The 72,089-nt window shown below is 39.2% G+C and overlaps 2 pseudogenes; one reads left to right on the forward strand and one right to left on the reverse strand.

Moving 5' to 3' along the window:
• Nucleotides 1-29,083: 29,083 nt before the first annotated feature.
• Nucleotides 29,084-31,403, forward strand: LOC107806331 (pentatricopeptide repeat-containing protein At3g14330-like; annotated as a pseudogene).
• A 1,182-nt stretch (nucleotides 31,404-32,585) lies between these two features.
• Nucleotides 32,586-53,183, reverse strand: LOC107806330 (cysteine-rich receptor-like protein kinase 3; annotated as a pseudogene).
• Between the last annotated feature and the right edge of the window lie 18,906 nt (nucleotides 53,184-72,089).

Here is a 72,089-nt window from a genome sequence, read left to right on the forward strand (position 1 = left end):
AACATAGCTTCATACCAGATCCCTAGTAGGAACATTTGTTTGCATCATGTGCATTTAACTTAGGGGACTCAACACAGGGGTTGAGCCCGTCTAGGACAGGTATGCCCCAAATAACAGACCATCCTGATGCATTCTATATGCTATGTGAACATTTATTTGTTTTAGCTTGCATGTTGACCGGCCAGGGAAAATAAAGCAAAAAGAGAAACCAAGAGTGATGTAGGGAAATAAAGCCCGGTTCTACAGAAAACCCCGATAAAAACGTCCCGAAACTCTGCCAAAATTTTTCAAAAAGAGTTATTTCAAAAGAGTCAAACACTGTGTTCTTCCAAATGTGTCAAAGCTGACCGAACTACGCAGGTCTGATTCTCACCGATGTGGGATACGTAGGCAACCTACATAAGGTTTGGCCCTATTTTTGAAAAAAAAAACAAGAAAAAGAGAGTCAGTGGTCAAGTGAATACAATCTGGATTTTGGTCAAAATAAGTCGATCCAGCTTCGACAATGTCTAAACCGTTCTTGCCGAGATAGCCTTAAAGTATTTTTCAATTGTCGAAAGGCTATTTTCGTAAAAGAACGGACAAGTTTGTGAAGTGTCATAAAATAATCCTCCCCGACCTCAAAATTCATGTGAAATTGGGAAGGGGCCACATTTGAAAAAACAGTCATTTGGATAAAATTGGTATATAGATGAAGAAATCATGGTCCTTTGATTTGTTTTTTTTTCTTTTCGGAAACCTGTTTACAAAAAGGTCCATTAGAGTCAACCCTAACCTTAACCTTCCACAAGAACAAATGAATACCATCCAGGATCTGCCAGAAGTGGTCAGGGAACAGGCTCAGTTGCACTTGCGTATGTAGTGGAATGATCTAGACGAAGATGGACAGAAATGGGTGAAAAAGCAATTGGTTTCTCTTATAAACATTTTTTAGATCAAACCACAGGAAGATCTGATCAAGGCTTTATTAACTTTCAGGGATCCTGTCCACAATGTCTTTCATTTCTCGAATTTTGATATTACCCCTACTTTGGAGGAAATGGCTGGGTACATTGAATTTGGACGGGATTTGAGGAAGCAACAACTTATATTTCCAAGGGCTCCGTCTGTGCATAAGTTCTTTGACCTCCTGAATACTAGTAAACAGACGAATAAAGAGTGTGTGAGCAACGGGTGTTGTGCTTTCCATTTCTTATACTTCAGGTTCGGGCACTCTGCTGGTTTTGAAACGCATGAAAAGGGTCTGAGCAACAAACAAGATAAGGGCCTTTGGCAAATTCATCGTCGGTTCGCATTTATTATGACATTCTTGGGAATCATGGTTTTTCCAAATGAGAAAGGGACGTTGGACATTCGTATGGCTAGAATTGCACAAATCCTCACTACCAAGAAAGATCATACACTTCCCCGTTGGTGCTGGCTTATCGAGCATTGACTTTATGCAAAGCAGGGGCTCAGTTCTTTGAGGTTGCAGCATCCTTCTGCAAATGTGGTTGATCGAGTACCTTCGCCATCATCCCAGATTCATGAGTTATGGTTCGAGCCCGGGTATCTTCATCACTAGCTACGATGAGAGGGTAAAGGATTACAACACATCGGAAGGGTTTGAAGTATGGGTCTCCCACTTGAAAGTTCTTAATGCAGGTCATATCGAGTGGACTATAGGATGGCTCCCGAGGACAGAAGCCATATATATGACTGCTACCAAGGGCTACCTGAGGTAATGGGTATAAGGAGTATTCATCCATATGCACCGCAGAGGGTCTTGAGGCAATTGGAAAGGTATCAGATTGTGCCCGAAGATGAAGATCTAAGTACCCAGGTCATAGAGTTACATCTAGAAGCTGCATTGCCCGAGGCTGTAGTTCAACAGGATTGGAATAGCTGCCGGTACCTAAACAATGGCACCCAGGTACCAGATATCACCAAGGGGGAAGTAGATCCAAACTATGCTGCTTAGTTTGAGAAAATGTCTTGTGTAAATAACGAGCTAGATCCCGAGATGCCCGCTAAAAGGCCTCATGTTCAAGCCTTTGATGATAAAATTCAGGAAAGGTTAGCCTAGGGGAGAAGGAAAAGGAATATAAGGCCACTATTCATGATCTGCGATAAGAGTTGAGAAATGTCACCTTCAATAATGATTTACAGGCACAAGAGGCCGAGGGTGAGAGGAGAAGATTGGTGAGAGAAAATGAAGCTCTCAGAGCCTAGGTTCGACAGTTGAAAATTGAAGCCGAGAACCCAGGTCAAAGCAAGAAAGATGAAAGGCTCATTTATAACCTTACTCAAAAGGTATGTGACTATGAAGATGACCTACAGAAAGCTGAGTCTGAACTAGCAAAAGCACAAGAAAAGTTGGCTAAAAGTGCCGAAAGGCATACAGCTTTCATTCAACAGATAAAAGAAAGATATGAAAGAGGGTCATAGGTTGGGAAAAGGCAATTGGCAACCTCGAAGGTGAAATGGCTAAACAAGCCAAAAACTTTAAGACTGAAAGAGAACATTGTTACACCTTAATGGCACGGTTGGAAGAGGACCTGCGGCACTTGCAAGAACAAAACCACGCTGCCACTCAGGTCTTAGAGGCTAGATCCCGTCAGATTGGCCGTCTGTTGCAAGAAAAGGGCATTATGAGAGAGAGAGTTCGAAGGATTGCTGACTATATTACCATGAAGTGCAGTGCGTGTGAGGACATGACTAGGTCCATGTTTTTCTCCACTGTAATGATCTTCGTCCGTCAGATAATGGAAGAACTCTATCGGCTCCAAGATGACATGGCAAGCAGGCCCGCTGCAAGACCAGTTGGTGTTCCTAGGGCAGGGTTGTAGGCACTGATATATTTGTGATTTTCACTTGAGTCTGTATTTTCTTTCTTCGGGAGTCTATCATCTGTCTCTGTATTTTATTTTATTGGAGTATGATAGCTTATTTTAGAGTCTGTATCTCGCTCTTTCATCATAGTTTGTTAGTTTTTTTCGAGTCTGTTAGTTGTGAGTCTTTGTAATAGCGTTTGTTTTTTATGAAAATTGAAAATCCCAAAATATTTTGTTATTTATTTTATCTCTCCCAGAACCACGCTCAGTCTGATTCATGCAGGGTCATGATACGTAGGCAATCTCCATAGGATTCGACCGTAACCCTAAAAGAAAAGAGAATAAAGGAAAAACAAGAGAGAAAAAGAAAAGAAAAAGAGAGAAAAATAAGAAAACCAAGAGAAAGAAACAATGGCAAAACAAGAGGGAAATGAGAGGATAAAAACAAAGAGAAAGCAAAGGCAAGAGTGAAAAGACAAAAAGAAAAAGAAGAAAAGGAATGGAAAAGTCGGGATGACGCAAGCAGCCGATCAAATGCATAAGAGAAACGGTCAACCGCTTAGGTGCATTCATTCCCCAAAATGTGTGGTTACCAATCTGTTAAAGCCCTAATCGCTAACAAGGTTGTTGTTGATATATTGAGTCCAGACAGGTGGTTAGTTGATTGGCATTCTGGCAACTCACTCTTACAACACCCGATCAAAAGACAAGTTGAACATGGCCAACCAAGAACCGGAGGCAAGTATTGTTGATATGTCAAAAGAGGTAGAAGAATTGGATGTTAATGCGATGAAGGAAGAGATGTATAAGTTAAAGCAGCAAATGGCTGAAATGTACCAGGCCTGGGCAAAGGGACATCCACCACCGGTTTATCCCGCCAACCCTGCTTATATCCTACCATCGGCCCAACCTTAGGAGCCTCCCACTGTGAACTCATATCTAGCCTTTCCCCTCTACCAACAATGCTATAGAACCACTTCCCATACTTCTCAAGATCCACCGCCCAAACAAGTTCCATACCCTCCTCCACCAGCCACGCCCGTCTTTGTAGCACCTCCACTTGTTGTATTACAACGATCTTCCAGTGAGCCTCTATTCTAGACTCACGACAACCAGTATTACCCCCCCTCCCCGAGCCTACCTTCAAAGTTCCTAACCATATTCCTAAAATCCTCATTTAGATCTCCCGGCAGAGACCGAGAAGCCACCCAAAAATCCCGAACATGAGGAGATGATCAGAAAGGTCAAAAGCTTAGAACAATCGTTCAGAGATATGAGGGGGTTGGGAGGTCAAGTAAGTGTGGCATATAAGGATTTATGTCTGTTCCCAGATGTTCAGTTATCAGCAGGATTCAAGATGCCCAAGTTTGATCTATACGACGGGCATGGTGACCCAGTAGCACACTTAAGAGGATTTTGTAGCAAGATGAGAGGGGCAGGCGGAAGAGATGAATTACTGATGGCATATTTCAGCCAAAGTCTGAGCGAATCGACATTGGAATGGTATACTAGATAAGATCACAGCAGGTGGTACACATGGGACGATTTGGCTCAAGCCTTCGCCTACCATTTTCAGTACAATCTTGAAATTATCCCAGACCGTCTGTCATTGATGAAGCTTGAGAAAAAGCCTGGTGAGAGTTTCAGGGAATATGGATTCCGTTGGAGGGAGCAAGCCGCGAGGGTTGACCCTCCAATGAAAGAAAGAGATATGGTTGATTATTTCTTACAGGCCTTGGAGCCCACTTATTTTGGTCATTTGGTGTCAGTAGTGGGCAAGTCCTTTAATGAGGTTGTAAAAATGGGAGGCATGGTTGAGGAGGGACTTAAGTCCAACAATATCATGAGTTATTCAGCAATCAAAGCGACTACCCAGGCCATTCAAAATGGTAATGGGGGTGTACTTGGAAAAAAGAAGAAAGAGGATGTTGCGACAGTTGAGTCAGGAGCTTGGGTCGGATCTAGGGACCCTTCACATTACTACAACCAGCCTCGACCCTATCACCAAACTTACCCCTACACTCCATATAGCCCACCACAACACTATTACCCACCACTAGATCCCCATTTTTCCGTCCATCATGCACAAACATACCCTCAACCTCCTGCCCACGCACAATGGCGTGCGCCAATTCCACATAATCCCTACCCAGCTCCACAAAATACCGATCCATCCCCAAGAGCCTACCGATATCCCTTTGGAACAAGTTTTAGGCCCAATCAAGCCACCAAAAATGAGAGGTTGCAGAAGAAGAAGACTTTCACTCCATTAGGAGAATCCTATACCAGTTTGTTCCACATGTTGAGACAATTGGGTATGTTAAGTCCGATCGAGCCAAAATTGCCAAATCCTCCCCCTAGGAATCTTGATCACTCTGTGAGTTGCGAATATTGTTCCGTTGCTTCGGGGCACGACATAGAGAAGTGCTAGCAATTGAAAACAGCTATTCAAGAGCTCATTGATACTAATCGGATTGAGGTCCAAGCTCCGGAGGCATCTATTATCAACCAGAACTCATTGCCAGCCCATCATGAGACAAATATGATTGAGATAGTGCATAAGAGAGGGGAGCCTAAGAAGCCTTTGCAAGTTGTCATGATGATTCGGTCCAGTGATGTCATGCCATTTGAAAAGTCAACAAGTGTGAAGTCTGTGATCAAGTTGAACAGGACAAAAAGTGAACCATCTGTGGTGGTCAATAAAGGGTCCTCAAGTGACGTTGCAGGGAAACATGAAAAAGCAAAAGTGGTTGTTCCAGGAGTGGTAAACAAGCCTATGGTAGTTGTAGAGGGTTCCCGCACAGATCCTATCATTATCAAGTTAGTAACTCAATTACCGATAGTCAACAGCAAGGCAATCCCATAGAATTATGAAAGAGTGACAGTGACTTACAAGGGGAAAGAGGTTAAAGAAGAAATTTGTGAGACCCATGGTTTGACTCGATCGGGGAGATGCTTTGCCCCCGAAGAGTTGAGAGAAGCTAAGATCTCCAAAGATAAACCAGTATTTGGCAAAGAAAGTTGTGACCGAGGAAGAAGTAGAGGAGTTCTTGAGAAAGATGAAAGTGCAGGACTATTCCATTGTGGAGCAGTTGAGGAAAACACCGGCTCAGATTTCATTATTGTCATTATTGATCCATTCAGACGAGCACCGTCGGGCTTTGATGAAGATCTTGAATGAGGCCCACGTTCCTGACAAAATTCTTAGTAAACCACTTGGAAAAGATAGCTAACAAGATATTCAAGGTAAACAGAGTCACTTTTTCTGATGATAAGTTGCCCGTGGAGGGTACTGAGCACAATAGAGCCCTCTATCTGACGGTGAAATGCGAAGATTCTGTGGTTACTCGGGTACTGGTTGACAATGGTTCTAGCACGAACATTTGCCCCCTCTCCACTCTGAACAAGTTGAAGGTGGATGATGAAAGAATTCACAAGAACAATATCTGCGTTCGGGGATTCGACGGTGGAGGGAAAGATTCAGTCGGGGACATAGTGCTTGAGCTTACAATAGGGCCAGTTGAATTTACCATGGAATTCCAGGTGCTCGATGTGGCTGTTTCTTATAATCTGCTATTAGGTCGACCTTGGATTCATGCTGCCAAAGCGGTCCCGTCTACTCTGCATCAAATGGTCAAGTTTGAATGGGATCGACAGAAAATTGTTGTGCACTGTGAAGATAATTTGTGTGTTCCCAATGATGCCATTGTTCCGTTCATAGAGTTTGAAGACAACAAGAGGCCATGGGTTTATCACGTTTTTGACATGGTATCGGTAGAGAAAATTCCTGAAGGGAAGTGCGTGCCGACTCCAAGGGTAGCTGCTGCATCAGTCATGGTAGCCATTGAAATGTTGAAAAATGGTTTTGTACCGGGCAAGGGTTTGGGTGCATCTCTGCAAGGTATCGTACAGCCGGTTTCTCTTCCTAAAAACTTGGATACATTTGGTCTGGGGTTCAAACCCACAGTCACAGACGTAAGAAGAGCCAGAAAAATGAAACAGAGGGCATGGGCCCTTCTAAAACTGGTCCCGCGTCTTTCCATATCATTTGTCAGGACTGATACCAGAAAGTGCCCAGTAACGATGGTTCCCAGTTTAGTGGTTGATATGGATGGAGATTCGATTGAAAAGTTCGAGAGGTTATTCACCGATGTGAACGTGTTGGAGGCTGGAGAGGGTTCGAGTAAAGTGGATGTGCAGTTTGTTGGGCCCAGTGCAAAGATTAACAATTGGGAAGCTACTCCTCTCCCCACCAGAAAGGAGTTTTGGTATTTTGCTTTGATTTTCTTTCAGTTTATCTGGATTATTCCAGGGTTGTAATTCAGATTCTATGTCAGTCCGTTTGGATGTATAAACCTTGTTATCTTTAATTTCATGAAATGTAATTTCCCTTTTCCTCCCTTCCTGAAAGTTTTATTTTTGTTTTTCTTTTCTTCCTTGTACAGTTCTTTTTATGATGGCTCCAATGATATGACATGCATGAGGAACCTCCGGCCCAGTCTTAAAAGCCAATCTAATTCTGAAATAGTAATTCAAGAAATAGAGTGTGATGTGAATCGGAATATGACGAGGATGAAGCCTTTGATGAGATTAGTAAAGAATTAAGCCATTTTGAAGAAAAACCCAGGCCTAACCTGAGTGATACAGAAGCAATCAATTTAGGGGACCAAGATAATGTCCGGAAAACTAAAATAAGTGTCCATCTTGAACCACAACTCAGAGAGGAGATAATTAAAGCATTGTTCGAGTATAAAGATGTTTTTGCATGGTCCTATGATGACATGCCGGTCTAAGCACTGACTTGGTGGTTCACAAATTGCCCACTGACCCGGCATTCCCCCTGTCAAGCAGAAGCTGAGGAAATTTAAAACTGATATGAGTGTGAAGATTAAGGAAGAGGTCACCAAACAATTTGGGGCCAAAGTCATTCGAGTTACCCGGTATCCCACCTGGTTAGCCAATGTTGTGTCTGTGCCGAAGAAGGATGGTAAGACTAGGGTGTGTGTTGATTATCGAGATCTCAACAAGGCAAGTCCTAAGGATAACTTCCCATTGCCGAACATTCATATATTGATCAATAATTGTGCCAAACATGAGATTGGTTCTTTTGTGGATTGTTATGTGGGCTACCACCAGATCTTAATGGATGAGGAGGACGCAGAAAAGACGACATTCATCATGCCATGGGGAACGTACTGCTATCAGGTCATGCCATTGGTTTGAAAAATATTGGGGCAACCTACATGAGGGCAATGACGACCATATTCCACGACATGATACATAGGAAAATTGAGGTTTACGTGGATGATGTGATTGTAAAGTCTAGAAAGCAGTCTGACCATGTCAGAGATTTGAGAAAGTTCTTCCAAAGGCTTCGCAGGTCCAATCTCAAGCTCAATCCTGCAAAATGCGCATTCGGTGTTCCGTCTAGAAAGTTGTTGGGATTCATAGTCAGCCACCGAGGTATTGAATTAGACCCGTCAAAGATCAAAGCTATCCAGGAATTGCCACCTCCAAAGAACAAGATTGAGGTGATGAGTCTGTTGGGGAGATTGAATTACATCAGCAGGTTTATTGCTCAGCTCACGACAACTTGTGAGCCTATCTTCAAACTGTTAAAGAAAGATGTTGCGGTCAAGTGGATAGATGAATGCCATGAAGCATTTGATAAGATAAAGGGTTACTTGTCAAACCCACCTGTGTTGGTCCCGCCTGAACCAGGGAGACCTTTGATTCTGTATTTGACAGTCTTGGACAATTCATTTGGATATGTGTTGGGACAGCATGACATCACTGGAAAGAAGGAGCAGGCCATATATTATCTCAGCAAGAAGTTCACATCTTACGAGGTTAAGTACACTCATCTTGAGAGGACGTGTTGCGCTCTAACTTGGGTAGCCCAGAAGTTGAAACATTATTTGTCATCTTATACTATTACCTCATCTCTCACTTGGATCCGTTGAAGAATATCTTCCAGAAGCCTATGCCCACGGGAAGGCTCGCAAAGTGGCAGATTTTGCTCACAGAATTTGACATTGTCTACGTGACTCGGACTGCGATGAAAGCATAAACATTGGCCGACCATTTGGCTAAGAATCCTGTGGATGAAGAATACAAACCTTTGAAGACTTATTTCCCTGATGAATAGGTAATGCACATTGATGAATTGGAACAGATTGAAAAGCCAGGATGGAAACTTTTCTTTGATGGGCTGCTAACATGAAAGGCGTTGGGGTAAGAGCGGTACATGTTTCTGAAACAGGGCATCACTACCCTGTTACGGCTCAGCTTCGGATCTACTGTACTAACAACATGGCCGAGTATGAGGCAAGCATTTTGGGTTTGAGGATGGCTGTGGATATGGGTGTCTAGGAAGTCTTGGTCTTGGGTGACTCGGACCTCCTAGTTCCCAGATTCAGGGAGAATGGGAAACACGAGATTTAAAACTCATACTGTACCAACAATGCTTGCAGGATCTTTGTCAACGGTTTCAATCAATAGAGTTCAGGCATATTCCAAGGATTCACAATGAGGTTGTCGATGCTTTGGCTACTCTGGCATCAATGTTGCACCATCCTGATAAGGCTTATATGGACCCTTTGCAGGTTCAGATCCACAATCAACATGTTTATTGTAATGTGGTGGAAGAAGAGCTCGATGGGGAGCCTTGGTTTCACGATATTAAGGAATACATCAGGATGGGGGTGTATCCAGTACAAGCCACAGGTGATCAAAAGAGAACAATTAGCGGTTGGCAAGCAGTTTTTTCTTCAGCAGAGGGGTTCTATACAAAAGGACACAAGATCTTGGGCTGCTGAGATGCATAGATGCTAGGCAGGCTACAGCTATTATGACCGAAGTACATTCTGGAGTTTGTGGACCGCACATGAGTGGGTACATGTTGGCAAAGAAGATTCTTCGAGCATGTTATTATTGGCTCACTATGGAGCGAGATTGTATCAGTTTCGTGCGTAAATGACATCAGTACCAAGTGCATGGAGATTTGATTCATTCTCCACCATCTGAATTACACATGATGTTTGTATCGTGTCCTTTTGTTGCGTGGGGCATGGATGTTATTAGGCCATTTGAGCCATCAGCATCAAACGGACACATGTTCATTCTGGTGGCCATAGACTATTTCACCAAATGGGTAGAGGCTAAAACATTCAAGTCTGTAACCAAGAAGGCGGTGGTTGATTTTGTGCACTCGAATATTATTTGTCGGTTTGGGATACCAAAGGTGATCATTACAGACAATGGGGCTAATCTCAATAGTCATCTGATGAAAGAGGTGTGTCAACAGTTTAAGATTACACACCGCAATTCCACCCCATATCTCCCCAAGGCGAATGGAGCAGTCGAGGCAGCCAACAAGAACATAAAGAAGATACTTCAAAAAATGGTGGAAGGGTCCAGGAAATGGCATGAGAAGCTGCCTTTTGCATTGTTGGGTTACCGCACTACTGTTCGTACTTCAGTAGGGGCAACTCCTTATTTGTTGGTATATGGCACGAAGCAGTGATACCCACGGAAATTGAAATTCCATCCCTTCGGATTGTTGCAGAAGCCAAAATTGACGATGATGAGTGGGTTAAAACTCGCCTAGAACAATTAAGTTTGATTAATGAGAAAAGATTAGCAGCAGTGTGTCATGGCCAGTTACATAAACAGAGAATGGCAAGAGCATATAATAAGAAGGTGCGTCCACGGAAGTTTGAAGTGGGTCAATTAGTATTGAAACGCATTATTCCTCATCAGGCTGAAGTAAAAGGCAAGTTCGCCTCAAACTGGCAGGGGTCGTTCGTCGTAACGAGAGTGTTGTCCAATGGTGCTTTGTATTTAACAGATATAGAAGGAAAATGTGTAGAAATGGCCATCAATTCTGATGCGGTCAAAAGATATTATGTATAATTTCTTTGTTTAAACTGTATTTGTTCGTACTTGGCATGTTTTGAAGATTGGAATGATGAAGGCATTTTGTTCTGCTATCTAAACACTTTATCCTTTGTTACCCCCTTGAGCCTTATTTATTTCCTTTCATACCCCTCCCCCCTCTTTTGGAATCAGTAGCAAAGTTCAGAAATGCAAGCGCAAAAGATAAGTAAAGGAAGAAGAAAAATAAAAAAAGAAAGAAAAGAGAAAAAGAGAAAGAAAAGAAAGAGAAAAGAGAAAATCACAACAACAAAGTAATTTCTATGACATGAACTACGTTCGACCTGATTCCTTTTAAGGATACGTAGGCAGCCTCATGGTTCGGTCCCATCAAAACAAAATCCAAAAGTCCCCAAGCAAAGAAACTGGGGCAGAAGTTGTGGTTGTTGTAGGAAATCTGATTCCAAAAGTTGTAATTTTAAACCCATTTGAATTGTTTTGAGCCTTTGATACCCTTTCTTTCTAACCCTATCCAAAATCCCACATTACGGTCTAAAGAAAGACCTTCTGATCAGTCTTCGAGAGATGCCAAGTCGAGCAAGTAGAAGCGATTCATATCAGGGGCAACACTCTAGTCCAAGCAGGAAAATCAAAATGAGAGAGTCTTATTGGTGAAAACCCTCATGGGCACCGTAAGGTGACAGGAACTGAGAGAAATCAAAAATGAGAGAGTCTTATTGGTAAAAACCCTCACGGGCACCGTAAGGCGAAAATGAGTTTAGAGATGAACAAATGAGAGAGTCTTGTTGATGAAAACTCTTCAAGGCACCGCAGACCGAACAAGGTCAAGGTTTGGTAAAGAAGTCAGGTTATGGAAATTCCGGGGCAATAAAGTATGGCAGCTGAAAGTTGATTGGTTGGATTGATTGGGCCGATTAATCCGAAATGCATGTCATGATCATTGATGCCAGCTGCTCCACTCAGATAGTTTCTTTTCTTTTTCCTTTTCAGACAGTCCTCCAGTTTTGGATTTTTCTTATCCCTAACTCTCAAAGTCGTTCCATTTCATTTCTTTTGGGTTTATTTCTCTAAGATATTCCCAATGTCAATTCTGTTTAACCAAATAAGAAGGAATTTCAAAGCCTACTACCAACTTCCAAAGTTGCACAAGGCTTAGGGCAGCCAAGGCATTGCTAGAGGTAGTATGACGTGAAATGGGACATAAGGTGCCAGTGAAAGTTCCATCGGCAGAATGATTCAGTAATTTCATGGGAGATGCAGAAGTCTAGTTAAAGGGGTCAGAGGTGAAAACAACAGTTCGGGTATAGAACATTCGAGTCATCCGAGGTCACGTGGATTGAAAATCAGTCAGAAAGCCAAGCGGTTCTTGGCCAGTCCAGGGGAAGTCAGTCAAAACAAAACACGACAACAGGGAGGCCACTTTCAACAAGAATGGCATCAGCTAACCACCACATTTTAAACTGACAAGATTTTTCTTTGATTGAAAAAGGGGCAGAAAATTTCGTTTGTTCCGGAGTAATCCTCCACAGGGGAAAGGCAAGCACCAGACAGGTTTGATTTTTGATTCCCATGACCCACTTGGGTAATGGGGTTCAATTTAAAGTTTCAGGACCCTCCTGAATAATGGGACTTAGTTTTAAGATTTCCATTAGATAACAATATTTAGTGTAAGTTCTGCTGTAAGGTAGTATAATTCAGCCGTAAAAGTTGTCACTCTTAAGATATGACTTGATATTTGATTTTCAGGACCCTTCTGGATAATGGGATGTAGTTTAAGACCTTCTTAAATAACAAGATTTAGCGGAAGTCACACCTTTAGAAGATATAATTTAGATTTTAAAGCCATCATTTAACTAGGAATTTTCAGGACCCTCCTGGATAATGGGATTTAGCTTTCAAATTCATAGAGATGTTTGGTAACATGATTCAATTAACACTCACAGATGCGCCCAACACCAAACTGGGGCAGAAGTTTTTCTTTGTTTTTGTCTATTTTGTTGAAATCAGGCACCCACCTGGAGAACAAGGGAATACATTTCAAATTCAGCAATCAGGCGCCCACCTGGAGAACAACGGAGTACAACTCAAGTTTTAACTTTCAAGTTCTTACTGATATTTGGTAACATGACATTCCCAACATCAAATTGGGGAAGAAGTTTTTCTTTGTTTTTGTCTATTTTGTTGAAATTAGGCGCCCACCTGGAGAACAAGGGAATATACTTCAAGTTCAGCAATCAGGCGCCCACCTGAAAAACAAGGGAATACATTTTAAGTTTAGCAATCAGGCGCCCACCTGGAGAACAAGGGAATACATTTCAAGTTTAGCAATCAGGCGCCCACCTAGAGAACAAGGGAATACATTTCAAGTTCAGCAATCAGGCGCCCACTTGGAGAACAAGGGAATACATTCAAGTTTCAGCAATCAGGCGTCCACCTGGAGAACACGGGAATACATTCAAGTTTCAGCAATCAGGCATCCACTTGGAGAAAGGGAAAACATCTCAGATTATAATTCAAGGCAGCAACAAGGGGATTCCACCGGGAGAATACAAGTTAACAAGGAAACAAGAACCACAAGAGCAAGTTTGAAGATATAGACAGGATTTTGTAATGCATGGATCATAGTCTAGTCTAGCCTCTTTTTATCATAGTGTAATAAGGGGATTCAGTAAGTAGTAGCAGCAGCAGCAATAGTGAAATCACAGCTTCATGGTAGTCCCAGCTACCAAACGTTCCCGAACTACACTGACCTGATTCCTTTATAGCCAAGGATATGTAGGCAACCTCGGAAGCAGGGTGCGGTTAAATCTTTCAAAAATGCTTCCCACGGAGTATTCAAACGGGAAAAAATCACTCGTATCCGCTCACTTTATCTTTGCACGAAAACTCTTCATGTTTTTGGGCAAAGAGGGGCAGCTGTGAGCACGTGATTTTTGCCCTATATGAATTACTCCCATAAATTCAAAAACAAAATAACTTCTTTTCATTATTTGCAATTTTTGTGGACTTCGTGGCATTTTCTGATAATTGCTTGCATTTGTCTGTGCATTTTTTTGTTTAATTAATGAAAATACAAAATATATTGCATTTGCATTTAGGATTTGACTTTTCATTTTTAAAATTAATTGGCAAATTAATTGTTTATAAAAATGGAAAAATTAAAAAAAGAAATAGTTTAATTTGCACTGTTGGTTTTAAATTTTGATTTCGAGTAGTTTTCTTTTAATTTGCTTGTTTAATTAATTGTGATAATTAGTATTTAGGCTTAATTAGTATTATTGATATGGTAATTAGGTTTTAGGATTTGCTTTAGGTTTTAATTTAATTTTGGAAAAAGAAGAAGAAAAGAATTTTTTGGAAAATTGATTTGCAAAGAATTAGAAAGAGAGCTAGATGTTGGGCCATTTTCATTTAGTTCATTGAGGCCCAAACCCAGAACCCGTCCAAACCATGCCCTGATCCGCCCCTAACCCGGTCCAAACCCAGGCACGAACCAAACGATGCCGTTTTGCTATCCCCAAATCCGAGACGTTGATCTCTTTCAATCTAACAGACAGGAACTGAGGATCTTTTAATATATATAATGGTCTGAACCCTTAACACCCCCTCTCTCATTGTCTCTCTCGACTCCACCCCCTTCAGAGACAGAAACCCTACCCGCCGCCCCTAATTCCCACCGCCTTAACCTTGCGGCGCCATTACCAAATGACCCCAAATCGATACCACATAATCACCTCACTCCTATCTTTCCAAATCCACCCTCCATGTCCCTCGAATCCCCCCGAATCCCGTCGAATCTTGAATTTAAGGTCAGAGCTAGAGGTCCCCAAGAACCAAAATTGCTCCGCCTTTGATTCTTTGGACTGCATGTTGTTGTTATGGACGATTTGAACTGAAATGGGTTTTGTTTGGTTGTTCCCAATGGGAACAATCATTTGACACCCATTTCTGGATTAAATCGGAGGAGTCGTTCCCGATTTGGAGCAGCCCTGTCACTTGATTAGGTATTTGCTCTTCCCTTTTCTTTTCTTTTCCTTCATCCTCTCACCTTCTTGCTTTGGAAGCTTCCAGACCTTATCAAAATTTTCATTCCTTTTGATTCTCTTTTTCAAAAGAACGAGTTCATTTTAATCTTTGAGTTTTATTAAAGGAAAAATCAATTGTTGACACTTTGTTTTAAGATTGATCTTAAGTGCTTTTAAAGAAAATCGTTTGTTTTCAGAGTTACTTTTATTTGTTTGTCTGAAATTGCTTAGTTTGTTAATTAATAGTTTAGTTAATTCCCTTGCTGTTGGTTTAATTGATTAGTTCAGATTTTTTTTTGGAACGTTTGGTTCAAGTGTGTGTTCTTCTGTCGCTTACAATGGCTTTGAATTAAGTTGTTTGGGCTATGGGTTTTCTGACCCATTTACAAAAGAAAGGCAGTCCGTTTCATTTAATCAAGTCATTGGGTCAGTGTGACCCATGAATTTCAGGGGGTAATAACATGGGTTGAAGGGTTAGTTTTCAGAGGTTTAAAGGGTAATTTGGGTAGTATAGGTGGGAGAATCTTTTATAACTGCCTGGGAATCTTCTAGGAAGCTGGGATGGGGGATATTTTAACTTCTGAGTTTTAAACTAAGGGCACCTAGGCTAAAATGAAAATTTCAGAAGGTGTAAAGTGTAAACTTGATTTTCTTTAAGCTGCCCTACTTCCTTGCCTATAAAGGCATGTTTTCTTTCCTTGCAAGGCATAGATTGAAGAGAAAAAATCAGAAAAATTAAAACGGCTGAAGAATTTTAGGAAAGTAACACTGTTACGTTGAGTTCTCTTAGTGTTTTTCTGAAGTTTTCCTAATGCTGAAGCAATTTCTGCTTAGCTGATACTAAAATGGGTTAAGGCCAAGTCTGATTTGAGGTCTTCTAGTTCATTGAGTGACTGAAATTATTGTCTGGATTATTGTATCTCATCTGCTGGGTTTAAAACTAGTCTGCTGGCTCATTTTCTGGGTGCTGAGTGTTACTGCTGTTGCTGTTTACTGCATTCACCTCTTTTCCTTTTGCAATCTCCAGGTACTCCTTTGAACAGAAATGAGGCCTGATTGAGTCTCTGTGTGAAGATCTTTAAACCAAGCTGAAGTTAAATGACAAACATTAGTTCCTGTTGTTGATTACTACTTGATTCTGCCATTTTATTTATCTCATGTTTGCCTAGCCTAGCTTATTTTGCATACTTCATTCCCTGGTATTACATCTGTTTTAAGTGATGGATTTGGACCTTGTCTAAATGTAGTTGATTCAAGAGTATTCATCTAGACCTAGTGTATTATGTGTTAGTTGCGGATCGTGATCCTTAGTCTAATTAGTGTAATGTGTGTTAATCAAGTGATGTCAAAGTCTCACTTAGTTCTGCTTTTGCTTGTGTATGAGCTTCTTGCATTTTAAAAGGTCTTTCGACTAGGTATAGAGTGAAAATTTCTTGTTGAAGCCATGTTATCAAACATATACATGTGTTTCAAGGTCGTTTTGGGTATTTCGATGAAAACTGAAAACGAATTGGTTGTGTTTGATAGCTAGGCTAGTTGTATCAACGATAATGATGCTCAGGGAAGATTCATTAAGTGTTTCAATTTCATGTAATGATTGGTAATGGGTCAGTTGTTATTTGGGCATGGAATGTTCTATTTTGGCGATGTAGGAAGATCGTTTTGTTGAGTTTTGTTGAAATAAATCTCACTAGGAGTTGCATATTCACTTCAGAATATATGTTAGCATTTAAATATGCTTTGCATCTGAGTCCAGGATTATCAGTATTAACTCAGATTTCCTTGAATGATGCAATTAGCCTCAAACATTAGCGTTGAATCATGAAACTTGGCTGCCTTCTTTGGCCCAGTTGTGCCGAATTTCTTTTAAGCGATGGGATTTTCCGCCTAGGTTCACGTCGAGCCCAGCTATTTCTTTCTTTGATAATATAGTAACTGGTAGTTGGCCGTTGGGCTTCTGACCAGCCTGGGACTTTCCGCGATCAAGCATGGGTTGTCTATTATTAGTTCATCGATTATTAAATTTTGGCTCAAACATTAGCATAAAATAAATGAAAATCCTCTTACGTCTTTTAACCAACTAGTTATGCTCATTAATTAGTTGAGGTGTGCCATACACAAACAAAATCCCTAAACTATGACCCTTGCATTAATATTAACTCAGTATAAAATAACCTCAAGCACTCGTAGTTTGCTTCAGACCCAGTTTAGATTGGTATTGCGATTATGTATACGTTCACGTAACATAATGGCAAATTAAACTCTTAAAAAACTCGAGGTATGCGTTCGCGCAACTTCAACCAAAGATTTCTAAAATAATTAAACAAGCGTTGTTAATTATGGACACGTTCGCATGACATGATTTTTGACGCGCCAAAAGAAAAGAGTATACGTACGCGTAACTCTATATTTTAGTTACGAATAAATCAAGTGATTGGAAGCGGTTAAAAGGGTAAATGCACAAAGGTTTTAAAATCAGTAATTAGACAATTTAATAAGACGAGTATGATCAAAGCGCCCGTGCTAGAACCACAGAACTCGGGAGTGCCTAACACCTTCTCCCGGGTTAACAGAATTCTTTACCCCGATTCTTGTGTTCGTGGACCGCAAAAAGAGTCAATCTTTTTCTCGATTCGAGATTTAAACCGGTGACTTGGGACACCATAAATTATCCCAAGTGACGACTCTGAATTTAATATAAATAATCTCGTTTCGATTAATACTTAAATTGGAAAAACTCCCTTATACTCCCTTCCGGGGTGTAGGTAAAAAAGAGGTGTGACAGCTACAAGTGGTTGAGTTATGTGGTATATCATGTAATTATATCTAGGGTTGCAGATATGGTTTATTACAGGTTGTTCGGACTTTTTCAAAGTATAGATGTGAGGTTCTGATCTTATAGATAATTTCGAAAGTGGAAATTTGTTTCTAAGGTTAATAGGCTATGTTGGATTGTGAAATTTCAGTTATAATGTGCTATCAGGCCTATATGGGATAGGGTGACTTGGGATCACCCCCGGGTATGTGCATGGTAAGGTTATACGGCGGTTTGTTGGCTTTTGTAACAACTCTGGGCACGTTCGAGGGCGAACGTATATTTAAGTGGGGGAGGATGTAACGACCCGGTCGGTCATTCCCTGAGTTACAACCCCGTTTCCCCCATTTCTTCTTCCTTGTATGTTGTTCAACTGTATTTCATCATATCATGTTGGTTGTGTTGAGTTTGGAGTGGTCTTAGGGTGGAAAGAGACACTTAGTCTCTTAAGTTGGTTATTTAGTTAGAAAAGTCAGCCAGAAGTTGACTTGTGGGTAAATGATCTCGGAATTGGGTTTTTATGGTTCGGATAGCTTCGTTAGGTGATTTGAGACTTAGGAGCGTGTTCGAAATGTAATATGGAGGTCTGTGGTAGATTTAGGCTTGAATTGGTGAAATTGGAAATTTGGCATTTTTCGGTCGACAGTGGAAATCTTGATATCGGGGTCAAAATAGAATTTCAGAAATTGGAGTAGGTCTGTTGTATCATTTTTGACGTGTGTGCAAAGTTTCAGATCATTCGGATGACGTTTGATAGGTTTTGGCATCGTTTGCGGAATTCAGATGTTTGGAAATTCTTAGGCTTGAATCCGAGGGTGATTTGATGTTTTGATGTTGTTTTGAGTGTTTCAAAGGTTGGAATAAGTTTGAATGGTGATATGTGACTTGTTGACATGTTTGGTTGAGGTCCCGAGGGCCTCGGGATGGATTTTGGGTGGTTGACAGAAAGTTTGGCTTTGAGTTGTTGCTGCAGACTTTGCTGCTTCTGTCATTTCCGCACCTGCGGATTGGGGACTGCAGGTGCGATGTCGCATGTGCAAGCTCAGAGCCGCAGATGTGGACATGTGGAGTTTGGCCATTCCGCAGAAGCGGAAGATGAGTCGCAGGCGTGCACCGCTGGTGCAATGGTTTGACTGCATATGCAGAAAGTGGTTCATTAAGTGGGTTCTGCACTTGCGATGGGAATTCCGTATGTACGGTGCCGCAGAAGTGCGTATTGGGCCGCAGGTGCGGTTTTTGCTGGACAGAAAACCCCAGCTCGAGGTTTGTTCTTCTTTTTTCGATTTTGGGCTCAAGAAACTCGGGAGAGAGGCGATTTTTCAAGGGATTTGAAGGAGCAATGTTGGGGTAAATGATTCTAACCTATAATGGTTTAAATTTCATGAATCTATGATCTTATTCATCATCTAATTTAGAATTTGGATTAGAAATTTGGGAATTTAGGGCTTGAAATTGGAGAGTGGATTGTGAGAATTTGAGTGACCAAATGAGGTCGGATTTTAGTAAATTTGGTATGTATGGATTCGTGAGCGGATAAGGATTCTAGTTTTATGATTTTTGCTGGATTCCGAAACGTGGGCACAGGGGTCGGGTTTGACCAATTTCGGGATTTTTGAGTTAATTTGATAATTTTTGCATGAGCTTTGTTCCTTTAGCGTGTAATAATGATGTGATACTGATTTTGGTTAGATTTGGAGCATTTAGAGGCCGAGTCGAGAGGTAAGGGCATCACGGGTTAGAGTTTTGTCCGGTTTGAGGTAAGTAATGACTGTAAATCCTATCCTGAGGGTATGAAACTCCAGATTTTATATCGTTTTACTACTTTGAGGTGACGCAAACACTAGATGACGAGTGTGGGAGCGTGCACCATTGGGGATTGTGACTTGGTCCGTCCTGTACAACTATTAAGTCGCATATTTGATTGAAAACTATTTGATACTATTGTGTTTTGGAAAGTATTACTATGTTTTGGGCTGAATATCATATTTGGGCCTCGTGCCAAGCTATTTGGACCCTTAGTGGGCTTTTTACTATTATTCCTCACTGTTTTGATTTAATATATGTACTCAGTCATGCTATATTTTACTGATTTCATAACTCAGTCTTTATTACTCCATTTTTTATGCATAAAATGATATTTTGGGCTGAGCAACCTGTTTTACTGTTATCCCGAGTGGCTTGAGAGATTGCTGACTGAGTGAGGCCGAGGGCCTATGTTGTGAAAATATTATGGGATCGAGTTGCATGCCGCAGCAGGTTGTTACTGATTCATGATATTATGAGGCAGAGGGCCTTATTGATTTATGCCACGAGGTGGCTTGTTGTTATGAGGCCGAGGGCCTGATTTATTATGCCACGAGATGACTTGTTATAGCGCTTGGGCTGTAGGATCCCCTCCGGAGTCTGAACACCCCTAATGAGCGCGGGTACCCTGAGTGAGTGATATGATGTTGCCCGAGGGGCTGATCTTGATACATGTTGTGCCCAAGCGGCTGATTACGAGTAATTGTGAGGTAGCTCGATGGGCTGGTTCTGATTGATGTTATGCCCGGGGGAGGATTATGATACATGTCTTGCCGAGGGGCTATTTATGACTTTCATCATTTTTTTTAAACTTCATTGAATCTCTGTTGAAACTGTTAGAAAGACATTTTTCAAAGGATTTTACTGAAATCGAATTTTAACGAGATGACTTGATTTATATACTGTTTTGGAAATATCCTGTACTTACTGTGGTGTTATGACGTGAATTATGTGTTTTCTTACTGCTCAGTCTTTATTTACTTTTATTACTTATTGAGTTGGCGTACTCACATTACTCCCTGCACCTTATGTGCAGATTTAGGTATATCTGAACCCGGTAGCGGGTGTTGATTACTCAGTGGCAGGTCCATCGGATTTAGCTGCCTGACGTTCGTAGCCTTGCTCTTCTCCCTCTCATCTTCCTTAGACTGTTTTAGTATTTTCCAGACTGTGGTAGTCTTTGTTGTATTCAGACCTTAGTAGATGTTGGTGACTTGTGACATCCCGATGTCGGGCTTGTGTTTTCTTTCCGCACTTGTTATTTAGACTCATGTGATGGGATTTTATTTGATTAATAGCTTAAAACGTTCCTTTTATGAAATATTGGTTTGATTTGGGATTGTGTCGATTGGCTTAGTTTTACGATAGGCGTTATCACAACCGAATCGATTTTGGGGTCGTGACATTATTCTACTAGGACGAATTGGAAAGAACTGAAAAAGAAAAGCATTTAAATTCTTGAATTACGTACATGTATAATTATTGCACATTCTGGTTTCATTATTTTGATTATTATTCAATAGTTAGTAGACACCAATAGATACAAGAATATATCTCTTCTTTACCTTGTGAGTTTAGAGTAATATCTAAGGGAAGCTTTTGTTTGTCATCACTTGACGCTAATTTAAAACAATAATAATAAACTTAGTATAATCTCATAAGTGGAGTCTGAAAAGAGTAATGTGTACGTAGATTTTATGTTTGCCTTGTAAAAATAAAAAGACTGTTTTTGATAGACCCTCGGCTCAAGGAACAATGACCTTGATGCTAATTTCTAGAAGAAAAATAAATTCTTTTTGTCAGTTCTTGAATTTATTACTTAGTGTTATTATTCACAATTCTAGTGATAGATTACGAAGTCGCATGTAGTCAATTTTCACTCAAATTCATCATCATTGATTAACAATCCAACCTTATGATAGTAATTATTACTTCAAACTTGGTTTTCAAGTTGTTTGTACATTGACGGCATCTATTCCAGTTTAGTGCAAAAACTGGAAACCCTTGGCGTTTGGTACGAAGACAAGGTATGCGGAGATTAGTTATATTTGAATTAATTATGTTGAGATTAATTGTTTTGGTATTATTTTTTATTGACTGTTTGATATGTTGTATTAATCATGAGATTATTACTGTTTTATCTTGAGTTAACTTATCATCTGATTATTATTCCAGTCTTTGGCAGATATAAGTTATCTCGTATTGGAATAGCTTATCTCATGATTAGTAATCAAACAAAGATAAAGCTAATAAGTTATACAGAATTTCTTGAACAATTTACAAACATTAATTTTCTGATGATGGGTTTACCAAGAATTGTGAAAAATGTCTTCTGCAAAAAGAAAAGGATACTATTGCAATTGGGTAGGCTGCCTACATTACACTCACTTAAAAGTGCGACCTAAACTCCCGTAAATGCAGGATGCTTCGTGCATCGTGCTGCCCTACCATATGGACCATAAGTTTTCACCCTGTATAAATATCCAAATTCTTATCAATATCACTTGCAATCAATATTTACATATTATTGCCCATATTTAATAGGCAGAATACATCGACAGTCCCTTAAAGTTGTCCACACTTTTCACTTAAACACTCTATCTTAAGTTCGTTCCATTTGAACACTCCAACCACATCCCATATGTGTCATTTAAATACAAAAGACTGACATGGCAAGTCAAGTGTTCCTCCCATTTTTCAGGCGCGGGAAATGGTCCAAAAAATAAATCCCTCATTCTTCTTGCTGGAGAATGAATAGTTTTTGCCAGTCCCAAAGTTTTCTTATTTACAAAAAAGTCCTCCTCCTCCTCCATCCCTATTTCTCCTCCCCTCCTCCTCCTCCTCATCCCGCCACTCCTCCTCTTCCCCTTGTTCTTCCATCTCGTAACGCCCTCTTTATCCCCCCGCCACTCCTAATCCTCAAACATTTAGGAAGACATTTCAAATATCTAGAGAAATATTTCAAACATTTAGTGAGATAATTCAAACATCTCCACAAACATCTGAAGAGATGTTTGAACCATCTGTGAACAAAAGATCAATGAGAACAACACTAGAAACAAAGAAAGAAATAGAGAAAATATCCCGAGAGAGATGTTTGAAACATCCCGAGAGATGTTTGAAACATCCCGAGAGATGTTTGAAACATCCCAATAGACGTTTCAAATATCCCCTGGGATGTTTTGCAGAATACTCATTATGGGGATGTCTCAAAATATCTCGAGGGTATTTTGCAGAATACTCACTTTGTAAAATTCGTATTTTTCTCTTTCTCTTGTATATTTTAAATCACTAGAAGAAAAGAAAAGTGAAAAAGAAGAAGATGATGAAAATGAGATGAAGCGGGAAAGAAGAAAAAGACAAGGAAAAAAATGAAGAAGAAGAAGATGGCATAGACGAACCAACAGCAACAACAACTAAAGTTGAAGAGAAAGAAGAAAGTAAGGAAAAATAATGAGAGAATGAGGAAGAGAAAGAAAAAAAGAAGGAGAAGAAGAAGTAAAAAGGAGAAAGAAGAGGGAAATAAAAATTTAAAATAATTTGAATGGACGTGGGATTTTTAAAATTTTTAATATTTATCCATAGCTTTTTTTTTTTATTTTTAATCTGACATCCGAACCCCTTTAATTACCCTTTTTTTTTCTTAACAAAAAAATATGTCCTAAATTCTTATACAAGACTGCAAAAGTCTTTTTTAACTCATTCTTCCAGGTTACTCATGGGTTACAAAGGTTTTTGGCTTTTAGAAGAAACTTTCAAGATCTCCAACTTACAAAGCTTATAACGACTTGAAAGTTATTTTTGGCCGATAAAGTACCCTTTCGATTTGAAAATTTTGCAAAGTAGTCTTATTAGAGAAATTTTCATTAGATCTAAAAATATTTATTGCTTTCTCGTTTCACATTAGATATAGGGAATAAAACGAATGAGGTAGAGCGTTTTGCAAAGACAAAATAAGGGGTCATCGGGAAGAGGATGGAAGGAGGGGCATCATCGGGGAAGATGACCAAGGGGTGGGGGCGAGTTCTTTTTAAAAAATTGTTTAAGTTAAATCCATGTGTCATTGTCTTATTCGTTACTTTGGCGTGTGAATTATACGCAATTTTTTGTGTTTGACTGCCTATTAATTTTGTGTCAAGAAATTTAGTTGGAGTGCTCAAATGGAACGGACTTAAGATAGAGTGTCTAAGTGAAAAGTGTGGATAACTTTAAAGGGTTGTCGATGTATTCTGCCTATGTAATACATAAAAATATGTCAAAACACTATCTTCATATCTTATCTTATATCTTGTATAATTACCATATAACTCTATTTACCAAACTAACTACTGAAAAATTGATATTTCCCAAAATAAGACATATTTCCAGAGAAAATATTTCTTCCCTATCAAAAAAATCAGTTTATTATTTTAAAAAAAGACCCCAAAAATTTATCAACCAAACTATTAAGACTTACACTATATTTGTATTTATCCCTTTTATAGTTAATGTTAGTTAGGGGCAGTTCTATACTTACACTCAGTAGTTAGATATGTGGTACCACCTGTGTATATAATCTGTACATTGAGATATTTTGTATATACAGAAATCATTTTCACATCTTCTAGAATATTCATTTCCCCTTCTCTCTCACTAGCTCATCTGTCAATGGTGGATGCTTCCACCACGAGAACATATCGATTCAACATGGCATCAGAGCGCACGCTCCAGTTGTGAGATCGTCTATCTCGTCTTCTTTATCTCGTTGTCATTGCTTCTCTTTAGTCAAACTCAAATCGCGGAATCGAGGACTTAGGGTTTTTGAGATTCATGGGTTAATCGAGTGATTTTCTTTAATTTCCCTCATAATTGATCAATATTATTCACTAATTTGAACTGAATCATGGCCGGAGATGAAGATACCTCAGATACAACTAACCCAAGCCTGGACACAACTAGTCCACTATACATGCACCCATCCGAGAGTGCCGGAACAGTGATGGTACCGTTAGCTTTTGATGGAACTGGCTATAGATCCTGGAGGAGAGGTATTCTTAGAGCTCTTTCAATGAAGAATAAAGTCGGATTCATCACCAGAAAATATAAGAAGTCGTGCTCCGATGATGCGAACTTCAAACAGTGGGCTCGATATGATGAAATGGTGACATCGTAGATTCTTAATTCACTCTCAAAGGATTTGGCAGACAGTCTACAATACGTCAATGATACTAAGGAGTTATAGCAGGATTTAGAGGATCGATACAATCAAACTAATAGGGCAAAACTTTATCAGCTTCAAAAGGAAATAAATGACCTTAGTCAAGGTGCTTTGGACATCACAGAATACTATATAAAAATGAAGAGACTTTGGGAAGAATTAAACAATTTAAATGCTCACACACAATTTAGCTGTCAATGCACTTGTGGAGCCAAAGCAAACATGCATAAAATTGAACAGGATTGCAGACTAATTCAGTTTCTAATGGGACTTAACAAAGTTTATACAGTTGTGAGGGGTAGTATCTTAATGATGAACCCATTGTCTAGCATTGCACAAGTCTTCTCCATTCTAATTCAAGAGGAGAAGCAAAGAGAAGTCAGGCCGAGTAACCAATTGGCTATGGAATCTGCATCACTCAATGCCAATGGGCTGGTCAAAACACATTCAGAACTAACTATGCTCCACATAGACGGGGCATATAGAATAATTCATTCAAAGGAAATGGAAGTTACACACACAACAAGTCAAGACTTTTCTATGACTATTGCAAGAAGCCAGGGCACACAAAAGAAACATGTTATAGAATAATTGGATTTCCACAAGACTTCAAGTTCACTAAAGGCAAAAATGTAGGGTCTGTTGCAAATGTTCATGGAGGTTGTGAAGAGTCATTTGGTGGAAGTATTGAAGGATCAGAGAACAAAAATTTAAACCAAGGTGTGCCAGATCTGGCAAAGGAACAAATAGACAATTGATGAACCTACTGGAGACCTTCCAAGCTGGAAATACAGGAGAGAATCCAAACAACATTGCCTGTGGAGTTGCAAAGTTTGCAGGTATTCTAGCTTGCTCTACTTATAAAGAGATTACAGAAATAACTATGTCTAAATGTTCTAAATCTATTGTTGAATTGTGGATACTAGATAGTGGAGCCTCAAATCACATGACTTATAGAAAATTCTTTCTAACCAACATCAAGACTTTACCTTATCCATTTTTAGTTACCCTACCTAATGGTACAGAGTCAAAGTGACAGAATTAGGAGATGTATTTCTTGGTCCTAGTCTAACTTTGTTTAGAGTATTATATGTGCCCAGCTTCAAATTTAATCTCATCTCAATTTATTCATTAACTGTGCATCTCAATTGTATGGTTAACTTCATTAGGTATCTTTGTTTAATGCAGGCCCCTTCAATAAAGAGGCCTATGAAAATTGGTAAGGCAAGAAGTGGCCTATACTTCCTCTACTTAATGTGTCTCAGTCGTGAATCTAAGCCAAATATCATTTCTGCTTTCAACTTTGATCTTTTCAAGTAATTTAGTTCATGTCTTTCTACATCTGTTGATACTACAAGTAGAGTTAAGAGTCATCCTCCTCATTAATCTGCATTTGTAAATAAATTATCACGTCCATCCAATAATGTAAATATGCTCCATTCAATGAATAAGACGGACTCTTCTACTGTTAATTCCATTTCAGTGTCTTCTGTTATGTCTCATGGAAATGTTATTGATTACTTGTGGCACAATAGACTAGGAAATGTACCTTTTGTAAAAATAGGGGGAACTTCCACAATACCTGTCACTTTTGCTCCCAGACAGCCTTTCTTTTGCCCAATTTTCCCAATGGCTAGACAAACCAGACTTCCATTTGCCCATAGTACCACCACTTCTACTAAAATCGTTGAACTAATACACTTGGATCTATGGGGCCCTTATCATGTAAACACACATGACAATCATAGATACTTCCTGACCATGGTTGATGATTTTAGTAGATCAACTTGGACTCACTTATTGAGTTGTAAAAGTAATGTACTCCAGGTCCTCAAAGCCTTCATCTCCATGATAGAAAATTAGTTCAAAACCACAATCAAAATCATTAGGTCTGACTATGGCCTAGAATTTATGAATAAATGTCATACTTCCAAACCAAGGGTATTGTTCATCAGAAAACTTGTCCATACACACCACATCAAAATGGTGTGGTGGAGAGAAAACATAAATACCTACTTGAAACAGCCAGGACATTATTATACCAGTCCAATTACCAATGAAATATTGGGGGGAGTGCATCCTCACTGCCACATACCTGATAAACAGATTGCCTTCCACAGTCCTTAAAAACAAATGTCCTTTTGAGATTCTATATGATAATAAGCCCAATTATTCACATCTTAGGAGCTTTGGCTGCTTATGTTATCCTACTACTTTGAAAACTCATACGGATAAGTTGGAACTAAGATCCATACCTCATGTATTCATAGGATATCCCTTTGGAATAAAGGGGTACACGGTCCTAGACTTGGCCACTATGAGGATACATATTTCCAGGGATGTTCAGTTTCATGAAGATATATTTCCTTTTTCCACTAAGTCTAAGTCAAATCCTTCTAGCTTCCTTAAATCATTTCCAGATTCCACTTCTACATGTATTGATCCTGACCCTTGTAATTTGAGAGATGGTCACATATCTGAGAGGAATGCACACTCTTTAGATTCTATTACCACTGACTCACCTAATAATTCAACTACCCATACTGCTTCACTACTTGAAAACCTAACCACTACAAATCAAACTACTACTTCACCTGAAAGACATGCACAACAACATGATGATGATTCCACCCTCACCAACCTCTCAGATCTTCCACAATTGAGAAGATCATCCAGAACTCACACAGCTCCCTCACACCTTAAGGAATATATTTACTCCATACAAAATTTACAGTCTAGCACTTCCCAAATTAACCAAACTTCACTTACTACAGTATTTGCTAATAAGCATCATTTTGCATTCAATACTCTTAACCATGAAAGTTAGCAGCTCTTAAGGAACATTTCACATGACTGTAAGCCAAACTCTTATGAGGAAGCAGCTGTGAATCCTGCATGGCAGGCAGCTATGACACAGGAATTTCAGGCCTTACACACTAACCATATTTGGGATTTAGTACATTTACCTGCAGGAAAGAAAGCTATAGGTTACAAGTGGGTGTACATAATCAAGCACAACGCTGATGGGAGCATAGAGAGATTCAAAGCCAGACTTGTGGTGAAATGTTAGACTCAGAAAGCAAGGATTGATTATATTGAGACATTCTCCCCAGTGGTGAAGATGATTACAGTTAGGATATTGGTCACCATTTTAGTAAAAAGGGTGTGGGGGGTCTTTACCAATTGGATGTAAATAATATTTTCCTCCACGGGGATGTGCATGAAGAAGTATACATAGAGATTCCGCAGAGTTTGATGGTAGATGACAGTAACTTGGTGTGCAAGCTCAGAAAATCTCTATATGGGCTCAAACAGGCTAGCAGACAATGGTATGACAAATTGACAAAATCTTTATGTTCAAAAGGTTTTTAGCACTCAGCAAGTGACTCATTATTTTATAAGAAGGAAGGAACTTCAGTGGTATTTGTAGCAGTCTATATAGATGATATGATCCTGACTGGCAATAACTTAGAAAAGATAGAAAAACTGAAGACATTCGTGCACAACCAATTTAAGATCAAAGATTTAGGAATATTACATTACTTTTTGGATCTGGAGATACTGTATCAGGCTGATGGAGTCCTGATGATTCAAAGGAAGTTCACTAATGATTTGCTGAAGGAGTATAACTACTTAGGCTACACTACTATATCATCTCCTCTTGATTCCACAATCAAGTTGAACGCTCGAGAAGGACCGTTACTTTCAGTCCCTACAGAAAATCGGTTGGAAAGCTCAATTTCCTCACTAATACAAGATTGGACATAACATACATTGTCCAACACCTGAGCCAGTTTATGCAAGCCCCAAGGGAACCACATCTGAAGGATGCTTTACTGAAACAAGATCCTACATTGGGAATCTTTCTGTCCAAGGATCCCAATTATGGTCTAAGGGCTTATTGTGATTCTGACTGGGCATCTTGCCCTGACTCAATGAAGTCAGTCAGTAGCTATATTGTCCTACTTGGTGATAGCCCTATTGGCTGGAAGTCCAAGAAGCAGAGCACAGTATCACTATCTTCTGCTGAAGCAGAGTACATGTCAATAAGGAAAGTGGAAGGAGAGTTAGTGAGGGTGAAGAGGTTGATGAATGAACTAGCAGTGGTTTGCAATGATCCTATTCCTGTGTTTTGTGATAGTCTGGCAGCTGTTCACATTGCAAGAAATCCAGTCCTTCATGATAGAACTAAGCACATAGAGGTAGACTGTCACTATGTGAGGGACAAGATTCAAGATGGTTTATTACACTGCATCACATTTCCACCAATACACAGTTAGCTGATATTCTAACCAAGGCTCTTACAGGGATTAAACATTCTGCTATTCTTGGCTAGTTGGCAGTGAGTTCCTCACCTCCGACTTGGGGGTTTAGGGGGAGGGGGTATTGAGACTTATATTGTATTTGTATTTATCCCCTTTATAGTTAGTGTTAGTTAGGGGCAATTTTGTACTTACACTCAGCAGTTAGATATGTGGTTTCATTTGTGTATATAATTTGTATATTGAGATACTTTGCATATACAGAAATCATTTTCACATCTTCTAGAATATTCATTTCCCCTTGTCTCTCACCAGCTCATGTGTCAATGGAGGATGCCTCCACCATGAGAACACACGGATTCAACACAAACCATAGTGCAAACGAACTTTTCACAAGACATCAATGGCGATTCCCGCCATTTCTGTACCAACTGTTACAACCACCATAACTGCCACGTCAGGCTTCAACAAGCTTAACAAAACTCCTCCTAAACCTTTCAACGCAACTCTCAAATCTCTCACTAAATCCGGAAAATTAAACGATGCTCTTCTCCTATTAGAATCCCAAAAAAATTCTCAATCTGAAAACAAAGAATTTTATTTAAATCTCCTCCATGCTTGTATCTCACAAAAATCATTAGAACATGGTCACAGGCTATATCTTCACCTTCTTTTAAATCCAAACAGAAGTAAATTTCTCAATGACCCTTTAATTTTATCTAAGTTAATTACCCTTTTCTCTGTTTGTGATCAGTTAGATGAGGCTCGTCGTGTTTTCGAGCACCAAGGGCTTGAAAACGAGGACCAACCTGAGTCAGTTTGGGTTGCAATGGCAATTGGGTATTCGAAAAAAGGGTTTTTAGGGAAGCATTATTGATTTATTGTCAAATGTTGTTTAAGTCCATTGAACCGGGGAATTTTGCGTTTTCTATGGCTGTGAAAGCTTGTTCGGGACTTTCGGATTTGAGGGTCGGTAGAGGTGTACATGCCCAGATTATTAAGGCTAATAAAGAACCTGATCACGTTGTGCACAATGCTATTATGGGAGTGTACAGTGAGTGTGGGTGTTTTGAAGGTGTGTTGAAGGTGTTTGAGGAAATGCATGAGAGAAATGTTGTAAGTTGGAATTCGTTGATCGCAGGGTTTGACCGTTTGTTAAGAAAGGACAAATTTTTTTGAGGCATTTGAGACTTTTAGGAGAATGCAAAGAGATGGAGTGGGATATAGTTGGGTGACTTTTACAGCGATTTTAGCTGTTTGTACTCAGGTTACATACCTTTATTATGGAAGGGAGGTATATTCACAAATTGTTAAATCAACTAAAGTTCCTGATCTTGTTTTAGTAAACTCACTTTTGGACATGTACGCAAAATGCGGAGCAATGGAGTATTGCAGGAGAGTGTTTGAGAGGATGAAATACAAAGACATAACATCGTGGAATACTGTTATTAATGGGTATGCGATCAATGGTTTAATGGAAGAAGCAATTAAATTGTTTGATGATATGGTCGGCAGTGGAGTTAGGCTGGATGGGGTGACATTTATCACCTTGTTGTCTGGCTGTAGCCATGCTGGGCTGGCGGACTTAGGCGAGGAATTGTTTGAGAACACGAGTCGAGAATTTGGAATTCGGCCTTCCTCAGAGCATTATGCTTGTCTTGTTGATATATTAGGTAGAGCTGGGAAAATTAAAGAGGCACTGCAAGTAGCGGAGAAAATGCCTGTCAAGCCTAGTGGAAGCATTTGGGGCTCACTGCTCAATTCATGCAGACTTCACGGAAATGTCTCTCTTGCAGAACTTGTGGCTGAGCAGCTATTTGAGATGGAACCTAACAACTGTGGAAATTACGTGATACTGTCAAACATTTATGCAAATGCAGGAATGTGGGAGGGAGTTAAAAAAGTGAGGGAGATGATGGAGAATAAGGGAATCAAAAAGGAAGCCGGATGCAGCTGGATACAGGTTAGAAATAGAGTACACATATTTATGGCTGGTGGCAGTTTTGAATTTCGTAATTCAGATGAATACAATGAAGTTTGGGATGAATTATCAGAAGCTATTGACAAAATGGGGTATAAACCTGATACGAGAGTTGTGCTTCATGATGTAAACGAGGAAACAAAAGCAGAATGGATATGTGGGCATAGTGAACGGCTTGCTACAGTATTTGGTCTGATTCATACTGGTTCTGGTATTCCAATTAGGGTGACAAAAAATCTTCGTATTTGTGCGGATTGTCACTCTTGGATGTAACAAGAAGAAAGATAATAGTGAGAGATACAAATCTGTTCCACCATTTTGACAAAGGGATATGCTCTTGCGATGATTACTGGTGATTCTCGTAGTTGTTAGTTTGTAAGTACTCCCATTAAGATCTTTTTCTGAGCTATATACTGAACCAGGAAAATATTGGTTGAGTTTTTCACGTGCTCGATCTTATTCTTCCAAAACACATTCTTGTCATTTGTATGAAGATTGACTGTCTTGCTGAAAAGATGTAATTGTATGTTTCCTTTACACAAGTTGAAAGAATTTTGTGAACCCAGAATGTAGCTCTATATGGAAGAAATACACAATCCACATTACCTGCCTCAGTGCCGCTGGGTAATAGAAGTGTGACCACCTCATCTAAAAGATGTTAGAGAGGGTACATTTTTATTTACTTAATTGTGTCTTCAATACACCTCCTCACGTGCTGGGCTGATTCTATTTATCGGTCTAACATGTGAAATTCTTTTTGATAAAGGGCAGGGTGGGTCTGCCTGCTCTAATATTACATTTAATTGTGTGACCATCTTATCAAAAAGCTTACATTGTTAGAGCTGATACACTGTTATTTATTTAATAAGATTTTCAACAAATAGTTCTTTTTTATTCTCCTCTATGAGCCTCAATAACTTAAGGAAATACCAAAATTCTTCAAAATAATTAAGGAGTAAATCAAATAGACTGTATACTCCAAGATGATTTAATGAGATAAAGAATAGCGTGACAGTTTCACTTCAAATGCTTTTCCAATCTGTACATGAAGAGTTAATTTAATTTTCTTCCAACTAATAAACAACATCAAATTGTCAACTCCAGACCTCCTCTGCATCTACTCTTGGAAAGTTCTGTATACCTGTGACATTGCTAAAGACTCGTGGGCTATGTTGCGCGGACTCTCCAAAACAGTTGCCGCACCCGTGTAGGATCCTCCAAAAATACACTATTTTTGGAGGATCCGACACACACTCATCGATATTGTCGTGGGGACTGCTTCCATCAGAGCAGCCTCTAGATGTCCCAAGACAATTGTAAGGGGTTGAAGTCTCATGGGCTAACACTGTGATAAGTAAGACATTTGCCCCATGCATACTTTACGCCTTGAACTTACCTTCTTTATTTGTTATAAAAAAGTCCCAGCTTTGAGCTTAACTAGTAGATCGTCTTGCTTAGATTTAACATAATTTTTTTTTTATTTATTATAGTATACGATGATATCAACAGCAGTACCTCGGAGTCACCATACTGTATTGTTATTTGTTGTCATGTGGAGGATCATCATATGACTTTGAAATTGCAGTATTAGTGTATGCAGAAGTTCTACAAAATTGCATGTTATACATGAAGAATTGAGGTCGAATATTATTATGAATGGGGTCGAGTTCAAGCTCATCATTTAATAAGACACTCTAACAGCCAAGACAGCAATTTTCTCATTGCTTCTGCAATGATGATAGAGTTCTAGTTTGCATAGTCAGTCACGGATATGAACCATGAACAATTAAGACTTGTATAACTTAAAGAGTGGTCATTTTGCACTGTAGCATACTTTCCATGTTTTTTCAGATGCTGTGGTGCCAGCATAATTTTCAGGTCTAAAGTATACTCTTATGTAGCTAGCGTCCAGTGAAATCAGAAAAAGTATTGGTTGCGTTAGAAGCTGATGATCCAGTAGTCATGGACAAGTCCACTGGCGTACTCTTACCCATGCTAATGATAGTAGGCCTGCTAGGAGTCTCGCGTCTGTGCCATGATCACAAAGTAGCATTACGACAACTTCAGACATGGTTGGCCTAAGATTTACTGGTGATTGTGTACACATTAAGGCAATCTCTATGATTTTCTTCACTTCTTGTTCGTTGTATTCATTTGGGTCTAAAGTCTCATCCACCAGTTTTTCAGGCATGCCAGTTTTATGAAGTTTCCACGCCTATTTTCACCATAGCACAGGTACATTTAGAATGGGACAGAGAAGTTGGAAGAGAATACTTAGTAAAATATGAAAGGAAAAGTGGAATTTGAAAATGAAAACCGACCTTTTCAAGGAGATATTCAGTGACAGGCTCAATCTGCATATCATTGCTCCTCCTGCCACTGATTATTTCAAGAACGACAACCCCAAAGCTATAGACGTTGACTTTCTCTGTTAGATGTCCATGAATTGCATATTCTGGTGCAGTATATCCCCTGTTTCAATTAGAGCTCATTGAGTTGTTCTCATAATGCTTTTAGTGATATCAGGTAAGAAACTCGAGCAGTCAAATTGACTTACAAGGTACCAGCAAACTTAGTGCTGACATGACTCTGATCCTCAGGTAAAAGTCTTACAAGCCCAAAATCAGCAATTTTTGGCTGAAATTCGTCGTCTAGTAGAATGTTGCTGGATTTTATATCTCTATGGATGATGCAGACGTGGAATTGCTCGTGCAGGTAGGCAAGGCCACGAGCTGTGCCAAAGATTATATCAAATCGTTGCTTCCAGTTGAGCATCCCTCGTTTGTCTCCTGCAAAACATTGAGAGGTAAGATTATTTTAAATTTTCTTGAACATAACGATTTGACTTGGAAAAAAATAGTAAGCTGGATGAACAAAAAGATCAACCATATAAGTATCTCTCGAGACTGCCGTTTGCCATGTATTCGTAAACAAGTAGTAGATCTGCTCCTTTGTTAGAACACCCCAAGAGACGGATGAGATTGCGATGATGGACATTACTGATAAGCCGAACTTCAGTCTCAAAATTTGCCTTTGCTCTGCTTGAAAAAATTGCTAGTTTCTTAACAGCAACTACATGTCCATTTTTCAAAGTGCCCTGTTCAATAACATTAGAATCATCATTTCAATTAAATTAAGTGGATAAACGAATAGAAGCCAGTTCAAGATTATCTAGTCAATTTGATTGAGATAAGGATCTTCAACTGTTTCAGTGTTACCTTATATACATCACCAAAACCACCTTCACCAAGTTTATTACTTTCATTGAAATCTTGGGTAGCAATTTTTAGGTCCTTCAATCTGTAGCTCACTGGACCTCCCAGCTCAGTTGCTCCCAGTATATTACCTGAACAGTAGATACTATATCATATACTACATAAATAAACGAAAAGACAAACGAAAAGAGCTACTATATCATTTACTACTTAATAAAGAAATGATCATCAAATATTACCTCTTTCAGCTGCCTTTGGTTTTCTAGAAAGTCGATACCATAAAAACAAAGCCAATACAATCAAAAGAAGTCCTACACCTCCAACTACATCCCCAATAATGACGGCTTTCTTTTTGTTTGAACTTCCTGCATAAAGCACCACCACCAATTATAAATTCGTCTCATAATGAATTAACTTACTGGTAGGAGTTGAGAAAAAAGAGAGCTTCATTTCCTACCTCCTCCGCCTAGGAATGGTGTGATATCTGTTGTCTTATTATCAGCGAAAAAGTCTCTATCCGAGTACCTCATAAAACAGGCTGCATCTACAGCTCTTCCTTCTGCATATTTAGGCAAGCAGCCTTCTATGTTTTTGTATGCCACTGTCAAGCAATCTTGGCAGCCACTTTTAGTGATGGTTTCAGCACATTGTGCTACTCCATAGAGAGTAACACCAGCGACTTCCCTCTTCGTGGCTGCGTAGAAGCCACTAATTCTTGGAGTCGCCATGCTAAGATCATTCAAAAGTTGTTGTGCCACAGGATTTAAAGCATTTGGCTGAGAAGCTGTTCGATTCCCACAAATTGCTGCATTTCCTGGAAGTGTAGTGTCTTGGTAGAAGTTGTTGCTCTCGTACCTTTGGAAAGTAGAGCAATGAGTTCATGTAAGTTATTAGAAGGATTTTACTCTCCCTTTTTATCTTTACATTCTAATGCAAGCAGCCATTTTAATGAGTATGATTTGATAATTGGAAATTAGACTGTCAAAATGTTTGTGTTTTCCGCCTGAGAAAATAGACTGCCTCAGAAAGTGGTCTGCAGTTTGCACATTACAGACTAAAAGGTATGGAAAAGTTGTACTTTCACAATGTTGAGTTTAAGTGACGATTTTATCGGAATCCAATACTACCACAAGAAGATACATGATCTCATACCAAACAACTGAGATTGTTTATAGGTTAGTATTAGGGATTGTATGCAGTCCAACAGTAATATAAATATTGCTGTTACCAATAATCTTGACTCTTAAATGTTAGCAAACAACTTCATATGATTTATCATAATCAAGGGCTGCTGCATATCATTTAATGTATTTGTTTTAGTTTCTTTCTTGAAGGGAAGCCTTGGCGTAACCGGTAAAGTTGCTGCTTTCACGGGTTCGAGCCGTGGAAACAGCCTCTTGCAGAAATGAAGGATAAGGCTGCATACAATAGACTCTTGTGGTCTGGTCCATTTCCGGACCCTGCGCATAGCGGAGCTTAGTGCACCGGGCTGCCTTTTTTTAATAGTTTCTTTCTTAATGGAAATTTTGAAGAAGAGGCCAAAATCTTGAAAATTTGATGTGAAAACACTAAAAGCAATTCCATAGAGATTTCTTAATATAGTCGACTCCTGTAAAATTAAGTTTAAGCATAGACATACATGCTATATTGTAAAACAATAATAACACTAGGATTTTGAACATAATAATCTCATATAAAAATACGTCATAGAGATCGTACCTGAAGCGAAAAACATTATATATGCGGAAGCGTTAGCTTAAAACTGGTTTCTACCTCCTTGCCCTAGACTTACGTTACCACAACCGTCAATGATGGAATAGTCTAAAAACTGTTGAGGGTAACCCTAATGGGTGGAGGGAGGATCAATTTATAGAGGTTCTCGTTTAATCCGGTACGTCCATCAAGTAACCGATCGGACGGATGAGATTTGTCTTTCACTAAATATTAATTATGAGCTTTATTATATTGGGTCATATACATAATAAGAACATCTTACATTCTCCCACTTGGCCCAATAATCACATAATATTAATATTTAATATAAGAACATTAGTTGCGCATAAACAAATGGAGTTTTTACCTAGCTATATTATAATAGAAATCTATTTACCACATTTATTTAGGTTCCTTATTAACTACTTTGTATATCTATATTTACTAGTTATGTACAAAATCATAAAAAGAAAAAATTCAAGATTCCTTAAATCTTGCCTCTCAGTTACATGACACCCAACCCCCATTTCCAATAATTTCCCATACATTTAAGATTTTTTCCTTTTCCAAAGGATTACAAAAACATCTTCTCTCTTTCTTAACAATTATCCAAAACTAATCTTACCCACAGTAAGAAATTTCGTTTACCTATTGTTATCCAAAATCTTGCTTACCCATTTTTACGGGGGGCCCCCCCCCCCCCCCCAAAAAAAAAAAGTTGCAGATTTTTTTGCTCTTCCAAAGCTTTTGAAATTCAATTTCTCTCTTTTTTACTAATCACCCAAAATCTCTATTTTTATTGATGTAATGCAGACGAAATTCAAAAACATTGCTCTAGAATCAAGTTGTGGGTAAGCGTTGAATCTTGTTTTCTTTCTTTCTAAAATCTTTATTATACGTGACTTGTATATGATATATCAATACCCAAAATAATACTTGATACAACACTAATACAATTATAATACGATTATATTAAATTTTCAATGTATAGTTGTGATTGAAACTTGAATAAGATGAAGATCATAATTCTTTCATAATTTTTCAGAAATGTATCGCGATTGTATTATAATTGTATATGTATCATAATTGTTGCAAAAATTGTATTACAAATGTATGATAGTTGTATATTCATTGTATTGTTACAAGTAGTTGTGCCTTCTTGACGAATTTCACAGTTTGTATCACAAGTATGATAATTGTATATTAATTTATTAGTATTGTATCACGTATTATTTTGGGTATTAATATACCGGATACAAGTTAAATACAATTGTGATACAAGTATGATACATTTATGTTTTAGGCATTGATGTATCTGATGCAATTCAAATATAATTATGATACAACTATCATACAATTATCAAAAAAATTTCAGAATATTTTTTAATAATATAAAGTTATCGGTGATGGTGGAAAGAGAGAAGATGGAGATTCGGGGATTAGATTAATGAATTTTGATGTAAAAAGAGAGAGAGAGAGAGAGAGAGAGAGAGAGAGAGAGAGAGAGAGAGAGAGAGAGAGAGAGAGAGAGAAAAAAAAGTGGAAAGGATATAACTGAATCCCTTAATTGAAGACACTAATAATGGGATAGGATTCTTTTAAGAAGCAATGTATATAATTTATAAGAAAAATTTAGATATTTATTAAAAACTTCAAAACATAGAGAACATAGGTAAATACGCTTCTAATATAATATAACTAGGTAAAAAGTCCCTAAACAAATCTCTTTTATAATGTCCATCATACATACCATAATACGACAAATTGATAAATGTGAATTATGGCGGTTATACATATAATTTTGTCTACATATTCCCTTCCATATACTACAACATTAGCAAATCATCATACTAGGTCCATAAGCTATAAAATATTATGGTCCATAATAATGTCTTATCTTGTAAAATCTCAAAACAATAATGTGTATACCCTTATGAGAAACAGGAAATTATTAATGTACATCAGAAACACATAAATGAGCTCAGAGTGTCAAAATAACATAAGTACATCAGTCATAAGTACAACCAAGACTCATTATATGTACATATTCTTTAAATGTCTTGGTTGTAAACTTTCATTAATAGATCTACAATCACGAGATCACCTTTGGTGACACTCTTTGTTTATGAATCTTCTCTTTGATAACAAAGTACTTTTATTTCATTAAATTGGTACCTTTAGAGTATTTGTCATTCTTAGAGAAGAACATTACTACAGAATAACCATCATAAGTTTCAGCGACTTGATAATGACGTCGACAACCCTAAGTCCTGAAATAGAGTTCTCTAGTTATAAAGCATGAATAGTGATTTCAACATAATGTCACATATTCTACTTCCTTTAATGATAACGTAATGACAGTTAGTTTAACATTATTCCACGTATTGCTCCTTAACATAATAGGAACAACTACTTAAATGCGGTTTTCTTGTCAACTGTCAAACTATTCAAAAGTCTGAATCCAGGTATCCAATCAACTTTCATTATATCGGATACTCATAAACATAAATATTTATCACTTGCTCCATTTATGTACCACAATGCCTTTTGTAGCTTACAGTGATAAAATATCGGTGAATACTCATTTGCATGCAATCTCTATAGAATTTTTTGAAATGCACTTTCTGAGATAATCCAGCAATTATTGTGAACTATTATATAATATTTCATTAATGTCACAAAAGGATGTCTCATTTATATCTTTCATTCTAAAATTCTTTGAGAGAAAAATTTCATGCAAAATCACCAACCATCAGCAGCAAGTAATTTATCATCAACATATAGGAATAAAATATATTTTACTCCCACTAATCCTTGGTATATTCAATAATCAACATTAATTATCTTAAATTCAAAGGATACTACAATATCGTTAAACATAAAAATACCATAGTCGTGAGGATAATTAAAATTTATATAGCTGACTTCTTTAGCTTATATACCATTAAATGATATTTTTCTTTAATTTCAAAACCCTCTATGTAACGATCCGACCGGTCGTTTTTCTTTTTAGAACCCCGTTTCCCTAAATAAGACTCCCTATATGTGTTTTTTCTGTTTTATGACTTGCAAGGATGGTTAGTTTGGGATTTGGAAGAGTTCGGGGTTGAAATCGGAACACTTGGTTCCTTAAGTTAGCCTTAAAAGGCTAAGTTTGACTTCGGTCATCATTTTGAGTAAACGACCTCAGAATCGGGATTTGACGGTTCCAATAGGTTCGTATGATGATTTCGGACTTGGGCGTATGCTCGGATCGGGTTTTGGATGACCCAGGAGCGTTTCGGCGCCTAATAGTGAAAGTTGGTTCTTTGAAGGTTTTTGAAGTTCTTTAAATTTGGTTTGGAGTAGGTTTTGGTGATATCGAGGTCCAAATGAAATTCCGAGATCGGGAATAGTTCCGTAATGTCATTTAAGACATGCAAGCAAAATTTTGCATCATTCCGAGTTGATTTGATAGGAATCGGACGCGTGGAAGTATTTGTAGATGTTTTTGAGTTCATGAGTTAATCCATGTGTTTTGGCGTCCGATTCGTGGTTTTTGATGTTATTTCAGTGTTTTGATCGCTCGAGCGAGTTTGTATGATGTTGTTGGACTTATGTGGTTGTATGGTGGCCCCGAGGGCTCAGGTGAGTTTCGAACATTCGGGAGGATGGTGTTTCTTGGCAGCTGTTGCAGGTCTCGCAAATGCGAGAATTTGTTTGCATTTGCGGACCTCGCATTTGCAAGGAAGGCTTCGCAATTTCCAAGGAGCCTGAGTTGGGCAGTGTTCGCATTTGCGACACTTTGGTCGCATTTGCGACCTTGACAGTATTTGCAATTGCGACCCCTTGGTCGTATTTACGACCTTGGCAGTAGGATCCCAGGTCCGCATTTGCGATGAGTATGTCGCATTTGCAAACCAGGTGTCGCAAATGCGACATCTGCGACCTGTACACAGCTTATTAAATGCGGGACTTAGACCATTTAGCTTATTTCCTAACCTGTACACAACTTATTAAATGCGGGACTTAGACCATTTAACTCATTTCCTTTCATCTCTTGGGCAATTTTTGGAGCTTTTGGAAGAGAGTTTTCAGCTAGCACTTTGAGGTAAGTAATTTCTACACAACATGATTTAACTACATAGATGATGGGTATATTAACACGTAAATATTGGTGAAATCAAGGGTTTAGATGAAAACCTAGATTTTTGATAAAAATGGGATTTAACCACGAAATTTGTTGTGGAACTTAGGGAAAATCATATATTTGAGTTCATGAGATTATGGGTAACAACTTTCTTCAAAAATTTCCGGAATCCGGGCACATGGACCTGGGGGTGAATTTTAGGAATTCTTCAAATAGGCTTGGGAAATCACTTTGATAGTTAGAATACGAACTTTTGAACATGTATTGATTATTTTATATAATATTTGACTAGTTTCGAGTCGTTTGGCACCGAATTGAGGGTTTGGGCACAATCTTGGACCGGACGAAGGCTTTGAGACGAGGTAAGTCTCTTTTCTAACCTTGTAAGAGGGAATTAACTCCATACGTGAATTAATTAATATGTGTTTCTATTTGTGCGGGCTACGTACGTACGAGGTGACGAGAGTCCATACGTAGCTACTAATTATGCTATTGTCCGAGTAGTCTAGAACCCATATCATATTATACTTGCAATGTCTTCCCCTACTTGATAACTTAATTGCTTAAGTCAATATTGAAATTTGATAAAAGAATTGTAAAAGGTTAAATTTCACTTACTTGAAGTTGTAAATGAGACACTTGACTGTTATTGAGAATTTGTGTTTCTTTAAAGTATTTTCTATTTGTGGAGCGGACTGAATGCCTCGATAGCAGATAGATGCATTTATAGTTCGTGTCGTTCGACCCTTGGCAATGCACAATTTAAATATTCTTATGTTAGATCGAGTCGTACGACCTCGACATAATTTGTGCATGATAAACCTTTGGAATTATTCATAATTGATATTGCCTCAATATCATGAAATATAAATTTTTAAATGATGAAAATAAATTTGGGACTTAATACTTGCGAAAGGAGTATTGACTATTTCCAGTTGTTGAGTTTTCAGTATTATTCATGCAATCCATGCTTAAATATAACTTTGACATATTATTGTTATCCCATAGTAAGTGTCAAAGTCGATCCCTCGTCACTACTTCTTCGAGGTTAGACTGGATACTTACTGGGTACATGTTGTTTATGTGCTTACGCTATTCTTCTGCACTTAATTGTGCAGAATTTGAGGCAGGTGCATCTGGGTATCAGTCCGGTGCGCACGCTTGACTCTTGGTACGAGACTATACGGTGAGTTGCCCTTCGGAGCTGTTCTGCAGCAACTGAAGACCTTATGTTGTTATTGTTTTGTCTATTTTATTTCAGACAGTAGAGTAGTAATCTTTTGTATATTCTACTAGCAGCCCATACTCTTGTGACACTAGGTCTTGGCACACACATTAGTAGACTCGTGATTTTGGTTTTAATTTTCATGATTATGATTTCACTCAGTAGCTTTCGTGTTATTTATTTTAAATCTATTATATCTTAAATCTTTTTAATTTAAGGAACGTTTAATCACTTGGAAAAACTTATTTAAAAAGAGGAAATCATGTGGCTAGTTCACAGTTGGCTTGCCTAGCGGCGGCGTTAGACGCCATCACGACCTATTTTAGAATTGGGTCGTGACAACATGGTATCAGAGTACTAGGTTCACGTAGGTCTCACAAGTTATAGGCAGGCCTAATAGAGTCTTGCGGATCGGTATGGAGACGTCTGTACTTATCTTCGAGAGGCTATAGGGTGTTAGGGAACTACTCTTTATTCATCTTCTATCGTATAGTTGATGGTGTACTAAGTTTCTTCTCTTGTTCTCTCACAGATGGTGAGAACGCGCACGGTAGACGTTCCAGACCTTGGAGGGGCTGCTCCCCCTATTGCTAGAGGCTGAGGCAGAGGCCGGGGGAGGGCACCGGCTCAAGGTAGGGGACGAGGATGTTCCAGAGTGGTCCTAGTTGCACCACCAGTGGATTTAGTGAAAGATCCCATTATTGAGGAGCAGGGAGAGGTGCCCGCAGCAGAGCCAGCCCCAATCGATTTCATGCCAGCACCGAGCTTTCAGGAGGTCATGGGTCGTATGCTATGGTTAAAGGATTCTATGACCCATGCTGGTTTATTCCAACAAACCCAGCCATATCTCAGGTGGGAGGGGGAGCACAGACCCCTACTGCTCCGGCTTCTGGGCGTGCAGCTGTTGTATATCAGAACCCGCGCACTACTCGTGGGCAGTGCCCAACCAGTTGCAGTAGCAGCACTTGAGCCTAGACCAGCTGTGGCCGGCGAGCCGCATAAGCTATTGGATAGATGGACTAGGCTACACCTCCCTATCTTCGGGGGTGAGCGACATGAGGATCCCCAAGGATTCACTAATCGATGTAGGGACAGGCTGCACAACATGAGGATATTGTAGTTCAATGGGGTGGATTTCACTACTTTTCAGTTTGAGGGCAGGGCCAGTAGGTGGTGGCAGTCTTATCTTCTCGGCAGGCCAGCAGGTTCTCCTCCCATGACTTGGGACCAATTTACATGCCTATTCTTGGACAGGTATATTCCACCCTCTCAAAGGGAAGAGTTGCGGTTTCAGTTTGAGTAGCTCTAGCAGGGACAGATGTCAGTGATCGATTATGAGGCGATTCTCTGAGTTGTCTCGCCATGCACTTATGATACTTCCTACTGAAGCGGAGCGAGTGCGGAGGTTTGTTGCGAGGTTGCACTCAGGTATTCAGGCTACTATGGCCTAGGAGGTTGAGATGTGGACTTCTTATCAGCTAGTAGTGGAGATTGCTTGGAGGATTGGGGGGTACCGTCAGAGGGGTAGAGAGCAGTTGTAGAGGGATAAGAGGGTCCATTATTCTGGGAGTTTAGAGATGCCCCGACTGGGGGCCGAGATCAGTTCGGGAGGGGTCAACCTAGCAGGTCCCCATATTTAGCACCGTCACCTCTTCGGGGTTCCTGGTGCGACCCTATTTTAGTGCGATGCCAGAGAGTTCTTACTGCCCACCGGCTATTCAGGGTTCTTCCAGTGGGTAGTCTGGTTATCAGGGTTCTACCAATGTTTACTTAACGGCCATGCCAGAGAGTTCATACCGCCCACCAGCTATTCAGGGTTCTTCCAGTAGGTATTCAAGCCATTAGGATCAGACTTTAGGGCAGCAGATCACCGTACCGAGAGGTTGTTTCGAGTGTGGGGATCTCAGTCATGTGCGGAGGTTCTGCCCTAGGCTTCGGGACAAGACAATACAGTAGGGTCAGCAGCCCATGATTACAGCACTAGCTGTCCGACAACCCAGAAATAGAGGGCAGATAGGTAGGGGTCATCCTAGAGGTGGAGGCCAGGTAGGGAGAGGTCAGCTAGCTACTATTCAGTCAGTTGGAGGCCAGCCAGTCGACGCTCCAGCTAGGTTATATGCTTTTTCAGCCAGACCAGATAAGGTGGCCTCAGATGTCATGATCACAGGTATTATTTCTGTCTGCGGTAGGGGTGCTTCGGTATTATTTGATCTAGGGTCTACTTATTCATATGTGTCGTCTCTGTTTGCTCATTTCCTGGATATTCCTCGTGAGTCCTTGGGTACTCCTGTTTATGTGTTCACTCTTGTGTGCGATTCTATTGTTGTGGATCAGATCTATCGGTCTTATGTGGTCACATTCTATGGATACGAGACTAGAGCGGATCTTCTGTTGCTTGATATGACCGACTTTGAGGTCATCCTGGGCACGGACTGGCTATCCTCAAATCACAACATCCTTGATTGCCATGCCAAGACTATTATCTTAGCGATGCCAAAGTTGCCTAGATTGGAGTGGAAGAGTTCGTCTGTCAGTACATCTAGTCGAATTATCTCTTTTATTAAGGCTCGACACATGGTCGAGAAGGGTTGTTTGGCTTGTCTAGCTTATGTTCGGGATACTACCGCAGAGTCTCTGGCGATTGATTTAGTACCAATAGTTTGGGAATTCTCCGATGTGTTTTCTTCTGATCTTCCAGGCATTCCACTAGATCGTGATATCGATTTCTGTATTGATTTGGCTCCTGGTACCCAGCTTATATCTATCCCACCGTACCGTATGGTTCCAAAAAAGTTGAAGAAGCAGCTTGAGTAGTTACTATCAAAGGTGTTCGTCATACCAAGTGTATCACCTTGGGGTGCATCAATATTATTTGGGAAGAAGAAATATGGGACTATGAGGATGTGCATTGATTACTGCCAGTTGAACAAAGTTACCATTAAGAACAAGTACCCATTGTTGCGTATTGATGATTTATTTGACCGGTTGCAGGGTGCTTGGGTGTTCTCTAAGATCGACTTGAGATCGGATTACCATCAGTTAAAGATTTGGGGCTCGGATGTTCTAAAGACTGCTTTACGCAATAAATATGGCCATTATGAGTTTCTAGTGATGTCCTTCGGTTTGACTAATGCCCCAACGACGTTTATGGATTTGATGAATAGGGTGTTCAGGCCATACATTGATTCGTTTGTCATTGTCTTCATTGATGACATTTTGATCTACTCGCGTAGCATGGAGGAGCACGACTAGCATTTGAGAGTGGTACTTCAGACCTTGCGGGAACATAAGCTTTATGCGAAGTTCTCCAAGTGTGAGTTTTGGCTATATTCTGTAGCATTCTTGGGGCATGTTGTATCAGGCGATGGTATTAAGGTAGATCCTAAGAAGATTGAGGCAGTTTAGAGTTGGTCTCGCCCCACTTCAACGACCAATATCAAAAGCTTCTTGGGGTTAGCAGGTTATTATCGCTAGTTTGTGGAGGGCTTCTCATCCATTGCATCACCTTTGACTAGGTTGACCCAGAAGGGTGCTTCGTTCCGTTGGTCCGATGATTATGAGACGAGCTTTTAGAAGCTCAAGACAGTTTTGACTACAACATCAGTTCTGATGTTACCTTCCAGTTCGGGGGTGTATACAGTGTATTGTGACACTTCACGCGTTGGCTTGGGTTGTGTATTTATGCAGGAGGGGCGAGTTATTGCATATGATCCCGTCAGTTGAAGATCCATGAGAAGAATTACCCTATGCGCAATCTAGAGTTAGCCGCGATTGTTCATGCTTTCAAGATCTGGAGGCATTATCTTTATGGGGTATCATGTAAGGTTTAGAGTGATCATCGCAGCTTACAACATTTGTTCAATCAAAGGGATCTCAATTTGAGGCAGCACAAATGGTTTGAATTACTGAAGGATTATGAAATTACCATTCTTTATCATCTGGGCAAGGAGAATATGGTCGTGGATGCCTTGAGCAGAAAGGCAGAGAGTATGGGTAGCTTGGCATTCATTTCAGTAGAGGAGAGGCCACTAGCCTTGGACATTCAGTCCTTGGCTAACAGACTTGTGAGGTTGGACATTTCAAAGCCCAGCCGAGTTCTTGCATGTGTTGTTGCCCAGTCTTCACTATTGGAGCAGATTAAGGCTCGAAAGCTTAATGATCTGCATTTGATGGTTCTCAGAGAAACGGTACTAATATGGTGGTGCCAAGGAGGTTTCTATCAGCGAGGATGGTGTTTTGCGACTTCAGGGTCGTCTATGTATTCCGAATGTCGATGGCTTGAGGGCGAGGATTTTAGAGGAGGCACACAATTCTCGGTATTCTATTCATCCAGGTGCTACGAAGATGTATCGCGACCTGAGGCAGCATTATTGGTGGCGGAGGATGAATAAAGACATAGTTGAGTATGTAGCTAGGTGCCTAAATTGCCAGCAGGTTAAGTATGAGCACCAGAGGACAGGAGGCCTACTCCAGCAGATGACTATACCGGAGTGGAAATAGGAACGCATTACTATGGACTTTGTAGTCGGGTTGCCGCGAACCTTGCGGAAGTTTGATGCAGTTTGGGTCATTGTCGACAGATTGACCAAAGTGGTATACTTCATTCCAGTTGTGACTACGTATACTTCAGAGAGGTTGGCCCACATTTATATTCAGGAGATAGTTTGGTTGCATAGGGTACCTGTTTCTATCATATCAGATAGAGGCCCTTAGTTTACTTCGCATTTCTGAAGAGTAGTATAGAGTGAGTTGGGGACCCGTATAGAGCTCAGCACAACATTTCATACACAGACCGACGGGCAGTCGGAGCGGACAGTTCAGATCTTGGAGGATATTCTCAGAGCATGTGTGATTGACTTTGGAGAGCAGTGGGATCAATTCTTGCCCTTGGCCGAGTTTGCATACAACAATTGCTATCTGTCCAACATCGAGATGGCTCCATTTGAGGCTTTATATGGTCGACGATGTCGTTCTCCCATCAGGTAGTTTGAGGCCGACGAAGCTAAGTTATATGGTATTGATTTGGTGAAGGATGCCTTGGAAAAGATAAAATTGATTCAGGAGCGACTTCGCACAGCACAGTCCAGACAGAAGAGTTACGTTGATCGAAAGGCGCATGATGTATCATTTATGTTGGGTGAGAAGGTTCTCTTGAAAGTCTCGCCGATGAAGGGGATTATGAGATTCGGGAAGAAGGGCAAGTTGAGCCCAAGCTTTATAGGCCCATTTGAGGTGTTGAAACGAGTTGGAGAGGTTGCTTATGAGCTTGCTAGTCTATCGGGAGTTCTTCCAATTTTTTACCTATTTATGCTCCGGAGGTATCATGCCGACTTGTCACATGTGTTAGACTTCAGCACGATTCAGTTAGATGAGAGTCTAGGTTATAAAGAGGAGCCAGTTGCCATTGTTGATAGGCATGATCGCCAGTTGAGGTCCAAGAAGATTTCTGTAGTAAAAGTTCAGTGGAGGGGCCAACCAGTTGGGGAAGTGACTTGGGAGTCCGAGGAGGACATGCGGAGTAGATGTCCACATTTATTCAGCACGCCAAGCATGATTCTAGACTTGTTCGAGTACGAACGTTTGTTTAAGAGGTGGAGAATATAACGAACCGACCGATCGTTTTGCTTTTTAGAACCCAATTCCCTTAATTAAAATTCCCCGTATGTTCTTTTTCTGTTTTATGACTTGCGGGGATGGTTAGTTCGGGATTTGGAAGAGTTCGGATTGAAATCGGTACACTTGGTTCCTTAAGTTGGCCTTAAAATGCTAAGTTTGACTTCGGTCAACGTTTTGAGTAAATAACCTCGAAATCGGGATTTCACAGTTCCAATAGGTTTGTATGATAATTTCGGACTTGGGCGTATGCTCGGATCGAGTTTTGGATGACCTGGGAGCGTATCAGTGCCTAATAGTGAAAATTGATTCTTTTAAGGTTTTTGAAGTTTTTTAAATTTGGTTTGGTGTAGGTTTTGATATCGAGGTCCAAATGGAATCCGAGACCGGGTATAGTTCCCTAATATCTTTTAAGACTTGCATGCAAAATTTGGTGTCATTCCGAATTGATTTGATAGGAATCGGACGTGCGAAAGTATATTTAGAAGTTTTTGAGTTTATGAGTTAATCCATGCGTTTTGGCATCCAATTCATGATTTTTGATGTTATTTCAGTGTTTCAATCGCTCGAGTGAATTTGTATGATATTGTTGGACTTGTGGGGGTGTTTGGTGTAGAGGCCGAGGGCTCAGGTTGGGCAGCGTTCGCATTTGCGACCTTGGCAGTGGGAGCCCAGGTTCGCATTTGCGTTGAGTTTGTCGCATTTGCGAACCAGGTGTCGCAAATGCGAAATCTGGGACCTGTACACAACTTATTAAATGCGGGACTTAGTCCATTTAGCTCATTTCCTTTCATCTCTTGGGTGATTTTTGGAGCTTTTGGAAGAGGGTTTTCACCTAGCACTTTGAGGTAAGTAATTTCTACACAACATGAGTTAAATACATAGATTATGGGTAGATTAACATGTAAAGATTGGTGAAATCAAGGATTTAGATGAAAACCTAGTTTTGTGATAAAAATGGGATTTAACCACGAAATTTGTTATCGAACTTAGGGAAAATCATATATTTGAGTTCATTAGATTATGGGTAACAACTTTTTTTTTTAAAATTTCCAGAATCCGGGCACGTGGACCTGAGGGTAAATTTTAGTGATTCTTCAAATAGGCTTGGGAAATCACTTTAATAGTTATAATACGAACTTTTGAACATGTATTGATGATTTTATATAATATTTGACTAGTTTCGAGTCGTTTGGCACCGAATTGAGGGTTTGAGCACAATCTTGAACCGGAAGTAGGCTTTGAAACGAGGTAAGTCTCTTTTCTAACCTTGTGAGAGGAAATTAACCCCATAGGTGAATTAATTAATATGTTTTTCTATTTGTGAGTGCTACAGATGTACGAGGTGACGAAAGTCCGTACGCAGCTACTAATTATGTTTTCATGTTATACTTGCAATGTTCGCCTCTACTTGATAACTTAATTAAGTCAATATTGAAATTTGATAAAAGAATTGTAAAAGGTTAAATTTCACTTGGTTTAAATGAGACACTTGACTATTATTAAGAATTTGTATTTCTTTGAAGTATTTTCTATTTGTGGAGCGGCCGAACGCCTCGGTAGCAGATAGATGCATCTATGGTTCGTGTCGTTCAATCCTCGGCAGTGCACAGTTTAAATATTCTTATGTTGGATCGGGTCATACGACCTCGACATAATTTGTACATGATAAACCTTTGGAACTATTCATAATTGATATTGCTTCAATGTATTGAAATATAAATTGTTAAATGATGAAAATAAATTTGGGACTTAATACTTGTGAAAGGAGTATTGGCTATTTCCTGTTATTGAGTTTTTAGTATTATTCATGAAATCCATGCTTAGTTATAACTTTGACATATTATTGTTAGCCCATAGTAAGTGTCAAAGTCGACCCCTCGTCACTACTTATTCGAGGTTAGACTGGATACTTACTGGGTAAATAATGTTTATGTACTCACGCTACACTTCTGCACTTAATTGTGCAGGATATGAGGCAGGTGCATCTGGTATCAGTCCGGCACACACGCTTGACTCTTGGTACGAGACTATACAGTGAGCTTCCCTTCGGAGTCATTCTGCAGCAACCGAAGTCTTTCTGTTGTTATTGTTCTATCTATTTTATTTCAGACAGTAGAGTAGTAATTTTTTGTATATTCTACTAGTAGCCCATACTCTTGTGACATCAGGTCTTGGCACACACACTAGTAGACTCGTGGTTTTGGTTTTTATTTTCATGATTATGATTGCACTCAGTTACTTTCGTTTTATTTATTTTAAATCTGTTATCTCTTAAATCTTTTAAATTTAAGTAAAGTTTAATCACTTGGAAAAATTTATTTAAAAAGAGGAAATCACGTTGCTAGTTCACAGTTGGCTTGCGTAGCGGCGGTGTTAGGCGCCATCACGACCTAATTTAGAATTGGGTCGTGACACTCTGGTTGGTCCATATAAACGTTTTCCTCGAGGTCTCCATTAAGAAAGACAATTATCACATCAATTTGGTGTAACTCTAAATCATAGTGAGCCACCAAGCCATAATAATTCTTAACGAGTCTTTCTTTGAGACCGGTGAAAAAGTCTCTTTATAATCAATGCCTCCTTTCTGAGTATAACCCTTGGCAACAAGTCTACCTTTATATCATTCAATATTGCCATTTGAATCGCGTTTGATCTTAAAGACGCATCTACACCCGATTATTTTAGAACTTTCTGGCAATTCGACGAGATCCCAGACTTTGTTATATTCCATAAATTTTAATTCTTTCTTAATGGAATCAATCTATTTGTCACACTCATTATTTTCTATGACTTATGAAAATGAGACAGGATCTTTATTAAGTCAAATGCCAACATTTAATACTAGTAAATAAAGCCATATAATCAACTGAAATAGTCGATTTTCTTAATGACAGTTTTTGGGGTTCATTTGTGTCAGATATGTGTAAGTTAGTTTCTTCATGAAGTGTTTCATTCAAATGCTACTCGGTATTGTCGAAGTATTCTTCAACAACTCGAACAATATTTGGTATTTGTGTGGAAGTAGGTACATTCGTGGGTAATGGAACATTGACCCTCGCCTCTTTTATTTTTACACTTTATTTTTCAACACTCCCACTAACTTCACCATCCCTAATAAATCTTGCATTATCCGTTTTAACAATTCTCAAACTATGATTTGAACAGTAAAACCTATACCCTTTAAATTTCTCCAGATAACCAATAAGGTAACTACTTGCTGTTTGAAAATCTAAAATGTTTTTTTTATGTGGATTATAAAATCTCGCTTCCATTGTATAGCCCCAAATATATAGGTGCTTCTAACTAGGTTTTTTTCCGTTCCACAGCTCAAAATGATCCTTGGAACTACCTTATTAGGAATCCTATTTAATAATATACAATGGTTTTAAGAGAATAAATCACTATTAAAAATTCGGCAAAACCGACCAAGGTCAACCGACCAACTTTGGTCGATAAAAAAACTGGCCAAAAAACCTACCAAAGTTTATTGGTTTTTCAAAATATTTTATTTTTAAAATTCTTTTTACGAAACCGACCAACTTTGGTCGGTTTGTTTTTGGCGCAAAAATGCGGAAAACTATTTTTGAGTCTTCTAAATTTATTTTTCAAGAAACCAACAAACTTTGGTCGGTTTTTCATTTAAATAAATTAAAATTAATATTTAAAAAACCGACCAAAATTAGTCGATTAATTCGGCTGGTCATTTTAAAAAAACAACCAACTTTGGTCAGTAAATTTATTTTTTTAATAAAATCGACCAACTTTGGTCGGTTATTTTCGTGCGAAAATACAATTAAAGAGTACAAATGAAATAAAAGACAGTTTTAAAACAAAATGTACCAAGAGTCTAGTGGTAGAATAGTATCCTGCCACAGTACGGACCCCGATTCGATTCCCCGATGGTGTATTTTTTATTTACATAATTAAAATACTGACCAACTTTGGTCGGTTTGTTCGACAATATTTTATTTTGAATTTAATTGACCGACAAAAGTTGGTCGATAATTTCCGACCAACTTTAATCGGTATGCTCTTCCGACCTTCAAAATACCATTCACACGTAAATGGTCGCGTTTTGGACAGTTATTGGTCATTACCGACCAACTTTGGTCAGTTGTTTTGGAAAAGTTTGCCCGAATTTCTAGTAGTGAATCCACAAAGAATAAGGTAATAAGGAATTACTAATCATACTCCTAATCATCTCCACAAGTGTCTGATTATGCCTTTCTGCAACACCATTCTATTAAAGCTTCCATGGCATAGTATATTATACATATATCCCATGTTTCTCAAGAAAATTTACAAATGGACTTCAACCAAAATACGAGGGAATTCTTATATGGATATGCATAATTTCCAAGAGGTGGAATACGTCTTGTGGCGACTTTCTTATTTCTATTTGGTTTGATTTTACTTGATGCAATCTTAACATACATTGAGATAAGTAAAATATAGATTTAAAAGAATTTCATATATTACTAATCTTTTCTAACCTTGCGTGAGACATATAATCCAAATGTGTGTGCCACAAATAAATAAGACTTTAATGAACTACACATAATTCCAAGTTTCTGATGAAAGGCATTCAAAAAATACATCGTCAAGTTTCAATTTGTATCAAATCGTTTATAAGAATGTCAAGAAATAGAATTCTTTTATAAATTGAAATATTCATATGCAAGCACAAATTAAATCCAGAGCCATCATTAATAGCTTTAATCTTGCTGCAATCAATACATAGTTAATTACGTTATCGATTCGGACAAACCAATCATTAGAATATACCATAGCCCTCTTTTGAGGAGATATTATGACATATTACATTATTTATATGCCTTTTATCTTCAATAGGCAATTAAATAATCTTGATCAATCATACTAGATATCTTTAGATAACCATATAAATATGATCAAAGAATATTTGCCTCATCATGTTCACTAACTATAAATAATTAGTATATCCTTAGAAAATTTGTAAGGTCAAACAATAGTGAACGTCAATTTATTCATAAGGCATCTCATTAATTAGAACCATGGATAAGTGATAAATTTTATGCATGTGTAACTTTCATAAACATATTAGTTTGGTCACTTTGGCGACTAACAAACTAGATGAACATAAATACATGCATGATATAGACGTTACGTCACTTTATGCATGCGTGTAATTTCAACTTTCTAGCTTGGCCACTTTGGTGATTAACAAACCATAAAACATTAATACATGCATAACATCCATGTATTGGCATTCTATATATGTATATATTTTAATCATTCAAGTTCGATCACTTTGGTGGCTAAAAACCTATATATAAGCATAATTACATATATAGAATAAACACTAAGTAGTTTTATGTATGTACAAATCATAAGCATACTAGTTTGGCCACTTTGATGACTAACAAACAATATAATATAAATACATACATATATTATTTTAACCATGTTAAAATTATTTTTATACATTCTAGTTTGGCCATTTTGGTGGCTAACAAACTATATAGCTTTAAACAGGTACACTACTCATTGCATAATTCCACTTTCAATTATTAAATAATACTATTATTTATTCTCATAATAGTATTAAATAATAGAGACTGTTAGCCTAAAAAATGATTATAAGGCAAACATAATTGAACAATTCTTGTCTCAAGTTAAACATAATGAAACCAGTAAAACTGTTAATTTTAATTAATGCATAGAGCTAAACGCTAATAGGGTCAAACACCAACCTAATAATAACACCAGGATTTTGAACATAATAATCTCATATAAAAATACGTATAGAGCGCGTATCTGAAGCGAAAAACATTATATATGCGGAAGCGTTAGCTTAAAACTGGTTTCTACCTCCTTGCCCTAGACTTACGCACCACAACCATCAATGATGGAATAGTCTAAAAACTGTTAGGGGTAACCCTAATGTGTAGAGGGAGGACCAATTTATAAAGGTTCTCGTTTAATTCGGTACGTCCATCATGTAACCGATCAGACGGACGAGATTTATCTTTCATTAAATATTAGTTATGCATGGGCTTTATTATATTGGGTCATATACATAATAGGAAAATCTTACAACTCCAACTAGTTTCGAGGCGTAACTCACCTGAGGAAACAACCATCATAGGTAACACCAGCACCATTAGCATCAGAGCAAGTTCTGATGAGAGTAACAGCAGCATCATAACAGGAAACACAATCAGCTTTTGACAAATAGTTTCTGCATTCAACCATAGTATAAACAGCCTGTTGTGTCGTGGCGAATCGCTTGTCTTGATTAGACAACTGGTTTCTTAAATCATCAAAACTTGCATTAAGTCTTCTGAAAAAATCAGGTAAATCTGTTGCATTGTATTGACTACATCCTTTGCCTAACAGGTTGGTTTGTGGCTCGGAAAAAACCGGCTTCTGGATCGATAAACAACCGATAAACGCCACCGTGAACCACCAGCTCCACCACCAGACATAGCTAGCCATGTCTTAGAATTTGGTGCACAGACTTAAGTTCAGGTAAGAATGCTATGGAAAGGACAAGATGTTTGAAGATGAAAGATATTCCTTTATATACACACAGCAGAAAATAGTCAACTATGTGTATTATGACAACATTAATGCATGTTCAAAGTTGGATTATCTGCTGGAAATAGAGTAGAAGATTAGAATATTTAGGGAAACAAGAGAATGAATGATCGAAAACCACTCATTGCCTCAAAATTCATTTCTATATAATCTATATACAAATATAAATGCAGTCTTTTGGATTTCATGGAAAGTTGACCTAGTACTATGGATGCTTTTGGCATTCTACTATAATTCTTTGGTACAAAAAATAAGGAAAAAACTGCCGATTATAGACAAGCAATAGTCAATTATTCTGTGTAAATGCTATTGAATTCACGTGAGCCTAACATATTACATTGTAGATCCGCCCTTAACTCAAGCTCGAATCTATAGTGAATAAGAATTATAATTAGTGATATCTATAACTATCCTCTGTGAGCAGAGGCAGACATATACTTGAAAAAGAGGGGTCATCGGACCCCGTTAACTTCTGCAAAAGTTTTGAATATATAAGTATATATATGTTAAAACGGTCATATATTTTCATTGAAACCTTTAAGATCAAAGTTCGATAGAGACACTTGTGAGCACGTGATTTTTTCCTTCACATGAATTACTCCAAAAGAATTCCCAAAGTTAGATCTTTTCTTTAATTATTTGTTATTTTAGGAATTATCGTAGAATTTTTCTGACTATTTGCATATTTTTGTGTGCGTATTTAATTTTGTTAATGCATTGAAAAATACAAAAATATATATATATTGCATCTGCATTTGGGATTTAATTTTATACTTTTAGTATTAATTAATTCGAAAAAAAATCATCATACAAAATAGTCATTTTGCATTTTTTATTATTCATTTAGTAGTTATGATAATTATTATTTAGAGATAGTTAAGATAATTTGGTAAGATAATTTAGTTTAAGGATTAATTAAGGTTTTATTTTTAATTTTGAGAAGAAAATACTTTTGAAATAAAAAAGAAAAGGTAGAAGAATGAAAGGGATTGAAGTTTTGGGCTAATTCAATTAAAATTCCCCCAAAGCCCAATCAATTTTGCCCAAAACCAGCCTAAAAAAAAAACACATGCCCCGTACGGTCCAAACCTTCAGCCCCTAAGACTATGGAAACGACGTAGTATAGGGAGAATACTACGTCGTTTCGAGATCAACAGATTTTAACCGTTCATTCACCCATATCCAACGGCCAAGACTTCGCCCCACCGCCCGTTTAACCTAATCCGACCCGTCTTCCCATACCCGACACAGGTTAACCGAAACGCCCCCTTTTCATGCTAGAATTAATCACAACTGTTGGATTTCAATCATCCAACAGCTCAAATTAATCACCTCATTTCAATATATCCAAAACCCTTCATACCCCCCCCCCCACTTCACTCTCGTCTCTCTCAATCCCCAAACCCTAGAGACGCCGCCCCTGAAATCTCCATTGTTTCCGGTGGCGGCGCAGCCTTACACCACCCCTACCCGCCTGAAAATAACACCCCAAGACCCTTCCCATCCCCTCTTCCCAATTTGTAGCTAGTTTCCCTCGAATCACCCTAGGACTTCTCGAATCTTCAATCGAAGTAGTCCGATCCCAAAATCCCCGGCACCATACACCACTCCAATCGATCCCAAATCAACACCAATTAATCCCAGGTCTTCCTCATACCAAATCCACAACGAGGATCCCTCGAATATGTCCGAAACTCATCGAATCTGGAATTTGAGTTCAAGCCCTAAAAGCCTAAAACCGGACCTGTACATGCAAGACTAATCCTCCGAATTCCTTAGTTATTCAAGGCTGTTTTAGCACAAAATAATGACGTTCACTTGTTCTTGTCCGAGAACAAGCGATTGGCATTATTTTGAGCTAGCTCAAAATGCCAACATTGAATTCAAGCCTATTTGGTGAGTTCCCTTCCATTTTTTCTGTTCATTTTTTTTGAATTTGTTTCACCTTTTATTCTTCTTGTTTTCTTTCTTCAGCATTCTTCTAAGTTATCCTTCCGTTCACAAGTCCGTTTTCTTCATCTGCATTAATTTTGTTTCAATAGCATTTTCTGGATTTATAACCATATAAGAAAGGTCTAGGTTTAATTCAAGGCTCTCAATTGAATTGGTCGAGGTTTATTCGAATATGTTTTGGAAGTCGTTAGTTTTCTAGCATGTCTGAAAGTTCCATTTAGAGTTCTTATAGCATATTAGTTCTTCAATGAATTAATATGATTCAGTTGTTAGTTGCTTTCTTAATTTCGAAGTGCATTTGTATTAGCTCGTTTGTTTTCTGTCTATAAGCATTCAGAATTTTAGGAGGTATTAATAACATGGGGTTTAAGGGTAGTCTAGGGATTGTATAGATTGAATTATTTACCCAACTAATTAGGAAGTTTCTATAATGGTAGTGTTAAGAATACACTACTGAATAAAGAAAAGAACTTGAATTGGGTGGAATCAAATAAAAATTGTTGAAGGGGCAATTTTGAATCAAAGAGGCATTTTCTACTGCCTATTTAAGCTAAGAAGAATAGAGAACAGAGGGGAGAAACGGATAGAATATAGAGTCCAAAGAAAAAGAACAGAGAGAATATAGGAGTTTAAGAAGGCATCCAGAAAAAAGAGATAGAGAGTTTTTTTTAGAGATAAAATCTAGAAAATACCAAAACAGCTGAAATTCTACTGTTTTATCAAACTTTTCAGTGATCTTGAAGTTCTGAATTACCAAAGCAAGTTCTAATTCATTTAGTGTTAATATAGATTGAATTTGGTTCTCTTTTAAGAATTGGTTGGAAGTTTGCTTGTTGTTATTCATTCGGATTGTTTTCTGGGCTGTTTAACTCCATTCCTGGGTTTGGATTTGGTTCCTTGGCTGATTTTGGTTGCTGAATTCTGCTGTTTGTTGCTGGGTTGCTAAGTTCCTTTTGTTTTCTTTCATTTCACTCTCCAGGTATATGTTCCTAGATTCACATCACCTGAAGTCTGATATTGAAATGAAATGAAATATGGAGTTCCAAATGTTGGTTTCTGCCCGTTCAAATCAAGTAGTTTAATTTTAGTTTTTTTTAGAGTTAATTAATGTGATGTATGCTCAACATGGGAGATATTAGTCGACTTGCATTTGTTGGAGTTAGTATAACCCTACAATAATTTTACTTGCTTCTGAAATTCTTGTGGTTATAGCTGGTTTTGAACTGCTGAGATAAGGAACTTGGTAAAATGTTGATCGTTAGCTATGTGTTTAAGCCATGTTAGCTAAGTGTATGGTAGTATGAAACTGTCAAGGAACTGCAGCAGTATACTTCTTCAAACATCTGAGTTTTAGTTTTAATTCTGGTTGAAATAATTGCTCTTGTTTGTATGTACTTTTGTATGAGAACAGCTATTGTGATAACCATAAGTTAAAGGTAAAATTGGTATAGTCCATTATGTTTAAAGTATTGGGGTACTTCATTAATTGCAGATTTGGCTGTCAAGAGAGGTTCAGTTGTGTATTCATGGTAGATGTAGTATGAATTTGCCTATCAAATCAATTTATAGACTAATCTTCTTTCTTAATAATAAATTGCCAACTTTAGTTTAGGAGTGTAATTAGCTCATTTCTTATAACAAAGTGATATCAACATTATTACAAGGTCAGAATGATAATAATTTGGTAGTTGTAAATAGTTTTCACAAGTTTGGACAATAATTGGCTTGATTTGTTCGTTTAAAACCCAATCGTCACAAGCGAATTAACAGAATAGTTAGGACTTAATGTATAGAAATTATGTGGAAGGTAGTTTTGGTTCGTGCAAAGAGCTCGTCTAGATTGAAGTGATGACTGCTTAATTGTGTAAAAATCTCGGTGCATTGTATGTGATTAAAATTGTGATGTAGATAAATAGGCAAATGCCAGATGTGTACATAGTATGAACTGATTTTATGAGTATTGATTTCGGCACTTTAAAAGAGGATATACAAAGTTGAGTTTGCACTGGGTGATGGTTATTTCGTAAAACCAATGTTATTCATATTAACCAAAGTTCCTCCCAACTTTACACGTAAACCATTTTGCAACTTTTAAACACATACAATTGGTCTCAAGCATAGGAAAAGAACAAACAACTTATGAATATGGTAAGCAAGCTTTAGGCACATAATTAAATCAAGGGTACGGTTTTCGTGTTGTGATTGTGATATTTAATTTCAAATTACTTTTGAATATGCATATCCATAGTTCACTTAGTTGGAGGCTTTTTCCTTTAATAAAATTGAGGTGTGCTGTACCAAATGAAATCTCAAAATGCATGGCCTTCATTTAATTAATTTTAATCCTTAGAAATCGAGGCGTCCCATTTTAGTCGAATTTTCCATGGCTCTCGCAAACTTGAAAATGCGTAGTTGCTTTAGGCACGCTATTTTAAAAAATTACCTTCCTAAACTCGGGTGAGCATTTCATGTGGCCCAAATCTAAATCTTAAAAATGTTAAATAAAATTCCTCGGATTGCGGTGCATTTCATGTGGCGTGGTCCAAAGACGTATTTTAGATGGCGTTGAAATCTTCCTTAAAATAATTAAAAGCGGTTTTAAAGTTAAAATGTACATAGTTTTAAAAATATTTTAAAATCAGATAAATAGGCCAAATATAACAGTTGAGTGACCGTGCTAGAACCACGGAACTCGGAAATTCCTAACACCTTCTCCCTGGTTAACAGAATTTCTTACCCGGATTTCTAGTTTGTAGACTGTAATACAGAGTCAAATTTTTCCTCGATTTGGGATTTGAACCGGTGACTTGAGACACCATAAACTATCCCAAGTGCGACTCTGATTCTTAGATAAATAATCCCGTTTCGATTGTCACTTTAAGTTGGAAAAAAACTCCCTTATACCCTTTCCAGGGTAAGTAAAAAGGAGGTGTGACAGCTCTGGCGACTCTGCTGGGGAACGAACCCAGAATCTCTAGTTCAGGTTTCAAGAATTCGAGCTTAGAATAATTTTTGTAATTGGCTTTATTTATTATCTGATTTTATTGCATGTTTGAGCCTAATGTGCTAAATGCCGCTTTTTATCGGTTTGATATTATTTGAATTGTATATAAACTGTTACGAAACCCTTCTTTTCTCATCTTCGGGGATGTGCTCGCTGCTCGAGACTCCCTATTCTGTTAGTGTCATACCTTGAAATAAGAAAGAGGCTCGAACAAGTTACTAAGCTGAATGGCCTTTTGGTTCCCGGTATGTAGCCCCCTCCTCGGCTCGAGTTGTCCGCTCAGGTACACAGTCTATAACACATACCAAGGTTTTGAACCTAGAGTAACTTAGCCTCATACCGGATCCCTAGTAGGAACGTTTTTTTGCATCATGTGCATTTGACTTTGGAGACTCAACATAGGGGTTGGGTCTGTCTAGGACAGGTGTACCCGGAATGAAAAGATCATCCTGATGCATCTTACTTGCTACTTGTGCATTTATTTGCTTTGGATTTGCATGTTGACCGGCTCATGGAGGAAAAGTTGAAAAGGAAAGTCAATGAGGGGACTGAGAGAGATAATTGTCTGTTTTTGAAAACCAATGTCCAAAATATACTGAAACTCTACCGAAATCTTGAAAAAAAAGAGAAATTTTTTGTGTTTTTAAAAAAAAGAGTTGGTTTTTGTTTTGTCAGAATTGCCCGAACTACGCCAGTTTGATTCTCACCGGATGTGGGATATGTAGACAACCCCCATCGGGTCCAACTTTCCTTTTGCAAAAAATTGCCCAAAAAAAACAATCTTTTTTTTTACTTTGTTGTAAATAAGTAAGGGGATGTCATTCTTGTCAAAATAGTCGAATGTCCCCAAAAGGATGCCAGAGGGTTGTTTTTGCAAGAACAGCCGCCTTTGATCTCTTTCTCAAATTTTTGGGCCGGTTAGCAAGCACAACCTTAAAATCTCCTCCCGGAAGTGCTGAAAGGCCATATTTGCAAAGCCGGATTTTTACTTTGAAGGTCTGAAAAAAAGTGTCAGCTTTGAGTTTGAGTCAAAATGAATCATGATTTTTGCTTAATCACCCTAATAAATGTGCAGAATGAGCACGAGTAAAAATTTGCCAATAACATTCATGAACAAGATCCCTTTGGAGTTGCATATGTGGTGGGATGATCTGGGTAAATCAGGGCAAGACAAGGTCAGTCATTATTTGGGAGGTCTCACCGGGTTGTTGAAGATTAGGCCTAGAGGAGATATCATAAAGTTGTTGGTTACATTCTGGGACCTGAACCACAACGTGTTTCGTTTCTTAGATTTTGAACTCACCCTAACTTTGGAAGAAATAGCCCAGATATATTGGGAGCGCTGAGCTTCCTCTGAGACACAAGTATCTGGTTGCTCCAAGAGTCGTCACTGTGCACAAATTCTTTGACTCCTTAAAGATAAGCAGGGGTCCACAACCCAAATTTGGCAGCCGGTTTTTCTACTCCGCGGTTCATATACCAGAGATACGACCACATAGGAGGGTTTAACAATCCAGAAAACAAAATTTGTAGCAAGGGGAACCGCCTCAAATGGGAAGAACACATGTGTTTTGCTTTTATGGTGGTCTTCTTGGGACTTCTGGTGTTTCCTAGAAAAGATGGAAATATCGACATACGAATAGCTGGGGTTGTCAGCACTTTGCTTACTCAGGCCAAAAGCACCCTCGCACACATGATAGTAGTTGAAATCTTCCTTGCTCTCATAGCCTGCAAAGCCGGAGGAGACTTTTTTTAGGGGTGCAACTTGTTGCTGCAGATGTGGATGATTGAACATCTATGCCATCGTCCTCAATTCCTGAGTTATGGGTCAACAGAGAAAAGCTGCATAGAGGAATTTTATACGAGGGTTGATGGGATCAGCTTACCAGAAGGGGTTATAGAATGGGTATCACATCTCCGTTCCATCAGTGCAAGTCAAATAGAGTGGACGTTTGGGTGGCTTCCGTAGACAAGATCATATACATGCCAGCTACCATGACTCATTTCCTCTTAATGGGTCTTAGGAGTATCTAGCCTTATGCCACATACCGGGTTTTGAGACAATTAGGGAGATGTCAAATGGTTCCCAGGGATGAAGACATTAGTCTCCATGTGGTCGAGATTGGTCCCGATGGTCAGTTTCATGAAGCAGCAGTCTGCCAAATTTGGAGCAAATGTCATTACTTGACGGCGAACACTCGAGTGCATGATCTATCCAGAGGTGAAGTTGCACCAGGATATATTGCCTGGTATAAAAGGGAAGTTGAGTTTGGAAGGCAAAATACCCCATCTTCAAGAATTTGTCGGAGCGTCACAAGAGCAATGGGATTGGCTGGCCAAAGAAAATGAGTACAGAGCCACCATAGGCAGGCTAGAAAATCAAGTCATGGACCTTCAGTTTGAGAATGGTTTGCAAGCCGCCGCGGATGAAGGCGAGAAGAAAAAACTAACTCAGGAAAATAAAGCCCTCAAAGCTCAAATTCAGAAAATGAGAACGGCTGTTAGAAACTCGGAAAGAAGCCGAGCGGATGAAAGGCTTATAAGCAGTCTAAAAGAGAAAGCCCTTGAGTGTCAAGATGACCTGGAAAAGTTTGAGGCCAACCTAGCCAAAGTCCGGGCATAATGGGGAAAGGAGGCGGAAGAGGGGGCAAAGTTTGTGCAACAAATGAAAAGAATGTATGAAGGGACAATCATCAGCCTGAAGAGAAAAATGACTACCCTCGAGAATGAGGCAGCCAAACAGGCCAAGGACTTTAAAGCTGATAGGGAACACTGCTATAATTTGATGGCTCAGATGGAGGAGGAAATGCAACAGTTACAAAATCAATATCTTCACGACACTCAGGTGTTAAAAGCCTGGAATCAACAGGTCGGGCATCTGCTTCAGGAAAAGGGTAGAATCCGAGAGCGGGTCAGAATCATCACCAACTACATTGTTGTGAAATGCCAAGCATGTGAGGATATGACTCACACCACTTTCTTCGCGGCAGTGATGATGTTTGTCCGATAGATAATGAGTGACTTGGAGAGTCTTCAAAGGGATCTTGCATATAGGCCCGTGGCGAGACCAAATAATGTCCCGCGGGCCCTAGGAGCATTTGAGGCATTAATGTATTCGTGATTTTTACTTGAGTCTGTATTTTCTTTCTAGTGGAGTCTGTCAGTTTGTTTTCGAGCCTGTATTTACTTTTGTTGAAGTATGTTAGTTTGTTTTTTTGTATTTTCATTAGAGTCTGTTAGTTTCTTGATTGAGTCTGTTAGTTTTTGAGTCATTATAATCAAAGTATTTGTTTTTTTTTGAAATCCAAAAAATGTTTTACTACTTATTTTTACACTTATACCCCAGAACTATGCTCGGTGTGATTCATGCGGGGTCATGATACGTAGGCAATCTCCATCAATTTCGACCATAACCAAAAGAAAAGAGAAAGAAAATAAGAAACCGTGAGAAATAAATGATGGCAAAATAAGAGAGGGAAATGAGAGAATAAAAACAAAGAGAAGTCAAGCAAAGAAAGGCATGAATAAAAAAAAGAAAAGAAAAAGGGAAGTTGCAAATGGAAATAAGGAAAAGTCGGGATGACACAAGCAATCGAGTAAATACATGATAGAAATAATTAATTACTTAGGTGCATTGCATTCCACAAATATGCGGTTACTAATTTGTTAAGCTCTAATCACTAACGAGTTTGTTGTTGATGCCAGAACTAAGGCAGGTGCTTAGTTTGTGAGCATTCTGGTAACCCATCCATACAACACCAGGTCCAAAGGCGAATTGATCATGTATAACCAAGAACTTGATGCAAGTAGCATCGATCTTTCAAGAGAGGTGGAAGAATTGGATGTCAATTCGATGAAATAAGAGATGTATAAGTTGAAGGAGCAGATGGCCGAAATGTACCAGGCCTGGGCAAAAGGGCAACCACCACCAGCTTACCCCGCCAACCCTGCTTTCATCCCGCCATTGACTCAAACCCAGGAACATCCTACTATTGATTCATCTACAGGATTTCCTATTTACCATCACTACCAAGGCACCACCTCCCAAACCCCGCAAGCTCCACCACCCAAACCAGTTCCATATCCTCTTCCCCAAATCGCTCATGTCTTCGCAGCATCCCCATCTACTACACTACACCATTCTTCCAGTGAGCTTGTATTCCAAGCCCAGGATAACCAATACTACCCCAGAGCCCACTTTCAAAGATTCAGAAGTTTATACTCCTCGTTTTGATCTCCCTGCGGAAGCTGAAAAACAATCCAAAAATCCCGAACAAGAGGAGATGTTCAGAAAAGTTAAAAGCTTAAAACAATCATTCAGAGACATACGTGGGTTAGGAGGTCAAGTAAGTGTGGCTTACAAAGACCTGTGTCTGTTTCCAAATATGCAATTACCAGCAGGGTTTAAGATACCCAAGTTTGATTTGTATGGGCACGGTGATCTAGTAGCACACTTGAGAGGTTTTTGTAGCAAGATGAAGGGAGCTGGAGGAAAAGATGAATTGCTGATGGCATATTTCAGTCAAAGTCTGAGTGGATCAGCGCTGGAGTGGTACACCCGGCAGGATCACGGAAGGTGGTATACATGGGATGATTTGGTGCAAGCATTCGCTTGTCACTTCCAATACAATCTTGAGATCGTTCCAAATCGACTGTCCTTGACAAAACTGGAGAAAAAGCACAGTGAAAATTTTAGAGAGTATGGTTTCCGATGGAGAGAGCAAGCAGCAAGAGTAGACCCTTCAATGAAAGAAAGTGAGATGGTGGATTATTTCCTATAGGCCTTAGAACCTACTTACTATGGCCATCTGGTCTCAGCTATAGGAAAATCCGTCAATGAAGTAGTGAAAATGGGAGGTATGGTAGAAGAGGGGCTCAAGTTGAATAAAATCATGAGCTATTTGGCTATTAAGGTGACCACTCAGGCTATTCAGGGCAGCACAGGAGGAATTGGAAAAAAAATGAGAGAGGACATAGCAATGGTTGATTCAGAAACTTGGTTCGGACCCATAGGCTCATCTCACCACTATAATCAGCCTCGACCCCACCACCAAAGTTACCCTCATAGCCCATATATCCAACCCAACATTACTACCCCTACTAGAACCTCATTTTTCTGTCCACCATGCCCAAACATACAACCAACCTCCCACCCACGCTCAATGGCATGCACCCATTCCCCAAAACACTTATCCACCCCCACAAGCCTACCGAAACCCTCCTAGACCAAGTTTCCGGCCTAATCAAGCATTTAAGGATGAAAGGTTGCAGAAAAAAACCTTTACTCCATTGGGAGAGTCATATACCAGTTTATTCAACAGGCTAAGACAACTGGACATGTTGAGGCCGATACAGTCCAAATTGCCAAATCCTCCCTCGAAAAATCTTGATTATTCCGTAAGCTATGAGTATTGTTTTGGTACTCCAAGTCATGACACGGAGAAGTGCTGGCACTTAAAAAGTGCTATCCATGAGGTAATTGATACTAATCGGATTGAAGTTCAAGCTCCCAAGGCGCCCAATATCAACCGGAATCCGATCCCAGCCCATTAGGAGGCAAATATGATTGAAATAGTGCATGAGAGAGGGGAGCCCAGGAAGCCGTCACAGACCGTCATGATGATTTAGTCCAATGGGGTCAAGACAGTTGAACAATCAACAAGTGAGAAATCAGTGCTCAAGTCTAGATAAAGGAGTAGTGAACCATCCGTAATAGTTAAGAAGGGGTCTTCGAGTGATGTTGCAGCAAAGCAAGAAAGGATGAAAGTGGTTGTGCCAGGAGTGGCAAGCAAACCTGTCGTAATCATGGAGGGCGCCCGCATAGATCATGTCATTATCAAGCCGGTACCCAGTTACCAATAGTCAACAGCAGGGCTATTCCATGGAATTACGAACAGGTGACAGTGACTTACAAAGGGAAAGAAATCAAAGAAGAAGTTTGTGAAACCCATGGTTTGACTCGCTCAGGAAGATGTTTTGCCCCCGAGGAGTTGAGAAAAGCTAAGATCTCCAAAGATAACCCAGTGCTGGTAAAGAAAGTTGTAACTGAAGAAAAGGCAGAGGAATTCTTGAGGAAGATGAAGGTGCAGGACTATTCTATCGTGGAACAATTAAGGAAGACGCCTGCTCAAATTTCACTATTGTCATTATTAAACCACTCAGACGAGCACCGTCAAGCTTTAATGAAAATCTTGAATGAGGGTCAGGTTACCGATAAAATCACCGTGAACCATCTGGAAAATATAGCCAACAATATCTTTGAAGTGAACAGAGTCACTTTTTCCGATGATGAATTGCCCATAGAGGGTACTGAGCATAACAGAGCCCTTTACCTTACGGTGAAATGTGAGAACTTCGTAGTTACCCGGGTATTGGTCGATAATGGTTCCAGTGCGAACATCTGCCCTCTCTCCACTCTGAGTAAGTTGAAAGTGGAAGATGAGAGGATTCATAAGAACAGTATCTATGTTCGGGCATTTGATGGCGGAGGCAAAGATTCAGTTGGGGATATAATGCTAGAGCTGACGATAGGGCCAGTTGAGTTCACAATGGAATTCCAGGTGCTAGATATAGCTGTTTCCTACGATATTCTATTAGGTTGACCGTGGATTCATGTCGCTAAAGCAGTCCCATTAACACTACACCAGGTGGTCAAATTTGAATGGGATAGACAGGAAATAGTTGTGCATTGCGAAGACAGTTTATGCGCTCACAGCAATGCCATTGTACCATTCATTGAAGTAGAAGATGACAAGGGACCGTGGGTCTACCAGGTTTTTGACACGATGTTGGTAGAGAAAGTTCCAGAGGGGAAATACATTCCAAATCCGAAGATTACCGACGCATCAGTCATGGTGGCCTATGAGATGTTGAAGAATGGTTTTGTACTTGGTAAAGGTTTGGGCTCATCTTTGCAAGGCATCATACAGCCGGTGTCTCTTCCTGAAAACTTGGGAACATTTGGTCTGGGATTCAAGACTACTGCCGCAGACATAAGAAGAGCCAGAAAGTTAAAACAGAGGGCATGGGTCCTTCCAAAGCCAGACCCACGTCTCTCCAGATCATTTGTCAAGTCCGGTACCAGAAAACGACCGATAACAACAATTCTCGGTCTTGTGATTGATCTTGATAAGGAGTTAATTGGAAGATTTGAGAAGTTGTTCGACGGTGTGAACATGGTGGAAAGTAGTGAAGGTTCTAGCAACGCAGAAATTCAAATTGTCGGGCCAAAAACAAAGCTTAATAATTGGAAAGCCACTCCTCTCTCCACTCGAGCGCATGCATGAGGAATCCTCAGCCCAGTCTTAAAAATGACATGGCCAAAAACAAAGCTTAATAATGGTACAGTTGTTTTTACGTTGGTTCTAATGACATGGCATGCGTGAGGAATCCTCAGCCCAGTCTTAAAAATCAATCTGATTTTGAAAAAATAATTCAAGAAGTAGAGTGTGATGACGAATTAGAATATGATAAGGAAGAGGCCTTTGAAGAAATTAGTAAGGAATTAAATCACTTTGAAGGAAAACCCAAAGTCAACCTGAATGATACAAAAGCCATCAATTTAGGGGATGCAGATAATATCAGAGAGACTAAAATAAGCGTCCACCTTGAACCAAAGATCAGGGAAGAGATGATCAAAGCCCTGATTGAATACAAAGATATTTTTGCATGGTCATACGACGACATGCCGGGTTTAAGCACTGATTTAGTGGTCCACAAGTTACCCACTGACCCGACATTCCCTCCCGTCAAGCAAAAATTGAGAAATTTCAAAACTGATACGAGTGTGAAGATTAAGGAAGAAATCACTAAGCAGTTGGATGCAAAGGTCATTCGGGTCACACGATATTCCGTTTGGTTAGCTAATATTGTGCCAGTACCAAAGAAGGACGGCAAGATCAGAGTAGGCATTGATTACCGCAATCTCAACAAAGCAAGTCCAAAGGATAATTTTCCACTACCCAACATCCACATTTTGATTGATAATTGTGCTAAGCATGAGATTGGATCTTTTGTGGATTGCTATGCAAGGTATCATCAGATTTTAGTGGATGAAGAAGATGCGAAAAAGACGACGTTCATCACGCCATAGGGAACTTATTGTTACCGAGTAATGCCATTTGGTTTGAAAAACACTGGGGCAACTTACATGAGGGCAATAACTACTATGTTCCATGATATGATACACAAGGAGATTGAGGTGTACGTAGATGATGTAATCATAAAGTCAAAGCAGCAGGCCGACCACGTCAGAGATTTGAGGAAATTTTTCAGAGGCTTCGCAGGTACAACCTCAAGCTTAACCCTGCTGGTGTTCCATCCGGAAAATTGTTGGGATTCATAGTCAGCCGTCAAGGCATTGAGTTGGACCCATCAAAGATCCAAGATATCCAAGAATTGCCACCTCCGAGGAACAAGACTGATGTGATGAGTTTGTTAGGGAGATTGAACTACATCAGCAGGTTTATTGCTCAACTCATGACAACTTGTGAGCCTATTTTCAAGTTGTTGAAGAAGGATGCTGCGGTCAAGTGGACTGAGGAGTGTCAAGAAGCATTTGATAAGAGAAAAGGATACTTGTCAAACCCACCTGTGCTGGTTCCACCAGAACCAGGGAGACCTTTGATTCTTTACTTGACAGTCCTGGAAAATTAATTTGGTTGTGTATTGGGTCAGCATGATATCACTGGCAGGAAGGAACAGGCCATCTACTATCTTAGCAAGAAGTTCACAGCTTATGAGGTTAAGTACACTCACCTGGAAAGGACATGTTGTGCCCTAACTTGGTTAGCACAGAAATTGAAACATTATTTGTCATCCTACACTACTTACCTCATTTCGTGCTTGGATCCGTTGAAGTATATTTTTCAAAAGCCTATGTCCACAGGGAGGCTTGCAAAGTGGCAGATTTTGCTCACAGAGTTTGACATCGTCTATGTGACACGGACCGCAATAAAAGCCCAAGCTTTGGCCGATCATTTGGCCAAGAACCCGGTTGATGAAGAATATGAGCCATTGAGGACTTATTTTCCCGATGAAGAGTTGATGCATATTGACGAGCTAGAGCAGACTGAAAACCCAGGTTGGAAATGTTTCTTTGATGGGGCTACTAACATAAAAGGATTTGGAATAGGAGCCGTGCTTATTTCTAAAACAGGGCATCACTATCCTGTTACGGCTCAGCTTCGTTTTTATTGTACCAACAATATGGCTGAGTACGAAGCATGCATTTTGGGTTTAAGGCTAGCTGCAGACATGGATGTCCATAAAGTCTTGGTCTTGGGAGACTCAGATCTTCTGGTACATCAAATTCAAGGAGAATGGGAAACATGAGATTTGAAGCTCATACCGTACCGACAATGTTTGCATGATCTTTGTCAACGGTTTTGATTAGTGGAGTTCATACATATTCCAAGGGTCCATAATGAGGTGGTCGATGCTTTGACTACCTTGGCATCAATGTTGCACCATCCAGACAAAGCTTATGTCAATCCTCTACATATTCAAGTCCGAGATTAGCATGCTTACTGTAACATGGTGGAAGAAGAACTTGATGGTGAATCGTGGTTCCATGATATCAGGGAGTACATCAGAATGGGGGTATATCTGGTGCAAGCCACTGGGGATCAAATGAGAACAATTCGACGGTTGACAAGTGGATTTTTCTTTAGTGGAGGAGTTTTGTATAAAAGAACTCCAGATCTTGGATTGTTGAGATGCATAGATGCTAAACAAGCCATGACTGTCATGACCGAAGTACATTCTGGAGTCTGCGGACCGCATATGAGTGGATATGTGCTGGCGAAGAAAATTCTCTGAGCAGGTTATTAGTGGCTCACCATGGAGCGAGATTGTATCAGTTTTGTGTGAAAATGTTATCAATGCCAGGTACATGGAGATTTAATTCATTCTCCACCATCGGAATTGCACACAATGTCGGCACCATGGCCCTTCATTGCTTGGGGCATGGATGTCATTAGACCAATTGAACCAGCAGCATCCAATGGGCACAGGTTTATTCTGGTGGCCATTGATTATTTCACCAAGTAGGTTGAGGCTAAAACTCTCAAGTCTGTGACCAAGAAAGCAATGGTCAATTTTCTTCACTCAAATATCATCTGTCGATTTGGGATACCAAAGGTGATCGTCACAGATAATGGTGTTAATCTTAATAGTAACTTGATGAAAGAGGTATGTCAACAATTTAAGATTACGCATCGCAATTCCACCCCATATCGCCCCAAGGCAAAAGGAGCAGTCGAGGCATCCAACAAGAACATAAAGAAGATACTTCGGAAAATGGTGGAAGGTTCCAGGCAATGGCATGAAAAGTTACCATTCGCATTGTTGGGTTATCGCACTACTGTTCGCACTTCAGTGGGCGCAACTCCTTACTTGTTAGTATATGGCACTAAAGCAGTGATACCTGCGGAAGTTGAAATCCCGTCCCTTCGGATTGTTGCTGAGGCCGAGATTGAGGATGATGAGTGGGTCATAACCCGTTTGGAGCAGTTAAGTTTGATCGATGAGAAGAGATTGGCAGCAGTGTGTCATGGGCAGTTATATCAAAAGAGAATGGCAAGAGCGTACAAACAAAAGGTGTGTCCCCAAAAGTTTGAAGTGGGTCAGCAAGTATTAAAGCGCATCCTTCCACACCAGGCCGAAGCGAAGGGCAAGTTCACCCCAAATTGGCAAGGGCCGTTCATTGTAACAAGAGTGTTGTCCAATGGTGCTTTGTATCTAATAGATATCGAAGGCAAATGTGTAGACATGACTATCAATTTTGATGCAGTCAAGAGATATTATGTATGATTTCTTTGGTTCAATTGTTGATTGTTTGTACTTGGCATTGTTTCGAAGATTGGAATGACGAAGGTAATTTGTTCTGCTATCTAAACACTCTACCCTTTGTTTCCCCTTTTGAGCCTTATTTATTTTATTTCATACCCCTATTTTGGAATCAATAACGAAAAAGAGAGAAAAGAAATAAAAGAAAAAGAAAAAAAAAAGAAGCGAAAAGAGAAAGTACAAAAAAACAAAGAAATTCAGGTGTGAACTACGTTTGACCTGATTCCTGTTAAGGATACGTAGGCAGCCTCACAGCTCGGTCATATCATATCAAAATAAAAATCAAAAATCCCCAAGCAAGAAAATGGGTATAAGTTGTGATTGTGGTAAGATATCAGATTCCAAAAGTTGTAATTTTGACCCATTTAAGTTGCTTTGAGCCTTTTTGATACCCTTTTCTTTCCAAACATATCCAAAGAGCCCACATTACCGTCCAAAGAATGACCTCCCAATCAGTCTTCGAGAGATGTCAAGTCAAGAAAGTAAAGAGGATTTATATCAGGGGCAACACTCCGGTTTAAGCAAGAGAAATCAAAAAATGAGAGAGTCTTATTGGTGAAAACCCTCGTGGGCACCATGAGACGACGAAAGCTGAGAGAAAGTAAAAATGAGAGAGTCTTATTGGTGAAAACCTTCATGGGCACCATGAGGCGACAAGGAATTGAGGAATGAACAAATGAGAGAGGTTTGCCAGTGAAAACCCTTCAGGCACTGCAAGCCGAACAAGGTCTGTAAGCTGGCGGAAAGTAAACATCGAGTTGCGGAGATCTTGGAGCACAAAGTAAAACAATTGGAAAAGTGATTGGTTAAACAGACTGGGTTGATTAATATAAAATGCATACCATGATTATTGGTGCCAGTTACTCCATTCAGATAAGTTTCTTTTTCTCTCTCCAATAGTCATCCAAATTTGGATTTTCTTCTTTATTCTTAATTCTCAAAATCGTTGCATTTCATTGCTGTTAATTTTACTCCTCTAAAGCTCTTCCAAGGTTATCCTTGTTTCAACAAATAAGAAGGAATTTCAAAGTTTACTACCAGTTTCAAAATTGCACAAAGAAAAATGCGGCTAGGATATGCCAGAGATAGTGTGATGAAAAGTGGGACATAGAGTGTAAACAAAACTTAAATCGATGAAATGGTTCAGTAATGTCGCGGGAGATGCAGAGGTCAAAAATGAAAAACAAAGGTTGGGGTGTGGAGAACTCAGATCATCTAGCGTCTTGGGGTTAAGGATCAATCAGAAAGTCAAACAATTCTCGACCGGCTCAAGGTAGTCAGTCAAAGCAAAGCATGGCAAAGGAAGAACCACCTTTAGCAAGAATGCCACAACTAACCACCACATTTTAAACTGACAAGATTTTTCTTTGATTTTAAACAGGAGAAAAAATATCATTTGTTTCGGAGAAATCCTACGTGAAGAAAGAGCAAGCACCAAGCAGGTTTGATCGCAAAGTTCTCAGGACCCTCCTGGAAAATGGGACTTAGTTTAAAATTCAAAATAATCATGAGTAGCAGAATTTAGCATAAATGTACCCCAAAGGAATATAAGCGGAACTTCGAAGTTTGCATGCTTGAGATAGGATTCACTACAAATTTTCAGGACCCTCCTGAATAATGGGACGTAGCACTAAGAATTCCATTAGATAACAAGTTTTAGCATAAGTTCGGCTATAAGGAAGTATAGTTTAGCTTTAAAAGCGTCACTTGTAAGATAAGATTTTATTTAAAACTTTTCAGGACCTTCCTGGATAATGGGATGAAGTTTTAGGACCAAGTTAGATAACAAGGTTCAATAGAAGAAAATATAATGCAGCTTTGAAATGGGCATTTTACTAGAAATATTCAGGACCCTCCTGGATAATGGGATCTAGTTTACAGATTGTTAGAGATATTAGGTAACATGATTCAGTTAACACTCACAAAGGTTCCCGGCTACCAAATTGGGGTAGAAAATTTTCTTTGTTTTGTCTATTTTGTTGAAGTCGGGTGCCCGTCTGAAGAACAGGGAAGAACAACACAGATGTTAAGGATAAAAAGTAGTTCAGGATCAAGTAATCAGGAGCCCACCTGGAGAATAAGGAAAAACAAATCAAGTTTCAAGAAAGATTGACACAAGTATTGGTAATCAGGCACCCACCTGGAGGAACAAGGGAGAACAAGTCAAGGAAAAAACAGTTAAAGTTTCAGCAATCAGGCGCCCACCTGGAGAGAAAGGGAATACAATTCAAGTTTCAGTAGTCAGGCGCCCACCTGGAGAGCAAGGGAATACAATTCAAGTATTGGCAATCAGGCGCCCACCTAGAGAGCAAGGGAATACAGTTCAAGTATTGGTAATCAGGAGCCCACCTAGAGAACGAAAGGAAGACAGTAATCAGGAGCCCACCTGGAGAACGAAGGGAAGCAACAATTCAAGTGTTGGTAATCAGGCACCCACCTAGAAGAACGAAGGGAAGCAGCAATTCAAGCGTTGGTAATCAGGCACCCTCCTGGAAGAACAAAAGGAAAGAAGCAATATTCGAAGGAAGACGGTTCAAGTTCAGCAATCAGGCGCCCACCTGGAGAAAAGGGAAGGCATCTCAGACTACAATTCAAGTCAGCAAGAAAGGAATGTCACCTGGAGAGTACGAGTCAACAGAGCAACAGGAATTGCAAAATCAGGTTTGAAGATATAGATAGGATTCTTGCAATGCATAGATCGTAGTTTAGTTTAGCTTCTTTTTTTTTCATGGTGTAATAAGGAGTTCAGCAAGCAAAAACAGCAGCAGTAACAGTGAAATCACAGCTTCCTGGTAGTCCCAGCTACAGAAACTTTCAGAACTACACTGACCTGATTCCTTTATAGCCAAGGATATGTAGGAAACCTTTGAAGCAAAGGTTAGGTCAGGTTTTATTTCAAAAATGCTTCCCACAGAGTATTTGAATGGGCAAAAATTGCTCGTATCCGCTCACTTTATGTTTGCACGAAAACTCTTCATGTTTTCGGACAAAGAGGGGCAGCTGTGAGCACGTGAT

Source organism: Nicotiana tabacum, chromosome 13 (assembly GCF_000715075.1).
Source record: "Nicotiana tabacum cultivar K326 chromosome 13, ASM71507v2, whole genome shotgun sequence".
NCBI classification, from domain to species: Eukaryota; Viridiplantae; Streptophyta; class Magnoliopsida; order Solanales; family Solanaceae; genus Nicotiana; species Nicotiana tabacum.